The 72,089-nt window shown below is 38.4% G+C and overlaps 3 protein-coding genes across 3 annotated transcripts; 1 reads left to right on the top strand and 2 right to left on the bottom strand.

Annotated features, from left to right (window-relative positions):
• Positions 1–36,558: 36,558 nt before the first annotated feature.
• LOC113329742 (putative F-box protein At4g38870) lies at positions 36,559–37,872 on the bottom strand. The gene has a single exon (XM_026576579.1). It carries the CDS (start codon positions 37,870–37,872, stop codon positions 36,559–36,561), a length of 1,314 nt encoding a protein of 437 aa, XP_026432364.1.
• Positions 37,873–50,032: 12,160 nt separating this feature from the next.
• On the bottom strand, positions 50,033–54,211 carry LOC113329964 (la-related protein 6B-like). Its single transcript, XM_026576820.1, has 10 exons — positions 53,569–54,211; positions 53,233–53,314; positions 52,670–52,764; positions 52,494–52,565; positions 51,908–51,987; positions 51,714–51,819; positions 51,533–51,580; positions 51,333–51,401; positions 50,806–50,958; positions 50,033–50,716 (listed from the first exon to the last, which is right to left on the bottom strand). Exons 1-10 carry the CDS (start codon positions 54,082–54,084, stop codon positions 50,393–50,395), a joined length of 1,545 nt encoding a protein of 514 aa, XP_026432605.1. The 5' UTR covers positions 54,085–54,211; the 3' UTR covers positions 50,033–50,392.
• Positions 54,212–62,068: 7,857 nt separating this feature from the next.
• LOC113329917 (conserved oligomeric Golgi complex subunit 1-like) lies at positions 62,069–67,481 on the top strand. Its single transcript, XM_026576754.1, has 6 exons — positions 62,069–64,426; positions 64,673–64,867; positions 65,368–65,645; positions 65,953–66,132; positions 66,307–66,484; positions 67,060–67,481. The coding sequence occupies exons 1-6, from the start codon at positions 62,246–62,248 to the stop codon at positions 67,231–67,233; spliced, it is 3,186 nt and encodes a 1,061-aa protein (XP_026432539.1). The 5' UTR covers positions 62,069–62,245; the 3' UTR covers positions 67,234–67,481.
• The last annotated feature ends 4,608 nt before the right edge of the window (positions 67,482–72,089 follow it).

The raw sequence follows: 72,089 nt of genomic DNA, 5'->3' as shown, positions 1-72,089 counted from the left end.
GCCTTACCACATGTCGTTGGCTGCCAAATGAAGGGTTGAAACAATCAACGGCTACCCGTCCAAGTTCTCCACCTAACGCATGGCAACTTCCGGCCCAAGACCAAACATCACGATTTTTCCAAAACCCTAATTTTGGCCGCGCCTAAAATATGCCAAACCATGCCGGCCCTACCACATGCCGGTGGATGCCCAACGAATGGTTGCAACAATCAACGTCCACACTTCCTCCTGAGATGCAAATCTACGCCGTGCAAGCTTGCCACCGAACGCATGGCAACTTTTGGACCAATGCCAAGCCCTAATTTTGGTCGCGCCTAAACTATGCCAAAACCCTAGTTTTGGCCGCGCTTAAACTACTAAACTATGCCACTGGATGCAAACGAAGGGTTGCAACAATCAACGGCCACCCTTCCTCCTGAGATATGAATCTCATCCATACAAACTTGCAACCAAACGATTTGTGGTAATCTCTTGGCCACGACGCCAAAACCCTAATTTGGCCGTGCCAAGAGCATGCAAGCGCTACAACCATGCCGCCGATTGCCAAACGAAGGGTTGCAACAATCTACGGCTACCCTTCCTCATGATATGCATATATCATCCGTACAAACCTGCCACCACACTACTCGTGGCAATGTCTTGGTTGCGATTCTAACTCTTGGTCACGACACCAACTTAGTTGTGATGCTAACTCTCTAGTCACGACACCAACCTGGGTACGATGCCTATTCTTTGGTCACGACACCAACTTGGGTACAAACGCCAAATTCTTTGGCCACGCCACACGCAGCAACATGCTACACGTTTTCCACGAAAACACCCGAGACATCAAAACATGTCACAAAATGGGGGATGTTCATCAGGGTGTTTTTCTGGCGGTTTAAAGCGTGCGGCGTACACTACGCCCATTACAGGAAAGTGTCATAAGGGTGAGGCGGTTAGTAAATACAAGAAGTAATGGTGAAACGTTTCCTTCATTATGGAAACATCAATTCCAGGTGTTACCCGTTACCATTTACTCCACCGTTTCCACTTCTTACGAGACCAGGGTACGTTTCGTTGCGACTTGTACAAATAGGTCTCACCTATTTCTACCAAAGACAAGTTTTTGGTCAAGAGAATACAACACTCAGAAATCACTTGTTATCTTTCCCATCTGTTAGCTTTCCACTTTCTGATACAAGTCGTCAAACAACTACTCTTCCCGAATCAACTATTCTGGTCTCAACACTCTCTTCGCTTCCCTCCCTAGACCAACCCTTCTCCTTCACTTTGTGACCTAAGCAAGTATGGAATGGCCATTTCTTAGTTTAGTCCGTATTTGTACACATTAATATCTCGAATCAAAGTACTGCCTTGCGGTACATTTTTTATGGTTTAGACTTGTTTCTCACCCACACACTCGAAATTACCAAAATCAACAGAAACTGTTTTCACCCCTTAAACAATTGGCGACAACAGTGGAAGATCAATCTCTCGGTTGCAATATCGATTTCCGATTTCCAGTTTCACCATTCAATTCCGATCTCAAGATGGTAGAAGCAAACAATCCGTTCGGGAATCAATGTCTCAATTATCAGTTATCATACGACGAGGAGTGACTAAGGCCTTATCTCGGTCAGGACCGGCGTCACCCATAAAACTATGGCGGGCATGCCTATGGCTAGGGTTTGCACCAAGATGGAAGAACAGGCTAAAGGAGGAACGCTGGAATACATACCTGGAGTATGCTCATTGTGTTGCTACTAGATCCAAGACGAGGAAATAAAACTGATGATATGGGATAAAGAAGATGGGTAGCGCCTTTTATAGGCATGATGTTTTTGGAGCTCGAATAAGGGAAGGTTTCCTATTTTTGGTTACACATGGGAAGAGGAAACTGGGCCCACTAGCAACGCTCCATGGCTAGGTCTAAGAGACCGCCAGCGCCATCTCCATGATTCAGCCGACACCATCTCCGCATCCTAGCCGACGTCATCTCTGTGTCCCCTCCACTCATAGCCAGCGCCAACAGCTTGCTGATGAGTGCCAAATATTGTATATATCTATCCCTTTTTATTGGCATTTTAACTCATCTTTTATGCATTAATTCTACATTTTATCCCATATTCTGTATTTTCATTGTTTTCAAGAATAAATATTTTTATTAATTAATTTTGTATTTTTAGGTAATAAATAAAGTTCGGATGAGTCGCGGAGCGAAAAGAGCAGAAAAGTAGTGAAAAGCCGGGAGAAATTACGCAAGGAAGCCGCGAAGAATGGTGCGCACAACCTCATTTTCTACACACAAAAGCGCCTCCTTTCTCAGCCATCAGATCGGTTCTCAGGAGCATCCGACGGTCGCTCCTTCATAGAGCATCAAAATCTGAAGTCTCTGCCAAGCACCACAACGCTGAAATTCCAAGCCTTCAGATTAGATGGTAGTTGAATCCAACGGTCGCTCCCTTGCTGTTCATCAACGTTTGATATCTCCGCCTTACACTACAACACCTAACCCCATCTAGAGCCGTTAACTTCGTTGTATCAAAAAATCTGACGGTCGCTACAAGCTTCACTCCGCATCACCATCCGATCTACCTACCATCTTCGCATCCAATGACTCAGAGTCACAGAACATCAAGACTGGATGAAGCCGCCTCACACCCTATCACCCGAGCCCCATCCACCTAACCAAACACCCCCCTTCTCTCCCAAACCATCGAGCCCTCTCCACCATCACCTCCCCTCTGCAGCTCTGCAGAAACTCCACCAGCTCCGCCACCACCTTCATCACCTCTGTCACCACCTGCTCCGCCACCCACTCTCTGTCACCACGTCAAACAATGATAACCCATCATTGCTCCCATCTCCCTAGTCCATCTAATTCACTTATTCCACACATTTTCAACCGAAACCCTAAAGTGTGAAATAGGTAAATTAGGTTGAGCTAGAGTGAAATTGAAGGCATGGAGAGGTAGAGAAGGACAAATAGAGTAATGGGTCACGTTCAATTTGATGTTGCTACATCAAATTAGGTAAGAATTCACCAACCCTAGCTACTGTTATTTTGGGTGAAAATGGGTAGAACCCTAATTGTTTGGGGGTATAAATAGACTGTGGTGTTGTTGTAAAATGTATGCTTGGAGTAGCCAACATCCAGGACTTTCATGTCCTGTTAAAATTGTTAATTTTCAGTTTCAGCTCAGTTTCCATGTTTGTTTGTTTAATGCTGTGTTTGTTTGTTTGTTTATGTTAAAATGTTAATGTTAATGTTAAAATGTTAATGTTTGTTTCACTGCATATGTTAAATGTGTATGTTCAATTTCTTGTTTTCAGTCCCTGTTAGTGTTGCTCACTGCCATGTAATGTTTGTGTAATGTTGTGTTTAATTTGCTGTCACAATTGATGGAATGCTAGGCTAGGTATCTGTGAAGCTTTGAACTAATTGTGCAATGGAAGAAATCAGTGCTCATAGCAAGCTGATTTTCTTGCCATTCCTTGTGTATGCTTAGGTTGCAGTGTTGATTGAGCTTTGGGAGAAACTAGTGCTCATAGCAAGCTAGTTCTCTTCCCATTCTTTTAGTATACCTCCTGAATGCCTTAGCCTAGCCTTGCTCTGTCAGTTTCTCCACAACCCTGCCCTTGGCCTTAGGCCTTGGTTCATCTTGTTTTGTTTTGCTTTTGTTCACTGTTTTGTTGCTGTTTAAGTTTTCATTTGCTTTGTTCCTTGTTTTTGCCCTGTACATTCTTAACTGCTTATGCTGCTACTGTTTAGTTTTTGCTTCACTGCCTTGTCTGTTTCTGCTACACTGCTGCCTCTGCTGCTGCTGCCACTCCACTTCTGTTGCTCACTTGTGCAGCTCACTTGTGCTGCTGCCCCTCTGCTGCTGCTGTTGCTGTTGTCTGCTGCAGCACTACTGCTGCATTGCTCTCTTCCTCTGCCAAGGCTGCTGCCAAGCTGCTGCTGCTGTTGTTGCTGCCAAGCCTGCTGCCAAGCTGCTGCCACTTCTTCTCCTGCAGCTGCTGTGCAGACTTGCTACTCCTGCAGCCAAGCAAAGGCCAATCCAACTGAGCCCAATTCACTTCAGTGAAGCCTAAGGCCCAGTCCTCAGTAACCAATCCCAGTTTCTAAAACCAAAAGCCCAGAGCACAATTTGAGCTCATCTGAAGACCAAAACCAAAGCCCAAATTCATTACTGAGGCCCATTTCATTAAGGCTCAAAGCCCAGTTTAGGTTAAGGTTGAAGGCCCAATCCAAATCAACTGTGGGTTAATCAAAAGCCTAAGTTTAAGGCCAAAGCCCATTTGCATTTCAAAGACCAACTGAGCCCAAGCTCAGTTCATTTTATTGTTAACAAACCCACTAAGCCCAATTCATTCAAAGGGCATTCAAACCCATTAGTATTCAGAGCCCAATTTAAGCCAAAAGGCTTCAAAACCCAATAGAAATCTAGGAACCCAATTAGCTAAAACACTTCCAAAACACACCCGATCTCTGTGGATCGACCCGTACTTGCACGAGCTACAACCGACGACCGTGCACTTGCGGTATTACTGTAGGCCCCCGTTTTATCACGCTTCATTTTTCTACACCCCTTTTGAGGCCTGCCAAGTTTTTGGCGCCGTTGCCGGGGATTGGTGCTGTGTTTTATCTGTGTTTTTCTTAGCTATTTTGTATTTCATTTCATAGCATTTGCATCTGCATCTGCTTCATTTCATTTGCTGTTGGACCTGCTGATTCTGAACCTGTTTTTCCTCTGCTGGGACGCCACCAAGGAAAAGAACCAAAACCCAACTGGGTTTTTGCAACAATATCAGAGCAGCTGGGCTGTGCTAAAAAGGTAAGCCTAAACCCATTCAATTGAGAGAACCCAACCTGTGGGCTTCCAAATTTATTTAATTGTGGGCTTGTAATAATTAACCCAATTTTTTGGGCTTTTTATTTTTCTATTTTGGGTTTGTAATAATTTATTTGTGGGCTTGTTTGTTTAATTTGTGGGCTTGTATTTATTTTGTGTGGGCTTGTTTAAATTCTTCCATTGGACTTGTATTTTGGACTCTGGGTTTAAACCCAGCTGAGCTTATAACTGACTGTGGACTTGTATTCCACTCAAGAGTGGACCTCGAAACCAAAGTTTTAAAACAAACGTCGGGCCTTAACCAACTGGGCCAAATTAAACTTTCAAAATTAAAACTTAGTGTTTCGTCGGCCGCAGCCTTCCTTTCATTTCATCAGAGGCTTGCACAGTGGGCTTGCTCCCATTTCAAAAACCAAATTTTATTTTCTTATTTTCTTAATTTTATTTAAAAAAAAAAAAAAAAAAAAAAATATTTACTTTTCTCCCATTTTAAACCAAATTTTACTTACTCCCATTTTAAACCAAATTTTCTTTTTTCAAATGTCTCCCACCAAAACCAAATTTTTCCCAAAAATCCAAACCCATTAAAACCAAATAGTGGGCTTTGTGTCATTTCAAAATGGACCAACCTCGTGCTCTCCATGAATACATGTATCCATCAATACAAATTCCATTATCATGTATTGTATTACCTCAAACCAATAACCCTTTTAAAATAAATGCAAGCATGATACAAATACTTCCTATATTTCGAGGGTTCGATTCTGAGAACCCCTATACTCATGTAAGAGAGTTTGAACAAATTTGTCGGACTATGCAACCTGATCATATGTCCGAAGACTCTCTGAAATTGCGTTTGTTTACATTTTCTTTAAAAGAAAGGGCCAAAACATGGTTTTACGGTTTGAGACCACAATCAATCACCACTTGGGAACAACTCACTAATCAATTTTTCCAAAAAAATTTTCCACACCATAGGACCATCGCTATTCGTCAAAATATCAATTGTTTTGTCCAATTGGATGAGGAAACTGTTTTTCACTATTTCGAACGTTTTAATGATTTGTTGAGTGAATGTCCGCACCATGGAATTGAGAAGTGGAGACTTGTCGTCATCCTCTATGAGGGACTAGACTTTAAATCTCGAACCATGGTAGAGTCTATGTGTAATGGTGAGTTTATTGATAAATCTGTGGATGATGCATGGAATTTTTTAGCCGAGATTGCAGAGAAAACCCATCAATGGGAATCCGTTAGGGAAACAGGAACAACACCACATGATATGAGTCACCCTCATGAATTAGAGTTTTATTCTTGTAATAGCTCCGACCTTAGGATTGAAAATTATCCTAGATTGCAAAATTCCTATCATGATGATGATGATGATTATGATGTTATGTTAGAAGAAAATGTCTATACTGAAAATGTTATGGAACCTTTGGGTTCAAATACATTAGGCTTCTCTGCCCCGACCTTAATGCATGATATTTCTTCTAGTATTCCATGTGATGTTTCCCCTGATGAGCCGATACACGAAAATAAATCTGTTGATGATGTTGATAATTCTGATTGTAATCTTGCCAATGTGATTGACGATAATGAGCATGATGTGACATGTGTAGATGAGTTAGGAGATTTTGATTTGATTGATGATAATATGCCTATTCTTCTACCTAAGTCACAATTTGGTGGCCTTCCACCCAACCTAGATTTGGTTTGTACCAACATTGTAAAACCAATTTTTCTGAAAATGCCTAACCTAGGTTTGGAACTGTGTGCTTCCCAAGTCCTCTTGGACTATTTTGCTTCAAAATATAACACTTTTAAAGAGCCACAGTTGGAAATTGCATGTTTGCCCATCCCGAAAACAGTCCATTATGAGTTAGACCTTTTGAATCCTGAACCCCTAAAATTGTTAGATTTTGTGCTTAAAAGTAAACCTGTTGAACAATTTAGGTTTAGAGGTAATTCATTCGGTTTTTCACTCTCATTCCCATTTAAGTCCAATTTTAGTGTTTTAAAACTTCCTTTGTCTCTACACTTCGTCTTTTGGGTTGATCCTCAACTCTTTAGATTGTTAGTGTATGGTGAATTTTTTTTGTATATAATCCAGTAGATAAAATCTTTAAAACCCTTTTGTTCCTTTTGTATATATTTTGCTAATCCAATATGATCTCGGCTGAAATATGTTGGATTTTTGCCTTGAATAACGGAGTTTTAATTCTGCTTTCGCCGAAATCGGGTATTCTCTCTCCTTTTACTCTACTCAGCATGTCCCTTTCCATATGTTGCATTTTAATTCTTTCCATATTTTGAAACATTGAGGACAATGTTTAGTTTAGGTTTGGGGGTATAGAGTAGATGCCACGATAATATGCTATAATTGAAAACAAACTCCTTCTTCTTTTTGAAAAAATTGAAAAATTCCAAAAAAATTAAAAAATCAAAATTCAATAAAAAATTAAAAAATGAAAAATCATAAAAAATGGAGCTCATTTACCTTGAAATGTTGACTCTTGTGCAAATATGTATTTTATTAGGAGTCTTAGTCTAGATATTTAGGCACCCTGATTCTAGCACAATTCACATAGTGATAAGAAATTTGCACGCGCACGATCTACCAATACATGTATGGCCTCGATCTTCAAGGTGTTTGATAGGAAGTTACGATTGCCAATCACTTTAGAATACTGAACGAAACTGGACTAGCTTGTTCTTTGGTTGGTTGGGATAGAAGGTGGAGGTTACATTAAGAAAGACAACCATCGAATTTAACTGGGTGCATCAAAAAGGGCTACCTCTTGCAAAGTGTCATGTAATTTTTTGTTTCCTTCTGTACATGTATCAAAAGTGTTTCTTAAAAAAAAAAAAAAAAAAAAAAAAAAAAAAAAAATCAGAAAAATACAAAAAAATCAAGTATTGTTCAATTTCATCATCTCTTGTTCCAAAAATAAAAAGAGAATAGTCAATGTAAATAAGAGTCATGTAAATAGTCATCTTTTGTTGTTTCATTGTAATAAGCAAGGAGGGTGTATGCCATTGATGTACAACGCGAGTAATTGTGAAATACCTCCAACTCATTCACAATTCTCGTAAAGTCCGGACAGCTAGCTAGATTTCGACCTCAGTTCTTAGCCTGAGAAACTATCTCTTGGTGATTAGTAGTCATGACTTCAGATCTTTCTTTACACATGTGTAGATACACTTTACACTCTTATCACATGTCCTTATTTGTTATCAGTGCTAGGATTGTGCCTTCGATAGCTAGATTGACATCTCCATTTTGCTGTGAGCTTAAACTGTTTTGCACATGTCATATTTGATGGAATATGAGCTTATATTTTGCCCTTAGGTTTTGTAGGCACACCTCTGGTAAACCTTCACGAGACTTCAACTCGTCCACTAGGGACACTTAGTGGTTTAAACGACTTAGTGCATACGCTAAATGCATTCGAGAGACCAGCGACAGTGGTATATTTAGGATTTCCTTAGTTTTGTTTTACTTGAGGACAAGTAAAATTCAGGTTTGGGGGTATTTGATGAGTGCCAAATATTGTATATATCTATCCCTTTTTATTGGCATTTTAACTCATCTTTTATGCATTAATTCTACATTTTATCCCATATTCTGTATTTTCATTGTTTTCAAGAATAAATATTTTTATTAATTAATTTTGTATTTTTAGGTAATAAATAAAGTTCGGATGAGTCGCGGAGCGAAAAGAGCAGAAAAGTAGTGAAAAGCCGGGAGAAATTACGCAAGGAAGCCGCGAAGAATGGTGCGCACAACCTCATTTTCTACACACAAAAGCGCCTCCTTTCTCAGCCATCAGATCGGTTCTCAGGAGCATCCGACGGTCGCTCCTTCATAGAGCATCAAAATCTGAAGTCTCTGCCAAGCACCACAGCGCTGAAATTCCAAGCCTTCAGATTAGATGGTAGTTGAATCCAACGGTCGCTCCCTTGCTGTTCATCAACGTTTGATATCTCCGCCTTACACTACAACACCTAACCCCATCTAGAGCCGTTAACTTCGTTGTATCAAAAAATCTGACGGTCGCTACAAGCTTCACTCCGCATCACCATCCGATCTACCTACCATCTTCGCATCCAATGACTCAGAGTCACAGAACATCAAGACTGGATGAAGCCGCCTCACACCCTATCACCCGAGCCCCATCCACCTAACCAAACACCCCCCTTCTCTCCCAAACCATCGAGCCCTCTCCACCATCACCTCCCCTCTGCAGCTCTGCAGAAACTCCACCAGCTCCGCCACCACCTTCATCACCTCTGTCACCACCTGCTCCGCCACCCACTCTCTGTCACCACGTCAAACAATGATAACCCATCATTGCTCCCATCTCCCTAGTCCATCTAATTCACTTATTCCACACATTTTCAACCGAAACCCTAAAGTGTGAAATAGGTAAATTAGGTTGAGCTAGAGTGAAATTGAAGGCATGGAGAGGTAGAGAAGGACAAATAGAGTAATGGGTCACGTTCAATTTGATGTTGCTACATCAAATTAGGTAAGAATTCACCAACCCTAGCTACTGTTATTTTGGGTGAAAATGGGTAGAACCCTAATTGTTTGGGGGTATAAATAGACTGTGGTGTTGTTGTAAAATGTATGCTTGGAGTAGCCAACATCCAGGACTTTCATGTCCTGTTAAAATTGTTAATTTTCAGTTTTAGCTCAGTTTCCATGTTTGTTTGTTTAATGCTGTGTTTGTTTGTTTGTTTATGTTAAAATGTTAATGTTAATGTTAAAATGTTAATGTTTGTTTCACTGCATATGTTAAATATGTATGATCAATTTCTTGTTTTCAGTCCCTGTTAGTGTTGCTCACTGCCATGTAATGTTTGTGTAATGTTGTGTTTAATTTGCTGTCACAATTGATGGAATGCTAGGCTAGGTATCTGTGAAGCTTTGAACTAATTGTGCAATGGAAGAAATCAGTGCTCATAGCAAGCTGATTTTCTTGCCATTCCTTGTGTATGCTTAGGTTGCAGTGTTGATTGAGCTTTGGGAGAAACTAGTGCTCATAGCAAGCTAGTTCTCTTCCCATTCTTTTAGTATACCTCCTGAATGCCTTAGCCTAGCCTTGCTCTGTCAGTTTCTCCACAACCCTGCCCTTGGCCTTAGGCCTTGGTTCATCTTGTTTTGTTTTGCTTTTGTTCACTGTTTTGTTGCTGTTTAAGTTTTCATTTGCTTTGTTCCTTGTTTTTGCCCTGTACATTCTTAACTGCTTATGCTGCTACTGTTTAGTTTTTGCTTCACTGCCTTGTCTGTTTCTGCTACACTGCTACCTCTGCTGCTGCTGCCACTCCACTTCTGTTGCTCACTTGTGCAGCTCACTTGTGCTGCTGCCCCTCTGCTGCTGCTGTTGCTGTTGTCTGCTGCAGCACCACTGCTGCATTGCTCTCTTCCTCTGCCAAGGCTGCTGCCAAGCTGCTGCTGTTGTTGTTGCTGCCAAGCCTGCTGCCAAGCTGCTGCCACTTCTTCTCCTGCAGCTGCTGTGCAGACTTGCTACTCCTGCAGCCAAGCAAAGGCCAATCCAACTGAGCCCAATTCACTTCAGTGAAGCCTAAGGCCCAGTCCTCAGTAACCAAGCCCAGTTTCTAAAACCAAAAGCCCAGAGCACAATTTGAGCTCATCTGAAGACCAAAACCAAAGCCCAAATTCATTACTGAGGCCCATTTCATTAAGGCTCAAAGCCCAGTTTAGGTTAAGGTTGAAGGCCCAATCCAAATCAACTGTGGGCTTAATCAAAAGCCTAAGTTTAAGGCCAAAGCCCATTTGCATTTCAAAGACCAACTGAGCCCAAGCTCAGTTCATTTTATTGTTAACAAACCCACTAAGCCCAATTCATTCAAAGGGCATTCAAACCCATTAGTATTCAGAGCCCAATTTAAGCCAAAAGGCTTCAAAACCCAATAGAAATCTAGGAACCCAATTAGCTAAAACACTTCCAAAACACACCCGATCTCTGTGGATCGACCCGTACTTGCACGAGCTACAACCGACGACCGTGCACTTGCGGTTTTACTGTAGGCCCCCGTTTTATCACGCTTCATTTTTCTACACCCCTTTTGAGGCCTGCCACTTGCATCCTTCCAACGCCAGCAGCTTGCATCCTTTCCAGCGCTAACAACTTGCATCTTTCCAGCGTCAGCAGCTTGCATCCTTTCCAGCGCTAACAACTTGCATCTTTCCAGCGCCAGCAGCTTGCATCCTTTCCAGCGCTAACAGCTTGCATCTTTTCCAGCGCTAACAGCTTGCATCTTTCCAGCGTCAGCAGCTTGCATCCTTCCAGCGCTAACATCTTGCATCTTTCCAGCGCCAGCATCTTGCATCCTTCCAGCGCTAACAACTTGCATCTTTCCAGCGCCAGCATCTTGCATCCTTTCCAGCGCTAACAACTTGTACCCTTCCGGCGCCATCTTTTCGCTCCACATCCATCCAAAGAAGCGTCATCCTCACCCTTCGAAACATCACCATGGCTCCATCACTCTGTGATCAAAATCGCGCTACCTCTGCATGATACATCTACGATCACCAGAACGAGAGCCGCTTCTGCCACCCCAACGTTTCTTCAAGTATGACAGCTCCAACCGTCACCATATCCGCTGCTACTCCACCATCAGGACGAAAAAATGGAGGAGCCAGAAGTAGCCGACCTCCATTTACCACTGTTGATTTGATGGAAAAACAAAAGGTTCTCGTAAGGCTCAGACAGACATGGATATAACTCAGAAAGAGATACCTATTTTCCTCAAGACACTGACGGAGCGGACTCCATAAGAGTCACGTCAACCCAATAGGGGGCTGACAAGGAATATTTTTAACATCGGCGCAGGCACGTCAGCAGGACGTGCGTTTATAAATAAAGAGGGTCGCTTTTCCCTTGGAAGCCCAGTAGAAGGGAATCAACAATCCAATTTCATAACAGGTAAAGATCAGGAACGACTTCTCCAAAATCGAGGCAAAGGAAATCAGCAACCCTCATGAGTTCACAAAGACCCTCTTCTCGTCAGGAGATGCATGATTTCTGGGGACTTCGCCCACAAAATCGTGCAGTCTATGATGAAACATTTATGTCAGATTCTATATTTCTCCAAGGCGCAACATCAATACATATTTGCATCCCTCAACCGCAATGCATCAGGAAAGAAGTTGTTTCCAGCCAGGGAAGCCGTTCCCAAACCCCAACCTCTCCTGGAAAGCACGATTCACAGATGGAACTGGGGACTCCTAACCACTGTTTACTTGAAGTATGGCGAGTTTTACAGCATGCTGATTGACGCAGCCGCTTCGCTTCAACGTTCACTTCAGCAGCCGCTCCACCCTAACGTCCTCCAGCAGCGGCTCCGCATCAACGTTCGCTATAGCAACCGCTCCGCTTCAGCGTTCTCTCCACAAGCTTCTCCAAGATCCGAAGACTAATCTTCAGCGTTTTTTCCCCATAAGTTTCAACGTCCTCTCCAAGAACCGAAGCCGCGTCAACGCCTCCTTCTTGCCAAGGATCGTGTCGTAGCCGCCACTCCTTCTTTATAAGGATCGTGTTCGTAGCCGCCACTCCTCACTACGGGAAAAATATACATCTACAACTGGAGATTTACAACTCTTCATAGAAAGTCATATGTTTTACAACTGGTTTCAAAGGAAGAGTTGTCGTATATCATCACTGCCAACCCTTAGGAAACAAGGGGTTGCGCTAAGAAAACAAACGACAACTCCTTAAGCAAAAACGTTGTGACGACATTTAGCTATAACAACTCTGTTCCATAAAGGTAATGACTAAGCCTATCACAATTTTCACAAGAGTTGTTGAAGAACACCAAAATATGATGATGAAAAATAGTGTTAGAGGGGAGATTCGAACATGAACCTACTGCATGGAAGTCTGGCTCATCAACCATCCTTATAGTTTACAAGTTTTGTTTTTTTTCTTTTTTTTAATAAAAACTTATAACAACACTTATAAGTGTTGTTGAAGTAAAAATATAGAAGTTGGAAAAAATGAGATTAGAAGGGAGATTCGAACATGAATCTACTGCATGGAAGTTTAGCTCATCAACCACCCTTACCGTGCACAAGTTTTGGTTGTTTTTTTTTCTTAATAAAAATGCATAACAACACTTATAAGTGTTGTTGAAGTAAAAATATAGAACGTTGGCAGATATGAGGATGGGGGGATTTGATCCTCAGCCTCCTACATGAAAGTCTACACCACTAACCATTCCTACACTATCACAAGTTCTGTCAAGTTTGTGGTTCTCGGAGTCTGGTTTGCATACAATATGCAGAAATACGGTTTGTTTAAGGTTTCGTAGAATATTCCGAAGGAATCTTACCTGTAAACTGATGGATTCGTCGTTCTTACCAAGTTTCTGACTTAGAGTGTCTACATGAAAGTCTACAATCTCAACCGTCAAGATCTTTTCTTAATCCGTATGAGCATCTCAAATACAATCTTAACCGTCCATCATTTTCATTCGGATTCACTCTTTTCTTCTTTCTTTTTTTCCGAAGCATAACCCTCCTTCAACCACTCGAACCCAATTTCTATCTGTTTTTCTTTCTTTTTTTTATATCAAGATAAAGAACTCAGGGAGGAGATGGAAATCGAAATGAGGGTTTCTGAGCTTCAACTGAAAACAGAGATGGGTTCGATTGATTCCCTCAGATAGATAGAAGATGGTACCCTAAGAAAACTCTATCGATTTCTCTCTCTCGTCTTCTTCCTCCTTCTTCTTCTTCACAGCGACCCTGCCATGTCCGCCACCACCTGCTCCGCCACCAACTCCTCAACCACCACCATAATCACCACGTACACCGCTCCACACCCATCATCATATACCCCTTATCTTAGCTGTCTACTTTTCTATTTTTACACGGCTCTCTGAAACCCTAGGCGTGTAAAAATGGTAAAATAGGTTAACCTAAAGACGCAAATTGGAAGCAACAGGAGATGTAGGAGACGCACAAGAGGGATGGGTCGAAATCAAAATCAAATTTCAGAGAGTTGGTATGATTTAATTTCGATTTAGGTGAAACCCTAATTTTTGGGGATTTTGATATTTTGATGTTGCATGTATAAATAGGTGTTAAGGGTTGTGAAATTCCCGATACCTGGACTATCCAGTGTGTCAATTAGGATTAGTTTTAAGTTTTATTCATGTTTGAATGTCAATTTTCATTCACTGTTTAGTTCTTAGGTTTTGTTTAAACTCTAATGTCTTTAATTCAATATCAGTTTCATGTGAGTGTATTGTTCATGTCCTGTTTGTGTTAAATTCCATGTTTGTAATGTTGATTAACATGATCCTGTTTTTAAACATGTTCTAAATTCACCACTAGGGTGAGAAGACCCTTAAGCCATGTTGGTTAGCCTTTAGGTTGATTCTTGTAGAACTCAAAATAGTCTAGGCTAGCTAAATTCCTAAAAGCCTCACTGACTTGTGATTAGTGGTGCTGTAAAAATACCACTAATGCTAGGGGTTAGTGGTAGCTCTAAGGGATTAACCAGCCATATTAGTTAGAGTCCTAGAAACCTAAATGACCTGTGATTGTTTATGCTTTAATCAGATAGGCAATGCTAGGGGTTAATCTAAGGATTTTAGGTTAGATAACTTGCCACATGAATTGCCCTGTCCAAGAGACTAGCTTGAACTAGACCCTCTTGTCCATTAGGGACAAGGATTTAACCTAGGAAAACTAGCTAGGTGAAAGAGAACTCTTAACCCTAGAATCATACCTCATTCACAACTCCCATCTTCTTTCTTTTTCATGTTCTGTTTTTGTTAGTTGTTAGGTTTTGTTAGCTTACTCCCAACTTCATTTCTGTTCATGTTCTTTCAAAAAAAGTCTGTTCTCTTTAAGGTTCCATGATTAGTTCTGATTTTAATGATTAGTTAGTGTTTAATGATAGTTTGTTGTTAATGATTAGATTGCATTTAGTATTAGTTAGAGTTTAATGTTATGTTAACTTTCATGTTAGGATTTTGTTAATGATTGTTTGATGTTAATGTTACTGAATGTCAACTGATAGTGCATGACTTTTCACAAAATCTCAAGGATGTGGTGCAGCAGCAACAAGTAACAACTTCTGTAACGGAAAGATTATTGGTGCACAACATTTTGCAGCAGCTGCTGTTGCTTAAATGGTTTTTTCCGTAAACTAAGCATCTCCTCTTGATGGTGATGGGCACGAAAGGTTTGTGTTTGCCTGGGATTCTCATCACTGATACCGGCAAGTCAATGGTGAGCAGTTACACGATTCCAAATTCGAATCAGCACAGTTGCATACTAGGGTGAATGTTCTCATATACATCTTAATCTTTTTAGAGTGTGTTTTGGAAACTCCACTTTTGTAACAAACATCTATATCACTGCCATTTTTTGAATGTGTGTTTAAGACTAGCAGGTTAACTTGAATGAATGTAAATGTGTTACACTGGTACGTTAATGCGAATGTGAATTATTTTCGGCAATTCGGTTTCGGCACTAATTTTTTTTTTCGAAATAGTATTATGCACACAACTCCAAACAAAAGTTGTATTTTCGTATTCATCTACTGAAAACAGAAGTTGTTACTTTAAATATTACAATCCTTAAGGGTGTTGTGTTAAGCATTATGACTATACTGGTAATTGTGGTTGCATATGTTTCTACGATATGTTACTTATGTTGTCCACGATTGTTCTACAATACAAGCAAGAGTTGTGTTAGGTTATCAAAAAAAATCGAAAGAGAATCACAACATTGACAAACTATTGTCGAACCATGAATCACATCACCCTTTACAACACTTTTCAACCATTGTAGAAAAACTTGGACTTTCTACAATACCCCCGTTCCACAATGCATGAAATGGAGTTGTCGTAGGGATACTGCAACTCTTATCTTGTGTCGTCAATGATGATTTTTCCCGTAGTGCCTTCTTTATAAGGATCGTGTCGTAGCCGCCGCTCTTCCTTGCCGAGGATCGTGCCATAACCGCCACTCCTTCCTGCCAAGGTTCGTGCCACCACACTCCCCATGTCAAGGATCATGATAGCATCCATCCAATTTCCGTAGTTGTGGACACCTTTTGTTCCATCCCACCAAAGCTTGAGGTCATGGACAATTTGCTCGCTTACGCATTCAGCCAATCCCTTTGCTTCCATGGACGCCCATACAATTCCAACCTACCTAATTTGTTCCCACGACAATGTAGTATCTTATGATCACATCTGCTTCCAAGAATCGTTGCCGCTCGTTTGTTGATACTAGCCAGAGCTTCACCGCAGCACGACCATACAAGATGAAAACATGTAAACCATACTAGGGGACTGAGGATCTATATGGAATCCCTTCACTATCAAAGCTCAGAAGACACAGTTAACCAAAAGGTCATAGCCACGACAAGGTCAGAATATCATCACCTCTTTGTCTAGAAGACGCCTGCAACACTTTACGAGGCCGCGGTGGATCCCAAGCCTGCTCAGAGGAAATAACTTCAAAAACTAAAGAAAAGTGCGACTGGGGAATGCTCATAGCATTCCATCCTGACGACTATCAGAGACTCATGAGATAACTCCAGAGACGCGACTGAAAAATTTTCTTGAAGAAACAGATAGAGCCACGATAAACAATATAACTCTCTCATTTCTACGTCTTCGCTATCCGGAATATTTCATCCATGTGATATTTTGTGCATCCAGCATCACATCTAGAAGAGTACAATAAGCTTGTATCAAATCCCGTGGACGTGGATTCAAGGCGATGCAATGAAACTAGGCTACACATGGGGACTACCAACACGGGACGCTTTCACTCCCCTCAACCAGGATTTCTGATTTCAACATCATCACTGTCGAAGTTTTACGAGCCGTCGGAATTTCTCAAAATGAAGACGTACATGTGCATCGAAGACTCCAAAAGCACGCCACAAAGATACACTCACATATTCGTCCATACTATCGGATCCAACAGGAGTATAACTAGGGACTGCTCACCACATCTCATTCCATATGATAGTCCAAGACTCAGAAGATGGTTTGAAGGATGTCTCTTGGAACAAAGTCCTTCAAGACTTCATAGCAGCACATCGACAACAGAATGTCTCCCAACTCATCTATTTCATCTTGTGGCTTCGGAAGATTTATACCAAACAATCATCAACATCATATCATATCGCGATCAGAAGGTCCAGACACTGAACAACCTAAAGTCAAGGATGGACCGACAACGCAACCACAATCTCCAAGGTTAGACCTGACATGATCGTTGCCGAGCATATATTTCATCCATCCATCCCACGAATACAATGGAGTTTGGTAATCCATTGGAGAGACACTGCAGATGAAAGCACAGATCCAGACGAGCAACGAAAAACAGAAGAGGGTCGATACCTCTTTTCATGCTGATGGAGTTTCTAGAGTTTGCTCAAAAGATGATTAAAAGAGTGAAAAGTAATAACACAGACTGTTTGCAACAGTGTATTGGTGTTGAAAAACAGCTGTTACAATGGAACTGTTACAGAAAAACTGTTGCTTTGTCGCTGATTTAAGACAGCCCTGAAATAAGACTGTCCTGAAAAGCTTAACGTTCTTCAGCTGTTAAACATCGACACTTTTCTGCGACTGTCTAGCGAGGGTCAATGTTCTTCAGCTGTTCTTCTTCTTCAACAGCAGCAGTAGCAGAAACAAAGTTTCGTAAATCTCTGATTTCTTCTTTTCTGGCTCTCCTTAGGTTCCCAAACTCTCGAAACCTCTTCTATATGACCCAAGACATCTATTTATATCAAAAATACCGATTAAATCTCTCCCAAATCTTCCAAAATCTCTTTCCTTCTCTTCACGTCCAAGTTGCGACAATTTCTTGTTTTAGGATTTCTACGCGTTTCTGAGCTTTCCTTTTTATTCTAAACTCTTCCTTAGATAGATACAAATATTTGGGAAGGTTTACAGCGTTGTAATCACTCTAAAATTCCCTAAAACAGGTCACACACGTGACTTTCCATATTTTCTTGTTGTGAGAAAAATCCGTCGTTTGAGCCCAATCTAATCGATTTAAACACCCATATCAGATTCCTAGACCCATAAGGAGTCTATCCTATGAAAATCAGAGGTTTAATCGACCTCAAACTCCTTCAAATCACGATTTCCAAAACTGCTCTTTAACTACACTTTTTTCCCACCAAAACCTGATTTTTGAATGTTGAAGATGGTTGCCCCTTATCCAGAGTAGGGGTGCAATTAGCATATGCCTGGAAATGGGATGCCCCTTAGTAATTAGGTTACCCCTTATCCAAAGTGAGGGTCCGAGTAGAAAATGTCCTCCCATGAACGCAAAAAACACTTTTTGAGCCAATTTCGCCGCAAAATCTTATTTTTTCAAAAACACCTACAAAGACATAAAAAGCCAAAATAAATACAAAATCGAGCACTAACAATATATACAATTGAGATTATATCAGACACAAAAATGTGTCTATCAAGTACCCCCAAACCTATTATTTGCTAGTCCTCGAGCAAAAATAAAATAGAAATAAAATCCTACCTCACTGTCGCAGGCATCGTCGATTGCATTTAGCGTATGCGATAAGCCTTTAAACCCCTAGGTGTCCCTAGTGGCGGAGTGTTGTCTCCAGAGGGCTTACCAGAGGTTTACCCACAAAACCTTTTTACTCCAGACCCTAGCTATCTACACAGAACCTTGGAAGGCACTAAAGAATCTCCTTGGTTGGCATACTGATTGACTACACGAGGAAGTATCCTGATGCGAAATTCCGATTGTTGTACACGAGTTTGTACTCAAGCATACTAAAATTCATATGAAGTGACAGAGCTCTACTCAGATAGTCGCACTATGGACATCAATATCCGGAGTCAAAACTAATCACATGGATAGATCAAGAAGATGGATATAGAAAAACATAGATGGTTTTGATGTTTACTAGGTGAACGACGTTTCTCATATCTGTCTGAAGGCCTCAGCCAAAATGAACCTATCCTAATGGACTGAGATACTAGTCTGACTAATATCAACACACTGGCATATACAAGGGAACCAGTGATTGATAATCCTAACTCTAGGTCAACACAACTGGCATATACAAGGGTTCCAGTGGTCGACTTTATTGAATTTATTCCAGTTGGTCAGATGGCCTGGTCTTTATTTTATTTTTTTATTTTTTTTTTGTATCTCAATCACTCTAATTCACCCTAGCATTGGTAACAACTTGAATCGTGAGCCCCACCTAATCACTTAGAGAAACATAGTTTAAAAACAAAACAAAATAAAAACAGAAGTGAAAAGGACTCAACAAGATATGGTGAAACTATCATGTTATTTCTAACACCTGAGCTCAGTGCTTTTATGAATAGACTCTTTAGATGTTGCCATCTAGTCAGATTGGTTCCTCAACTCCTACAACCAAAATGCTTCTATCCACTTAGATTGGTTAGTGCCATCCTTAATAAGCATAAATTTCTAGGCTCTGGAGTTTAATTGTGCAACTAAAAAGTTTCTTCTATACCCCCAAACTTAAATCTAACATTGTCCTCAATGTTCTAAATATCAAATTAAAAGCATGAACAAGGAGAAATTGTTACCATTTAAAGCAAAAGAGATAAGAAAAGATATTACCGTGTTGCATGAGAATGGGTTACCTCCCAAGAAGTGCTAAGTTTAATGTCTTCAGCCAGACTAAGAAAGGGTTAGTCACCTTATAAAATCATAAAGTAATAACCGAAATATCTGTGGGTCATCAAAACCAAATAGAGCTATCACAAGTAAAAGGAATCTGTAACATGCCGAGAAAATGAACAAATAAAACACACCCTTGTCCAGTTTCCTGTTTAAGACAACTACATCTAGTTGTGGTTCAGGTTCAGGATCTATAACTGGGTCCAAATAAAATATTTTCATGGGTTGAATTTCCTCATAGGTTAGATCCAAATGTTCAGGTTCTAGAGTCTGGAAAAACTCAAATAAAAACTTAGAAGCACATAATAATATCCTGAATAATTGAGGATCCTGTAAGTTAATCAGATTTAACTTACACAGCTGACCACAATGAGAGTGGTTATCTTCCTTAAACAAGTATGTCGACTCTAATCTCCTAAAGTAATTAGGTTTAGTCTCAAAACTTAATATTCGACACATTTAAAAATCAAACATTCCCACATTTGGAAGAAAAATATTTGGTGGGAAAACAAAGTCAATCTGGGTATCATAGCCTGGGTAAACCACATCAACCAGAGGATGGGTTTCTAATAACTGAAATTTCTTGTGGACATCACTAGGTTCAGGAAAACGTGTATGAAGATAATCCTGTAAAATGGTTGAGGCACATATTTCAAGTCCCATGTGAAGGATCTTTCTAAGAGTTAAATCACATGGAGAATGATAATCACCCCCAAACCTAGAGTTTTCAGTGTCTCTAGAAAGACTAATCACAACTTCCCTAATTTCAAGGTCATCTAATTCATGAAAATGGTCCGTTGATTCTTCTAAGTCGGGTACATCCTCACTCATCTCGACGAGTTCATTTTCTTTTTCTAAGTATATTGTTTCTAAATCGCTAGACTCAAAATATATTCGTTCCTCTAAACCATTATTAGCTTCGTAATCAAAAGGAAATACTACATCGTCTAAAACGGCGGTATCTTTAGTCAAATCCTCGTCCTTTTGAATAGGTGAATAATTATTAAAATTATTTGGATTTGAACTAGAAATAATACTATTATTAAGCTCAGTTGGAGTAGCAAAATCCTGATCGCTATGCCTATTTATTTCAAATTCTTCATCAACACTATCCTAATCATAATTATTATAATAACATGAAAATGGTTGAACCTCATCTAAGCAAGTAGTGTAACCAATTTTATCCTCGTCATCCTGTTTATGCAAATAACTATCCTCATTTTCAAGGGTATTATTGGAGACACTATATTGAAAATTAAGATTATTTCGAGCAATTCTTTCGTTCGTCTCAGCTATCAGCTTGAGGGATTCCTCTAAAGAAAGTTTTCTTTCGTCATAAACTAAGTTATTCATCTCAGCTGTCCTACGTGTCGACTCTTCTAATTTCCTGAGAGACTCTTCTAAAGGAGAAATATATGAATTTTGCTCATATGACCGGTACTTATGTGGATAGTAATTGGTCTCACCATGGTATGGACCATAATCTTCAAAAGGCTGATGTTCCCAACCACTATTCACACTATGGTCAAAGTAATAACGTCCATTTTGAAACTCAGTCGGATATTCTTTGTATTGGCTATTGTAATACCAGTTCGACATTCTACTGCAGGGGTGTGAGTTGTCACACAAAATAAAACCCACTGACAGGGGATTCGTGGGGGGATAGAGTCTTACCTCCCGTACCGGACGGGCGATGAACCGTTGAAGTCGACTCATGCCACCGACTCCTATGTCAGTGTACGAACCCGAGGGGCCGTCCTTCCCTGCAAACAGTTTATATTTAATTTTAACCCTTCCTTAGGGTTTAAAAATAAAAATGTCCAAGTCCAAAAATAAAAATGTCCAAAAAGGAAAAGAAAAATTACAAAAATAAAACCCTATTTACAGTTTCTAAAAATAAAACAAAATAACTATATACAAAATCTTCTTCTTTACTCCTTTCAGATTCCTCTTTTCTTTCCTTCTTTGGCGATGCTTTCCTTTTATAGTAATTTTCTTTCCTTGTAGCTTCGCTCCAATTATGAAAAGAATCGAAAAATACCAAAACGCGTAAAAAAGAACAAAAAAAAATAATAAAAATAAAAATAAAAATAAACCTAAAACAAATCTAAATACAAATCCGCGTCGGCGGCGCCAAAAATTAATGTAGTTTTGAAAGTCGTAAATAAAGTTTGTTCAACTCGGACTTGTGTAGACTCAATTTCAGACTTAATAATAGAAAACAATAAAAATAAATAAAATATATACATAAGGTTTGTCACAATATCGAGAGATTACTGAGACTCAGGATTCCACCAAACCTCATACCATGTGGTTCAAAAATCAATTCTTATACAATTATAGCTCTTGTTTATTGACTCTAATTCTTTGCCAGGGTAGATTTTAAAAAGATTAACTGTAAATCACTAGCATGATGCATCAAAAGCACTTACACCAAGCATAAATCATCATACGACTTCACAACTAATTAAGAAAAATCATAAAACGATTAAATTAATGCAAAAAGTCATAAATATAATTACCAAACGTATGAAATATGGCTTCCACCATCATCCCAGTGTTTGGGTTTAGCTCCTCATATTAATCATGATCTTCAAATATGTGTTTGTTGCTCAAAAGATGATTAAAAGAGTGAAAAGTAATAACACAGACTGTTTGCAACAGTGTATTGGTGTTGAAAAACAGCTGTTACAATGGAACTGTTACAGAAAAACTGTTGCTTTGTCGCTGATTTAAGACTGCCTTGAAATAAGACTGCCCTGAACAGCTTAACGTTCTTCAGCTGTTAAACATCACACTTTTCTGCGACTGTCTACCGAGGGTCAATGTTCTTCAGCTGTTCTTCTTCTTCAACAGCAGCAGCAGCAGAAACAGAGTTCGGTAATGCTCTGATTTCTTCTTCTCTGGCTCTCCTTAGGTTCCCAAACTCTCGACACCTCTTCTATATGACCCAATACATCTATTTATATCAAAAATACCGATTAAATCTCTTCCAAATCTTCCATAATATCTTTCCTTCTCTTCACGGCCAAGTTGCGACAATTTCTTGTTTTAGGATTTCTACGCTTTTCTGGGCTTTCCTTTTTATTCTAAACTCTTCCTTAGATAGATACAAATCTTTGGGAAGGGTTACAGCGTTTTAACCACTCAAAAATTCCCTAAAACAGGTCACACACGTGACTTTCCATATTTTCTTGTTGTGAGAAAAATCCGTCGTTTGAGCCCAATCTAATCGATTTAAACACCCATATCATATTCCTAGACCCAGAAGGAGTCTATCCTATGAAAATCAGAGGTTTAATCGACCTCAAACTCCTTCAAATCACCATTGCCAAAACTGCTCTTTACCTACACTTTTTTCCCGCCAAAACTTGATTTTTGAATGTTGAAGATGGTTTCCCCTTATCCAGAGTAGGGGTGTGATTAGCATATGCCTGGAAATGGGATGCCCCTTAGTAATTAGGTTACCCATTATCCAAAGTGAGGGTCCGAATAGCAAGTTTCCTCCCATGAACGCAAAAAACACTTTTCGAGCCAATTTCGCCGCAAAATCTTATTTTTCCAAAAATACCTACAAAGACATAAAAAGCCAAAATAAATACAAAATCGAGCACTAACAATATATATAATTGAGATTATATCAGACACAAAAATGTGTTTATCACCCAGCCAGCGGCCATCTCTACCACTCCGCGCCCTAGCTAGTAGCACTGTTCACCTTTCTATGGCTAACCTGGGAAACGTCTCATGGACCAAATTGCAATGCTTCCTCTGTCAACCAGTAGCCAAAGACGCAGAACTGATGCCAACATACCATGGCAGAGCTGAATTTACGCAAAGCCGCCAACGCAAGAGTTGTGGATTTTCTTTACCTCCCGAAAAAGGTTATCCAGATCTTCCTGACCATCTCTTCATAACTTTCCGTTTCGATTTTGTCCTCGTCTGTCACCATCTCATGCTTACCTCGCAATAAGTCTCCTTTTCCGAGCTAAGCAGGGGACTTAAAGTTGATGGTGGTTTTTAGCTTAGGGTTAAAATCGTAAAACCTTAGTCAAACAGTGATGTCACACTTGATAATAATGTCGCCACTAGCATATTTATTGAACCATTCAATATGCCTGCCTAAAATTACCGAGGTACCTTTTTTATATATGTGCCATGCTCCATGGCAGAGCCCTCGGTACTGACTGACATCATCTCTGCACATGCCAGCCGCGCATGCTAGCCAAACGTGCCAATCACGCGTGCCACATATTTTAAACTAGGTTTTCCACACGCTAAATCCTAATAGCCATATCTCCGCGCCAAAGGCATGCCAACAATTCCAGCCGCACCACCGTGCCAATGGCATGCCATGCCAGCCACATCTCCGCGCCAAAGGCATGCCAACCATGCCAGCCGCTTCACCGTGCCAATGGCATGCCATCCCAGCCACATCTCCGCGCCAAGGCATGCCAACCATGCCAGCCGCACCACAGCGCTAATGGCATACCATGCCAGCCACATCTCCGTGCCAAGCCATGCCAACCATGCCAGCCGCACCACCATGTCAATGGCATACCATGCCAGCCACATCTACGCCAAGCCATGCCAACCATGCCAACCGCACCACCGTTCCAATGGCATGCCATGTCAGCCACATCTCCGGGCCAAGGCATGCCAACCATGCCAGCCGCACCACAATGCCAATGGCATACCATGCCAGCCACATCTCCGCGCCAAGGCATGCCAACCATGCCAGCCGCACCACAGCGCTAATGGCATACCATGCCAGCCACATCTCCGTGCCAAGCCATGCCAGCCGCACCACCGTGCCAATGGCATACCATGCCAACCACATCTCCGCGCCAAGCCATGCCAACCATGCCAACCGCACAACCGTGCCAATGGCATGCCATGCCAGCCACATCTCCGCGCCAAAGGAATGCCAACCATGCAAGCCGCACCACCGTGCCAATGGCATGCCATCCCAGCCACATCTCCGCGCCAAGGCATGCCAACCATGCCAGCCGCACCACAGCGCTAATGGCATACCATACCAGCCACATCTCCGTGCCAAGCCAGGCCAACCATGCCAGCCGCACCACCGTGCCAATGGCATACCATGCCAGCCACATCTCCGCGCTAAGCCATGCCAACCGCACCACCGTGCCAATGGCATGCCATGTCAGCCACATCTCCGGGCCAAGGCATGCCAACCATGCCAGACGCACCACAGTGCCAATGGCATACCATGCCAGCCATATCTCCGCGCCAAGACAACCATGCCAGCCGCACCACATTGCCAATGGCATACCATGCCAGCCACATCTCCGCGCAAAGGCATGCCAACCATGCCAGCCACATCTCCGCACCAAGGCATGCCTACCATGCCAGCCGCATCATGGTGCTAATGGAATGCCATGCCAACCACATCTCCGCGCCAAGGCATTCCAACCATGCCATCCGCACCACAGTACCAATGGCATACCATGCCAGCCACATCTCCGCGCCAAGGCATGACATCCGCACCACAATGCCAATGGCATACCATGCCAGCCAAATCTCTGCGCCAAGGCATACCAACCATGCCAGCCGCACCACAGTGCCAATGGCATGCCATGCCAGCCACATCTCCGCGCCAAATTCATGTCGGCCCTGCCACATGCCGCTGGATGCCAAACGAAGGGTTGCAATAATCAACGTCTACCCTTCATCTGAGATGCAGTACTTCTCAGCCATCCAAGTTCGCCACCTAACGCATGGCAACTTTCGGCCCAAGGCCAAACATCACGGTTTTTCCAAAACCCTAATTTTGGCCGCGCCTAAAATATTCCAAAGCCATGTCGGCCCTACCACATGCCGATGGTTGCCAAACGAAGGGTTGCAACAATCAATGGCTACCCTTTCATCTGAGATGCATATCTCAACCGTCCAAGTTCGCCACCTAACGCATGGAAACTTCCAGCACAAAGCCAAACATCACGGTTTTTTCCAAAACCCTAATTTTGGCTGCGCCTAAAATATGCCAAATCCATGACGGCCCTACCACATGCCGCTGGCTGCCAAACGAAGGGTTGCAACAATCAACAGATAACCTTCCATCTAAGATGCAGATCTCAGCCGTCTAAGTTCGCCACCTAGCGCATGGCAACTTCCAACCCAAGGTCAAACATCACGGTTTTGCCAAAACCCTAATTTTGGTCGCGCCTAAAAATATGCCAAAGCCATGCCGGACCTACCACAAGCCGCTGGATGCCAAACGAAGGGTTGCAACAATCAACGGCCACCCTTCCTCCTGAGATGCAAATCTCAGCCGTGCAAGCTTGCCACCGAACGCATGCCAACTTTTGGCCCAATGCCAAGCCCTAATTTTGGCCGCGCCTAAACTATGCCAAAACCCTTGTTTTGGCCGCGCCTAAACTACGCCAAAATCCTAGCTCGGCGACGCATAAACCATGCCACTGGATGCAAACGAAGGGTTGCAACAATCAACAGCCACCCTTCCTCCTAAGATATGAATCTCAGCCATCCAAACTTATCACCAAACGATTTGTGGCAATCTCTTGGCCACGGCGCCAATTCTTGGCCATGACACCAAAACCCTAATTTGGCCGTGCCAAGAGCATGCAAGCGCTGCAACCATGCCGCTGGTTGCCAAACGAATTGTTGGAACAATTGTCGATTTCACACCTGCAAAACAAAGATTAAGACACAAAACAAAGTGACGGCCGAGTCACGACCAGATCGCTCTCTTTAGGAAGTTTCGTGGCTCTGCCTTGAATTTTGTGCAAGCAGTTCTTTTCCGTCACAACGCCCCAGGATAAAACAGCCGAGAAAAACTCTGTTTCGATCTCTCAAGCACACAATGAGAAATCGATAAATTTTACTCTCTTGATTCTCAGAAAAACAATAGTGTAAAAACTTGTCATTTTCTTTCTGTTCTCAAAGCTGTTTTTATAACCAAGCAGTCAATGCAGATCAATGGAGAATAAATTGTATTAATTGCTGCAATTAAAATTCCATTCGAAACAGTCAAAACCGGGCAAATAAATCATGCCATAATTAGTGCAACTAAAACATAATTAAGTGCAGTAAAAAAACGGTTTGAAAAAATCTTTTAAAAACAACAAAAATACTTTCCAAATTCAAGAGACCTCCCAAGATCCCCAAGGCCCCGCTCCCGGACTAATGTTATATATATATAATAATATATATGCACAATCAGTAGGGGGAGGGATTCGATCCTTAGACCTGACCCTCCAGGCCCAAAATGCTTAACCACTGGGCCAAGCTCGAATTGTTGATATAAATGTATAAAAGAATTATTTTAAAACATATATCCCTACAATCCCCCACTTATATTTTTTAAAATCATTGAGCAAGATTCGTATAGATATGTGCATAAGCAAAGGTATCTTTCGATTTTGAACCTTTACATAGTATTAAATTCTCTGAACTCTGTCACAGAGTGAACACATGTCTTTGAACTCTATGGAGGGAACAAATTACTTAACACACACACACAACTATACTAAGAGTAAAGTCTTAAATGCCAACACATTACGGCCCTGTACTTATCCCAGTTTCAATGAATGTTCTAGAGAACTGCCGATGTTCTCATAGAAAGCGGCCACAATTTCTCATTCACATAGGTGAGTCTATCAAAGGTAGTTCTGTAGCTTGGTACCCTACTCTATACAGAGCTATAGACTTCATTAAGAGTTAAAAAAAAAAACTCAACCTTAACCCGCTTCAGGATATCATGCCATGGGAAAGGTGCATGATTCTATTTTCATATCATTTGTGAATCGTTATTCCCTTTGAACCTATTTCTAGGTGGGTATCCATCACAAAATGACTCAACTTCTAATGGGAAAAAGTCCCATGCCTTCAGAGGTATATAATACCTTTTCCCTAGCTAATCCCTTCGTCAAAGAATCAGCTAAGTTCTCTTCCGACCTAACATGATCCACACGTACATCACTAGTTGTGAGAAATTCTCTAACTGTGATGTGCTTTCGACGCATTTGTCGATTCTTACCGTTATAAAAACAGTTCTGTACTTTTGCAATAGCCGCGGTACTATCACAATGGATCATAATAGCTGGTATCGGTCTATCCCATACAGGAATTTGAGAAAGCAAGTTTCTCAACCATCCTGCTTCTTCACTAGTTGCTGCTAGTGCTATCAATTCAGACTCCATCGTAGATTGAGCCAGAATTGTCTGTTTCTTTGACTTCCAAGACACAGCGCCACCAGCAATATTAAACAAATATCCACCAGTGGCTTTGGAGTCATCTGAATGGAGTTCCAATTAGCATCGTAGTATCCTTCAAGGACTGCAGGAAATCTATGATAGTGTAATCCTAGGTTAACGGTCTTTTTAAGATACCGCATAACCCTCTCAATTGCATTCCAGTGTTCCAAACCAGGACAACTGGTAAACCTGCATAAAAACCCCACTGCATATGCAATGTCTGGTCTGGTACAATCAGTTGCATAACGAAGACTACCAATTATACTAGCATATTCAGATTGTCTAATGCTATCACCAGTATTTTTAAACAGTTTAACACTAGCATTAAAAGGAGTACTCACAGGTTTACAATCAAAATAGTTGTACTTCTTTAAAATCTTTTCAATATAATGAGACTGATCCAAAGAAATACCATCATTATTTCTAGTAATCTTAATTCCCAGAATTACACTAGCTTCACCCAAATCTTTCATTTCAAAGTTAGATTTAAGCATATTCTTAGTTTCTTCAACCACAGACAAGTTTGAACCAAAAATAAGCAAATCATCCACATATAAACAAATCATGATGCATGTATTGTTTTCAAACATATAATATATGCATTTGTCACTTTCATTAATTCTGAAACCATGTGAAATCATCAAATTATCAAATTTTTCATGCCATTTCTTAGGAGCTTATTTCAAACCATACAATGACTTATCTAACTTACGCACTTTATGTTCCTGACCAGGAACAACAAAACCTTCAGGTTGTTCCATGTAAATTTCTTCTTCTAATTCACCATTTAAAAGAGTTGTTTTAACATCCATTTGATGAACAACAAGATTATGCACAGCAGCAACAACAATCAAAACACGAATAGAAGTCAATCTTGTAACGGGAGAATAAGTATCAATGAAATCTACATCTTCTCTTTGTCTAAATCCTTTAGCTGCCAACCTAGCTTTGTGTTTGTCTACTGAACCATCAGGGTTCAACTTCCTTTTAAGTACCCATTTACAACCTATTGCTTTGCAACCAGGGGGTAAATCTGTTAGGTGTCAAGTTCCATTAAGATTATGGGAGTCCATTTCATTATCTATGTCTTCTTGCCAAAAACCGGATTCAGGAGAATTAAGTGCCTCTGGAAGACTAGAAGGTTCTTCCTCTAGGGTATAAACTTTAAAATCAGAACCATGGTCTGTCGCAATCCTAGCCCTTTTACTACGTCTGGGTTCAGTTTCAGCGTCTCTAGTCTCCGCAGTTCTAGGTTCTTCTATTCTAAGTTCAGAACTTGTACTAGGTAGAGAACCCCCACTATTTCTAGATTTAAAAGGAAATTTATCTTCAAAGAAATCAGCATCAATAGATTCAATAATAACTTTATTATTTAGATCAAAAAATCTATAAGCTTTACTGTTTTGAGCATACCCAACAAAAACACATTCATAAGCTTTACTAGCTAGCTTTGATCTATTAGGATCAGGAATACGAACATAAGCCAAATAACCCCATACTTTAAAATAAGATACATTTGGTTTTCTGTTTTTCCAAAGTTCATAGGGTGAAATTTTAGTTTTTGAATTTGTCACACGATTCAAAACATAGCAAACAGTCAGCAAAATTTCTCCCCACCAATGAGGGGAAGCACCAGAACTCAGCAAACATGCAGTCACAAGAGTAGTAAATGTACGATTCTTTCTTTCAGCTTTTCCATTCATTTCAGGGTTATACGGAGCAGTTTTTTCATGTATAATTCCAGAAGATTCATAAATTTCAGTGAATGGTTTAGAATCATATTCAGTTCCTCTATCACTACGAAATCTCTTAATTTTCCTACCAAATTGATTTTCAACTTCAGCAATAAAAACCTTAAATTTTTAAATAGCTTCATTCTTATGACTTAGCAAGTAAACATAGGTATAATTAGAATAATCATCAATAAAAGTCATGACATATCTCTTTCCATTTCTAGTTAATATACCTTCATATTCACACAAATCAGAATGCACTAACTCCAATGGTTCAGATTCTCTAATAACAGATTTATGGGAACTCTTGGTTATCTTAGCTTGACTGCAAGATTCACAATTTTCAAAATCATGCATGGATAGTTTTGGAATAAGACCTTGCTTGCTCATGGTATCTACTGATCTACTGTTCACATGACAAAGTCTAGCATGCCAAACATTAAAAGTACACACCATATAAAAAGAAGATGCAATTTTATTCATTTCAACATTAAGCTTAAACATTCCATCAGCAGCATAACCTTTTCCTACAAACACTCTGTTTTTAGTAATTGTGTAAACATTAGATCCAATAGTTTGATACAACCCATCCTTGTTGAGAAGATAGCCGGAAACAAGATTCTTTCTCATTTCTAGAGTGTGGAGGACATCTTTCAGCATAATTGTCTTCCCAAAGGTAAAATTCAGTTCTACCGTACCAGAACCTTTCATAATAGTGGTATGGGAGTCTCCCAACAACATTTTCTTATCCTTGATTTCTGCATAGCTCTTAAATAGGGACCTATCAAAACAACAATGGCACGAAGCACCACTGTCTATCCACCACCCATCGGTTCCACCAACCATGTGAATCTCTGGATCAGAAACCATGGAAATTATAACGCTTTCAGCAGCATTAGCTTGTGCGTTATTCTTTCCTTTGTTATTCCTGCAATCCCTAGCCATGTGGTTTGGTTTACCGCAAGTATAACAAAGGAACTCAGAATCAGAATTCTGAAATTTCCTTGATGGGTGTGGGTTCTTGTTTTGATTAGGTTTTCCTTTCCTTTGGTTCTGGTCAGGTTTCATCGGTTTTTTCTTAGGTTTCAAACTCGATTGAGTCTGATTCTTATTATTGGAAACGATAAGAATCTCTTCCTTTCTGTCTTGTTTCCGTGCTTCATCTTCAACCCTGAGCTTAACAATCAAACTTTCAAGATAAAATTCCTTAGTTTTATGACACAAAGCATTACGAAAACCTTTCAAAGATGGGGGTAATTTATCAATCAATACAGATATTTGAAATTGTTCATCAGTTTTCATACCTTCCGTCATAATTTCATGAGTTATTTTCTGAAGTTCATGAGCCTGAGCAACGACTGATTTTTCATCCACCATTTGATATCTCAGGTAGCGTCTTACAGCATATTTCTTCGAACCGGCTTCTTCAGTATCATATTTCTTCTATAAGGCATCCCACACATCTTTAGCAGTATCAAATGTGGAGTAATATTCATATAGATCATCAGAGAAAGCATTCAGAATATAGTTTTTACAATCAAAGTCATTAGAAATCCATTTTTCATAGGCTTTTTGTTTTTCTTCAGCAGTTTGGGTCACAACAGGTTCTTAAGTTGGTTGAGGAGTTGCACTTGTTGCGGCTGGAGATGCTTTTTATGTAGCTTCTTCATCTTGTGGATCAGCTGGTTTGATGGAGGTCACCATCATGTGCAACTTCATCAGTTTGAGGTAGAAAAACAACTTTATCTTCCATCTTCTGAAGTGAAGTCCTTCAAACTTGAACGGCTTGTTGATATCAGCAACTGTTTTCTTTTCAGATTCCATGGCAAAAAGAACCGTCCTAAAATTGTTGGAATAATTGCCGATTTCACACCTACAAAAAAAAGATTAAGACACAAAACAAAGTGACGTCTGAGTCACGACCAGGTCGCTCTCTTTAGGAAGTTTCGTGGCTCTGCCTTGAATTTTGTGCAAGCAGTTCTTTTCCGTCACAACGCCCCTTGGATAAAACAGCCGAGAAAAACTCTCTTTCGATCTCTCAAGCACACAATGAGAAATCGATCACTTTTACTCTCTCTATTCTTGCTCATTATTTTTGGTCTCTTGATTCTCAGAAAAACAATAGTGTAAAAACTTGTTATTTTCTTTCCGTTCTCAAAACTGTTTTTATAACCAGGCAGTCAATGCAGATCAATGGAGAATAAATTGTATTAATTGCTGCAATTAAAATTCCATTCGAAACAGTCAAAAACGGGCAAATAAATCATGCCATAATTAGCGCAATTAAAACATAATTAAGTGCAGTAAAAAAAAAAACGGTTTGAAAAAATCTTTTAAAAACAGCAAAAATACTTTCCAAATTCAAGAGACCTCCCAAGACCCCCAAGGCCCCGCTCCCTGACTAATGTTATATATATATATATATAATAATGTATATGCACAATCAGTAGGGGGAGGGATTCGACCCTGAGACTTAACCCTCCAGGACCAAAATGCTTAACCACTGGGCCAAGCTCAAATTTTTGATATAAATGTATAAAAGAATTATTTTAAAACATATATCCCAACACGAAGGGTTGCAACAATGTACGGCTACCCTTCCTTATGATATGCAGATCTCATCCGTACAAACATTCCACCAAACGACTCGTGGAAATGTCTTGGCTGCGATGCTAACTATTGGTCACGGCACCAACTTGGCTGCGATGTTAACTCTCTGGGCACGGCACCAACCTGGATATGATGCCTATTCTTTGGTCACGGCACCTACTTGGCTACAAACGCCAAATCCTTTGGCCACGCCATACGTAGAAACATGCTACATGTTTTCCACGAAAACACTTGAGACATCAAAACATGTCACAAACTGGAGATGCTCATCAGGGTATTGGTCTGGCAGTTTACAGCGTGCGGCGTACACTACGCCCGTTACAGGAAAGTGTCATAAGGGTGAGGAGGTTAGTAAATACAACAAGTAATGGTGGAACGTTTCCTTCATTATGGAAACATCAATTCTAGGCGTTACCTGTTACCATTTTCTTCCATTTACTCAACTGTTTCCACTTCTTACGAGACCAGGGTACGTTTCGTTGCGACTTGTATAAGTAGGTCTCACTTATTTCCACCAAAGACAAGTTTTTGGTCAGAAGAATACAACACTCAGAAATCACTTGCTAGCTTTCCCATCTGTTAGCTTTCCACTTTCTGATACAAGTCGTAAAACAACTACTCTTCCCGAATCAACTATTCTGGTCTCAACACTCTCTTCGCTTCCCTCCCTAGACCAACCCTTCTCCTTCACTTTGTGACCGAAGCAAGTCTGGAACGGCCATTTCTTGGTTTAGGCCGGATTTGTACAGATTGATCTCTCGAATCAAAGTACTCCCTTACAGTATATTGTTTAGGGTTTAGACTCGTTTCTCACCCACACACTCGAAATTACCAAAATCAGCAGAAACTGTTTTCACCCCTCAAACAACAGCATCAAAGTTAATTGTATCACAACTTTGATAACAATACTATGGTGATATGTGTCCAAATTTTGTTTGAGAAAGCCCGGTTGGAAACTGTCCGGACCCGAAGCACCCCAAGGGTTCATGTTAGAGAGAGTTGACTAGATTTCCTCTTTGGAAGAAATTTTGGTTAGATCTATGTTTCCGAATTGGTAACACAAGGTTGTATAATTCCAGCTAGATCTACATTGTAGTTTTTTATTTGAGTAGTTCTGATTTGGGTCAAATGATTGATTAATAGGGAGTTTATTTGGTCCCGCTCAGAGTCCTGATGGTTCTCTGAGAGAATGGATAACATTAAAGGTTTTCCTGTTTGAAGAAGCTGCATGAAAGTACTCAGTATTTTGATCATATTATTTGAAGAATTAATCCCTTGAGAGTTGATGCTAGTAATCATTTCTAATTTCGTACCATTTTCCTAACTCCGCTTGAAAAATTTTGAGAGTATCCATCTTGGAAGAGATGTTTCCATGAATGTTATTTATTTTACTTTTGAGGATTTTTATATTTTTATGAATATTACCAAAGACATTTGAATTCCATTGGGCTAGATCTGAAGAGAGTGTTTTCAAATTAGAAACAAAATTTTTTGGTGAAGAATTGGGAGCATGTAGGTTCCAAGACGATTCAACCACCGACGTTAGCGAGGGATGGGAGTGCCAAGATCTAAGGCATCTAAAAGGTTTGTGAAGTTTTTTTTCATCCGGCTTTGAATCAAAAAGGATTGGTGTGTGGTCAGAACCAACTCTAGTTAGGTGACTTACCTTTGTGTAATTGAATCCATTGATAGGATATTAAAGCTCAATCAATCTTTTCACAAATATTAGCTTCTTCGTTATTTTACCATGTGAAAGAAGTGCCTTCATAACCCGCGTCTTGGAGAATAGAATCTATTATCTGTCTGACAAAAGTTTTACTGCTTTTGAGCTCGAATTATTGTCACCTTTCTTTTCTCCTGGGTCCAATATTATATTCAAGTCTCCTATTAACACCCATGGTTTTTGAATCTGTCTCGCTAGATCTTGAATATGAGACCATTTGACTATTTTCTCTTCTGCTTCAATTGCACCATAAACACATATAATTTCTAATTCTTTATCACCGGAAAAAGATTCAAGATGACAGACATTAAGGTGAGCCGAGATTAATTTTAATTCTACATTATTATCCCAAGCAATTGCTAACCCCTTAACTATTCCCGCGGACGGAATTATGAACCAATCATGGAATTTAGATTTTTTCAAAAAAGAACTCCATTTTATCAAATTGGGCTTTTGTTTCAGATATGAAAACTATATCTGGTTTATAAAAATTGCATAAATCGTCCAAATGATCTCTAGTGATTGGAGTTCCAATACCCCGTACATTCCATGAGAGAAGCCTCATGGATGGAAAAGATAAACTGCACACTGAGAAAAAAAAAGAGGGGGGGGGGGGGGGGGGGGTATACAAATAAGAGTAAAAAAGAAGGGGGGGTTATACAAATATAAGAGTAAAGAACAAATTAAGAAAGAATTGTACAGGGTATCAAGGCAAAGATGATACAGCGGTTAATACAAATATAAGAAAGTGTCAGCACAAAAATCACAAAGGAATCAGTCAAAGAGCACAAAGGATACCCTCGTCAGTAACACAGGACAAGAAAAGAGACTGTGTCTAATTACCACTATGAAACAAAATGAGCAGGTAAACAAAGACAGGAAGCTAGTAAAGCAGCTATAACAACACTAGAAAACAGAAGGCTGGGGAGACAATCCAGTGATATAAGAGGTGCAAGTATATAATTACAAAATCCAGTGATACAATACACCACGTCTTTTACGGTATTTGGCTATGTGGCTCTCCTTGCAGTAGCATTGGTAATACAAGCAAGCTTCACTTTACCCCGTGGCTCTCTGGTGTTTATATTGGTAACTTTCCCATGGACTTTGGTACACTCGTGGCAATAATGAAAATCTTATGTTTTTGATCCACAATGCAAAGTCTCGAGTCTCAACTACAAACCCATGATATCATCTATGGCAAAGATCTTGAACAGGTATTTCCGAAATTTAATCTTTCTTGTTTCAAGTTAAGGGTAAAATTCATAGAATCAACCTTCCGCAACCAATGGTTTGATTTATCCTCGGAAGAAGAAATCTTGGAATGTTTTTTCCCTGAGTCGGACATACATGCAATTTTACTTTTTGGTGTATGAGAAAGAAGAAATGACTTGATGAAGAAACTCATGAAATATGGCTTCCGATTGTGCTGGCCATACGTCTTGCTCTAGAAAATGCGTATGCATTGGACCATACGATCTACAACAAGAAGTATGGCCAACATAACCGGAATCACATCATTTACTCATGAAGTTCCAGAGATTTCCAGTGATGGATGTCAACAAGAAATTGAATAAGGAACCCAAATTTGGAAGATAGCGGAACAGTGCAAGAAACATCAACGTAAAATACGTTATATGGAACTCAACTGGATTTATAAGCATGCCTAGGATGGTAAGTGTCTTATACCTGATGTTTATTCTAGTGCTTTAGTTTATTTTGCTTGGCTGCTTGAAGAAAAAGGGAAAGAAGCATTGTCAGAACTCAAAAAAGCTCGAAAACCAGTAGTGCAAACTACACCTGCTATTACTATGTATTGCTATATTTACTACACCCAATGGTAGTGATGTCAATACTGCTGCTATCCCTAGCTATTAATCGTAGTACTAATTCTAAATCATACACCAAGCACTTGAAAACTTTGCTAGTGATTTAGAAATGGGGAAGAGAAAGATTTTTGTGAGCCTATATCGGGATCAAACCTGTGACCTCAAGGTCAGAATCTTGAATTAAATTGCTAACCAGTTTGATCTTTATAGACTCTCTGGTTGTTGCAATAAACCAATGAACATATATCTTGCTCTTGAATTTGAAGTTTTCGCAAATATATATGTGGGATAGATACATATACATGGTTATTTGTAGCAAACAATGAAAAAAGGACAAACAATTAATGAGGATCGCCTACTAAAAACCTTAGTACTGAACTAAAATAGTGAACAAAAAGAGTTTATGCTCAATTTATAGATGTAAATCCTTATAACAAAAAGTATTGAGTTGTTCAGGATTCAGGGTTCATGTATCCAAGGTCGAAATATGATCACACGTTACAAAAATTCATAAAGGGTTCAATGCACTTGTCTCTGTGCAGGTTAATGTTCATTGTAACTAGAAAAATATTTGATGATCACAGAAAGTACAAAGGGGAAGAACTAAAATTAATGGTGGCATAGGGAGGATCTGAAAGTATCGAAGATCCCAGTTAACGATTTAGCAAATCTGATATAAAATTAAGAAATTAATGCTGAGATCTGGATATCTAATGCTCGTAGTAATTAAAAAGAAACACGACTAAGATTATCGATGTAGAGATATTAAAACAATGTTGTGAGAATTTAGAAATTTAATCTATTAAACCAATTAAGTGCGAATCAGATATTTAAGAAACTAATAGAGCTGTAACTGCAGTGTGCTTACGAATTGAGGCTCATGGTTAACGTTTACTCTGCTGCTGCACAGGAAAAAGGCTCTCCACGTATAATTTAACCTTCGAAAGCTTAAGAAAATATGAGAGGATGCCTCCACTGACTCCTATCTTCCTGAAACTCTTGTTTTTCCAATTAAAACAATGTAGAGAATCATCATCGTGAACTACATGCCATAAAGTCTTGTATATGATTATTTCTTCCGTTCCTAAAACTGGTATAAACTGCAAAAGCCACTTGCTATCCGATAAATAAGAAGGTAATTCAACATGCACTTCAGTCCAGTTATGATAATTTAATAATGCAAGCTTGACACTGTTGGAACGCATGTTGAATAACAAAGCTAAATGTCCATCCAATTCTGTTAAACCAATATCATCAGTACACCTTTGTCGCTGGTTGAGAATAGAACTTGGGATTATGACTGATCTAAACTTTTCCGTATCAACATCAAATGCTACAATGAATTTAGGCCCATCAATATCTGTTTCATGATCTTCCTTCATAAGCATCTCAGTTCTGAAGTATATAACACCATTCACATAAACAGAAGCTCCACGGATTCCAACGTCATATTGCGGGACTTCATCAATCTTTCTCCACTTATTGTCTCCTACAGTCAGTACTTCGCAAAATACATTGGAAACGGGGATATTGTCCGTAGCTGATATGCTCCATATACAAATCGCTTTGTGCACCTTTGTGGCAGGACAAAATCCCAATTCATAATTCACAGGCCATCTCTTGGACCAGACGATACCAGAATTTTCTGCATTTAATTTCCTTGATGGTGTTGATTGAATTGAATGTGTTATTTCTTGGGTACTCACATTCAATATACGGAGATCAGCATCGATATCGTCAAGCAAACCGATCATGCCATTTACCAGTCCCAATATTAGTTTGTTAGACCAATCCTCTTCCATTACTATGGCGTCAACTGATACTGCGGATATTGCTCGGTCTCTTCCTTCAACCAATAAGTCAGCTGTCAAGAAAATCTGGTTAGTAATACCCTCTAGACCTACGCGGTCATGACCACTTATTAAGAGACATGGCCGTGTTTTCGATCGAGCAAGGTGTTGATGAATTAAGTATTCGTCTTGTTCAATCAAGAATTGCCAACGCTTACATACGCACTTGAGTCGCATAAGCGGCTTTACACGTAATCTGCTAAGTATCTCGCTCACTATCAACTGTTCACCAACATCGCACGGATTACAACCATCATCACTTCGCTTCATTCTCTGATTGGTATGAACGTGATCCTCGTTGAGTTTTCTTTTGAGACTATGGTTAACTTGGTTTGCGGCAGCATCCATCATTCCGCTTGCGAGTCGTTTATAAGAGCTTCTCCAATGGTGAGTGTGTATGTTTCATATGTGGCATCACTTTTAAGACACCCTCTAGGTATAAAATCCTAAATATTAGGAAAAAATAAATTTTATCTCCAACTCATTAGATTGTTTCATCTTTCTTTACTTATCTGTAGGTATATAATTGGTTAAAAAAAATGCAGTTATTGTTTTCATTGATTTTATTAGTAAAAATGTGACTAGGATGGGAAGACATCCTCTAAGTGAATGTCTAAAACTAGAGGTTCATCTAGAGGATGTATAACTTTTTCTTTGCCACCCCATCCCCACATCAATGGTTGGAGATGATTTTTTTGAAATATGGTTGTGTATCCTATGTGGATTAAGACTTTTTTTCCTCACATACATTCCATTGGAGAAGCTCTAATGAGCAATTAATGTTGCGTGTAATCCTAGAAACAGTAATACACGAATCACCGACTTTTCTCAAAATTTCACCCTAGTAAGAGCTTCTCCAATGGAATGTATGTGATGATAAATGTTAAACTCCACATAGGATACACATTACTTTTCCCTAAAATTCTTTTCCAACCCAATTTCTTAAATCAATGTGAAGATGACATGCATGGCTTAATTTTTGTTAGACATTGTCAAGGTGAATGTCTAAGTAAGCTTTTACTTAACTAAAATTAATTCCAATATATTAAACAACCATTTTTAGTTCTAATAAAATCTTAAAATTACTAAAAATAAAATCTACATTTAATTAAAAAAAAACACAACTAACACCATTGAAGATAAAAAAAATTCCCTAAATTTAAGTTAACATTAGAATAAGGATGTCATGCTTGGGATTCCACCTAAAAAACATACACAACACCATTCGAGAAGCTCTAAAAATACAAAGTGGATCCAATAATATATGCAAATAATTGGAAATACAGAAGAATAAGGAATCAATGATACATACCAAATCAGCGGGCAGAAATACCAGTCTCATTCTTCTTTAACTCCGTACGACTGGGATCGAGACAGATGTTAAAGATTCTTAAGCAAACAAAATGACTCCAGCCTAGGCTAGGGCTATTAATGATTGGGCTCTTTTTCTTGAGTTTGGGCCCGAAGTCAGCCAGGTTGACCGTTGGTAAATTTCTTCAGAATCTAGAAGATGAAATGTTTGGACATGGAGATAGATTTTGAAGTGCGATTGGATATCAGAAAGAGAAATGTTTCTGTCTCCAGAAGTAAAAGTCAAGAGCAAAGTTATTTTGCTTCATAAAAAGTTAATTTTTGAAATTATTTTGAAACTTTACACTCAAACTGATTCTTGTTAAAAGTTAAGAAGTAACTTTTGAATGTGCATTCCAATACGGTAAGTAATAGAACTTGTGCTAAAAAAACCGTATTAATACCAAAATCACCGAGCAAGGAACTATTATATTGATTCTTAATTATATATAGATAGGTAACACCGTTAAGCTGAAACCAAACTAAGAAAGAAATTTGTGTAAGATCTAATAAGTGGAGTTAGAAATAATCCAGCAAAAGAAACTAAAACAAAAAAAGACACAAATGCAACAGTCTGAGTACACAACTTTTTTTCTCTAATGATAAGAAACTGAAACCATTGAGCAACTTTTTTACGATAAATCATAACTCAGTACATGAAAATCAAATAATCATGTAATAACTTTTCTTTTTCTAATTGATAAATAATTTGGTGCTGAGAAGTTTTGAACTCAAATCATTGGTATTATCCCTCGGTAACTTATCATTGTACTGCAGTGGCATTACTAATATTGAGATAAAATATAAAAATAAAGAGTAAATAAATTTGTGCTACTCCATGGCATGTAAGTTATTTATCTACAAATCCAAGATCATTAGTTTCAAATTTTCAATGGGATTCTCCAGACTGTTATGATAATGATATTGTTGGTGTTTCACTAAAATGGATTTCATAATCTTCTTCAAGTATTATGAGTGAACTCGTAAGTCTTTTTCTTTATAAAGATAGATTTTATTGCTCAGTTTGCAACAACATTGTGGTCTATTGCCAGAAAATTACAAACATCGGCACTAAAATTTTCATACAACTCAATTCTTAATTCTGAAGTTTTAACTAACTTAGAGAGTTCATATGCTACTTGATTCGGCTAATGAAGGAAAAAATACATAAACTAAACCAAGTAGGTAAATGTTTTATATCTTTCAAGATATTTTTATTTTCCCATTGAATAAGAGAACTTGTTCCTGTGATGGATTGAATGACAAGTTTGGCATCTGCTTCAATGTGTATTCTTGTGAAGTATTTCCTCTTAACCCATGCAAACGCCTCACGTATTTCTATGCACTCCCCCTCTTCTGGATTTAATACTCCATCTGAGTAGCTTCCTTTGACCCCTCCACATATTCATGTTCCCATTCTGTTAGATAAATAATCGAAAGAGGCATCTACATTAATCTTAATAATGCGTTTCTCCGGTGGATGCCAGTGAGAAGACCTATTATTACTTGTAGAGGAAGTAATAATACGATAGTCATGCATATGTGATCCTAGATAGTAAAAAAAATATGAACAGAGTTATATGATGATTAAGAGATACTCCCTGAAAAATTGAGTCACATATGTATTTCCAACCCATGCACCAATCATAAGAGTATATAACCATCTTTCATCTGCGCTGGAGTTTCTTGTGAACCAACTAATAACTCATTCAGAGACATTTGAACAATTGTTTATTTTTGCATCAATATTGATATTAACCCCCTCCACACAGCTCTAGCATGTCTGTATTCCAGTGATAAGTGTTTTATAGTTTCAGGTGCCAAGCCACAACAACCACATTGAGTCTCCACTTCATTATTGTAAACAGTTAGCTTCACTCTTGTTTGATTCATTTATCTGATGCATTTCCAGATAAATAGCTTGATCCTATGAGTAGTGGAAGTTTGATCTTTCCATATACCATGTGCAATGATTCTTCCATTAACATTCACTTCCCTGTTGCATTTAGTAAGTTTCTTGTAAGTGCTTTTTACAGAGAACTTTCCATCTTTTGAAAGCATCCAAATCATTTTGTCTTCCTTAGTTGTGTATAGAAACAGTCTCTTAAATCTAGAAGAAGTATTAGCATCAAACAATTTTTCTAAGAGAGTTATGTTCCAAGTGTTATCTCTAGGATTGATAAGCTTAGCTACTTCTTCATAGAATCTGTACAAATCATTGATTGGCATTGTAGGATGGGAGAGGCCAGGAATCCATCTATGTAACCAATTTTTTGTTTTTTAACGTTATTTATTTCCATGAAGTAATTCTGCTGAACAATGAGCAAGCCTTTAATGAACTCTTAAGTATGATGACATCTAATGATGCGTGCCTGAAAAAAAAGTTACTGCTAAAACTAATTAATTCTTTCAAATGAAGAGTAATATCCGAAGAAATGAACAAGTTTATTACAATAAGATCTGCTAATAATATATAAATCTTTTGTGACAACCCATAGTGAACGGTGCTCACCAGAGTGCTTTGTGTAACAACCGACATTGAACTCTAACCTTTCACTGTCTTGATCACCATTTATGAGAGGAAAAGTCATTATGACAAAATAAAGGATGATGTTAATCAATTGTTTCTTCATCTAAGACACCGATATTATACGAGGAAATATAAAGATATATGTTAACATCTTATTTACACCTTATTTGATATATGCTTAGACTATTGAAGATTAAAATGAAAACTAGCTAGTTGTATTCCATGAAGGTTACCCCGAGTACCCTATAATTAGATACGGTTCCGAACAATAAAATACGTCAAACCGAACCAAAATCAGGTACTAGAGATCGGAAGGTAATGGTTATAAAGAAACAGATAGTAACTCAAACCTGTATCGGTGATGCATCTTGGTGGCGTAAACTTGGATCAAATCTATGACCTCAAAGTTAGATTTCGATTTATTTATTTCCAATGTGATCATCACAATCTCCCTGGATGTTGTTGTTAATCGGTGAACGTGTAATTTTTGAATTTAAAATTGAAATAAACTCCGTCTGTGTCATAAATAAAGGCGGAGTCTAGAATTTTTATAGTCATGTTAGATAGGAGGAATCTTATTTGCAAGATGATTGATTACCCTCATTTACTAGAACGTAGCTGTCACGGTGGGGAGCTTAGACCAAAAAAAAACGAAATATTGTTGATTGCATAGCGTGTTGATTCTCAAGCTTTTGTATTAAGTGCAAGCCAACACATTTAATATTATTATTTCCTTTTATGAGATTATTATTTTATATTGTGTTTAACGGTCAAAATCCCTAAAATCTCAATTATAAAGTAGAGGACTGGTTGGGTGCCTCACACCTTCCCAGCACGTAGCTTGATTTCCGAATTTTTATCTGAATATTGGACCAGTACCTAAATTGGGTCCCAACTCCACAAGTTGGGTGGCAACTTCGTATAATAATATCTCCAAATGTGTTATCCATTTTAGAAATTTTAGAGATCTTAACAGATTTTGACGGTACGTATCTATACACTTCCATTCCATGGGTTTTACACGTTTGATGTACTATCTGGACAAAAGATTTCAAGCTCGAGTTTGGATAGGCCAACCCTTCCAACCTGACCAACCAACCCAAGTCTCATCCATACACAGAGATTTGATAAAAAGGTGGTGAATTAGTGGGAGAAAACATCGAAAAAGGTGTTGGAACCTAGCCCGTTGCTAGGATTCCAACTAGTTTGTTGTCTTCTGATGATGGATTTGATAATTGATTTTCAATACGGTCCGCGAGTTATAACCCCAAAGGTGTCACTCTCCATCCACATAAAACCCATCCAAATAAAAGTAATACAAAAACCCCAAATAATCTAAACAGTCTAAACTGCCCTTCCCCTAATTCAGCCCAAAATAACTAAAGAATAAACCACCCACTGTATCTTCATTCGTAAACCCGAAAACGACCAACAAAAAAAAACCCATTAAACTCCCTTCCCTAAAAATCCAAAAACTCTCAGATCTGTGAAAATCATCACCGATTTTTGATTCTCTCTTTTTCAATTCTTACTTACTTCAACTAGTGAAACATAATTATGAATCGAATCATTTCTAAACCTAATTTCTGACCTAAATCGTCTCAAAACACAAGATGGTGAAGAAACAAACTCAACAGAAGAAAAAGAAAGATGAAAAATTAAACAAAGCAGTGGAACAAATTCCAAACAGTAAATCGAAGAAAATATTCCAAAAGGTAAGAACCATATCAACTAATTTTGTATGCACTATTTTTTTGTGAAGTAAATTTCGTCGTATTTCTCATTTGTCAATTCAAAACTGTGTTGATGGTGTTATTCTTTTTTTTGGTGAAATCAACATGAATCAATGATTTTTGGTTTGGTTTCATCAGTGATTTTGATAATTAGGTTTAGGTTTGGTTTCATCAATAATTTTTGCAATTAGGTTTAGGTTTGGTTTCATCAGTGAATTTTTATATGTTTTCATGTGTTTGTAGCTATTAATTAGGTTTAGGTTTCATTTGTTTTCATTTTATTATTCACGGTTCAATTTTAAAATTTCTATTGGTGTGTTTATTTGATGTTTGTATGATGAAACCATATTTTGTTTCACCATTTCTACCTTGGTTTACATGTACTTGAAACCAATTTTTTGTTGGTGTGTTTACTTAACTTTTGTTTAATGTAACCAGATTTGGTTTTACCATTTCTGTTTATGGTTTACATATGCTTGAAACCAATTTTTTGTTGGTGTGTTTACTTAATGCTTGTTTGATGTAACCGGATTTGGTTTCTCCGTTTCTGTTTATGGTTTACATATGCTTGAAACCAATTCTGATGGTGTGTTTACTTAATGGTTGTTTGATGTAAATAAATTTTGTTTCATCATTTTCACTTATGGTTGGAACTAAATCTGTTGGCGTTATTTATTTTATTTATTTATTTCAGTGTCTTTGATGGAACCAATTATGGTTTCATCATTTTCATTTATGGTTTACTTATAGATGGAACCAAATTTGTTGATGTTTTTACTAATTGGTTTCTTTGATGCAATCAAATTTGGTTTCATCATTTTTAATTATGGTTTATATATGCTTGGAATCAATTTATGTTGATTTTTTTACTTAAAGTTTATGTGATGTAACCAGATTTGGTTTCACCATTTCCAGATTCGGTTTGACCACGTTAAAGAGATCGGTGACACAATTAATCAACCAGAAACGTACAAATTCTAAAAGCTATACATGTTGTGAGCAAAAAGGATAAGTTAAAATCCAATTATGTTGATTTTGAAATGCTAAAATCAACTATGTGTGTTTGTAATTTGTGAATCAATTTCTTTTTCGGGTGCTTGAAATATTTGTTTGTAATTTCAGGTGAAATTTTGGAGTTCATTTCAGCTATTGCATGAAGAGCCTGTTCAAGGGAAAATGAAGTTTCTGAAGAGGGGATATCATAAAAGATGGGAAACATGAGAGCAAAGTTGGCATTCAAAATCCTGATGGCAAAAGCAGATCAATGAAAACATTGGTGTAACTATCAACTAGTTGTAATACTTGTTAGAAAGTTGTGATAGCATTTTGCAACATTATATATTTCCTGTCAAAATGCTTATAATATTTTCTAAGAGATTTCAATTGCTTATGAATGGTTTCAACCGTTGAATTCATTTTTTCTTGTCGAATTGATTTAGTTGTGTGTTCGATTTCAAGCCAAACTTAAAAGACATTTAAACTCATGTGTGATATAGGAACCATGTTTAAATGAAGTTTCAACTGTAAGTATGTGCTAGTTCATCCGTAAAAGAAACATCTTGATGGTAAGTACAACTACCAATAACTGTATGTAAGAAAGTAAGGTGCAAGTATAATGTTCATATGGCAAACGAAACCAAATAAACAACAGTAAAAAATGATGAAACCAAAAAGGATTCTAACAAAAAATGATGAAACCTATTTTGGTTCCAGCATAAATACGATGAAACCGATTATGGTTTCATCATAAATAAGATGAAACCATAATTGGTTTCATCAGAATTCATCAGTAGCTGCACTTCATTTAAGCTTCATTTCTTCTCTAGTTTACAGCATCATCTCTTGTAACACAGCTCTACATAAAAACAGCTCTACAAACCCAGCTGCACTATCCACCTTCAATTGCTTCAACTCCAGCTGCACTATCCACCAGGCCCTATTCTTTGCATCTTAACCTGCACTGCCAATTCCAACCCTATAATCCACAACTCCACAATACTTTCCTGCTTTTCCTAGCATTCATTTATATCTGAATCTTCTCAATCATTCATTCAAGCCAACATCATTGTATCAACAACCTCATTCTATTCTTTCAACCACCAGGCCATCAATTCAATTTATTTTTTTCTTCAGTCACAGCCTTTGTCCATCAAACCAACACTGCCATCTTATATTCCATTTCCTTGTCTGCAACACAGACCAACACCATTTCAGTCGCCTGCACAACCCCATTTGCATATACCACCTGCAGCTGCTCAGGTAACCTGCAATTCATTCATATACAACACCAATTGCATTTCAAACTCAGGCCACTTCCACCTGCATCTCTTTGCTGCCTCAAAAACCTGTTAACAATCACACAGCAACCACAAACTCATTGCACAACATCCACAACTTACTCATTGCAACAACTCATATTCAAGCTTCTGCCATTCTCCAACTCCATTGCACCAAAACCATCTCTAAATCCTCCATCGACTAAATCTTCTCTATGACAAACTCTATCCAAGAGCCTAACCCATAGCACCATCAGTTCACATACATCACATAATTCTTCAGTTATAGAAACCCCCACTTCAATTCAATCATCATCCTCTTCCATACTTCGATTTCAGGAAAAACCTGTTCATAAATTCATCACAACAAGACCTCGATTTCATATCAAATTCGTCGTGGTAGCAGCAACTGGTTCTGCAACTTCATCATCACCACCAGCTACAACTTCAGTTCTTCTACTTCTTCCTTGTAAGCCTTCTATCAACCATAAATTCCTCCAATCCCCATCTTTTTCTCCATTCATCTCAGATATCTACAGGAGCAGCAGAAACCAAACCCTAACCAATTTCCATCGTCAGAACCTCAATTTCACCAGCAACAACCTAATTCACATCTTCACATCAATCTAACTCAACGATGAGTTTCAATTTCTGAATCAACCCCAGACGAGATGCAGATCCAATTTCTTGCAATCTCAGATTCAACCCATCTTAAATCTGTTTCAAATCCATCATCTCTATCTTACCCTTTTCACATCTCCCAATTCTCGATCTATTTCTCGATTAACAGCAACGAGATTTACTCTCAATTTCAGGTGATAAAACAGCGGCATCTGCTGCTTCTTCTTTTCTCAGTTTTAGGGAAATGAATGAACTAATGATTGAAAGAAAACGTCTCTCGAATTCTTCATCTCTTGAATCAGCGCCGTTCTTTTCTGCTTCTTCATCTCTGTCTCGAACTAATTTCAGGTGATAACAGCGGCAACTGCTGCTTCTTCCTTTCTCAGTTTTAGGGACTTGAAATGAACGATTGAGAAAAGAATTTCTCGATTTATATCTCTCGGCTTTAATAACAACAACCGTTCTCAATGAACAAACTAAATTTACAAGGAATTACAGGGAAGTGGTGTGTCGGGGGAGAATAAAATTGTTGTTGGTGTTCGTGGAGATCCATTGTTGCTGCTGGTGATGATGGTGGTGGGATAAGGAGTAGGAAAAAAGAAAGAAATCAGAGAAGAAGAAGAAGAAAGATGAAAGGGTACAATTGGGTTTTTTTTTAAATAAAAAAAGTTAAATTTGCTCATTATCATTTAACTTGGGGTTTTTGTCCCAGTTTTATTTGAAACGGTTTTTATTTGGTAGAAATAATATGACCGGTTTTTTCTTATCACTAGTTTGTTCACCTAGGGGTTTTGTCACTAGTTTTGTTTTCAATATTTAATTAGGAAACTAAAAAGAAAAAAGTAATTAAGAATTACATAGAATTTGATTATTTGCTTACATATCCAGATCTTTCGCCCTAAATCAATGTCCAAACTAGAAATTACAATTTCTAAATGCTTTATTTGACAAAACAGAGTCGACTACTTACATATAAAATAAAAAAAATTGCCCCCTAATGTTTAAACTCGGTTCCGCCACTGCGACTAGGAGAGCAGAGTAACAAAACTATGTTTCCTTGGTGCCAATTAGGCGCAATCCAAGCATCTCTAGATGAGGAAATGTATCAAGGGAGCAGTCTGATAGCGAGACTCCGCCAAGAAAAACAGTGGACAAACCCATGTCCTCAGTAACTAGATAGGCGCAATCCAAGCGTCTAATGGGGCGAAATAGGTAGGAATGATACCTTACCAACAAACTGCTACAACACCAATTATATAATGTTGCATACATGTTTGCAGCTTTTCAGGCGCCGGTTGAATCTTGATCTTGCTGGGACCCATCGTAAGTTCCAGAAGTTCCAAGTGCGGCACCATTTTTTCCTCCTAGGTTTCTGTCTCAGAGGAAGTGGCTTCGGCAGATCCATCTGACCATGGTTAAAGACTTGAACATGGAGAGGTGGAGGATCAAACGTGTGACCTTATTGTCGGACTTTGATTTACTGCTGGACAATTGTTCCATAGTTCCTTTGGTTGTTGCAATAAATCGATGAGAGGTTGAGAACATTATCTTTGGCTTGAATTTAAGTTTTTATACACATACACATGGTATAGAATCATGCATATATTCACGGTTGTTGGTAGCAAACAAGGAAGGACGAAAAACAGCGTGGATTCGGATCCCCAACTGGAGAACCTCAATGCTGAATGCTGAAAATCATTTATAGATGATTTTCAAGAAATCAAGAAAAAGTTCGTCCCCAATTTATGGATGTAAGATCATTACAAATTGTATACAAAATGTCCGGCGCGTATACATGAGAAATTTACTGTTTACATTATCAATCCTGTTATTCTATTAGAGGGGCGGCGGGTAATAGGACAAAAAAGAATCATTACATGGTAATTTGAAGTGTCCCTTATAAAAAGAAAACTGAAAATGACTAATTAATCCTTACATAATTTAGTGCTGATAATTTAGTTTAGTGTTGATAGTCTAGTTTAGTTTTGATAATCAAAGTTCACTTATATTTACTCTAAAACAAATCAAAATCAGATTTTTAGAGTTAAAAAAAAAAAAGTTCAGCGTTGAAAAGAAAAACTTTTGTGATATTTGTGAAACTCTAGATTTTGATTCACTCAACCAAAATGAGTGATTTCAGTGACAAATTTGAGACGGGTGAATCTCTATATGATAGAGAAAACAAATACTACATTCCTCTTGATGGAGATCCGGATATGCAGTATTTGTTAGATGGTAGAGATGTTTTAACCCAAAGTCAAGGTCAATCTCAATCAATTGAAGAAATTAGCCAATAAAGTGAAGAACCAGAGTCTGAAAATCACCGGTTATACTTCTAAATTAGTTCTCATTAGCTTTTTGTCACTCAAAACTATCTAAAATACGTAAAAAAATCAAAACTTTTACATTTTCAGAAGAACTTACGGTTGGAATTGTGCTCTTGACCAACCGTAACTCTATGTTACAGTTCATAAATTATCGAATGCCAACCGTAACTGGTTCAATTTGGGGAAAACCCAATCGGAATACCAGTTACGGTTGGTAAAAAAAAAATCGGTATGAACCCTAACCTAATTACGATTTGAAACATGACAGCATATAGCAACCGTAAAAGATAACGGTTGGTAACTAATGAATCGAGACCAACCGTAACTGACTTACGGTTGGTATTTCAACTCATTTTTGAACCGGATAAATTGCTAAGATACAGTATGTTTTACGGTTGGTAAGGTTATTTGAGTTACAAGTCGTAACTCAATTACGATTGATAACAATGATGCAAATACAAACCGTAAAAAAAAAATATGAAACATCCAGAAAGAATTGTTGTCCGTAACTTAAGTATCGAGACCAACCGTAAATCAATTACGGTTGCAAAAAAAAATTCGTAACTGAACATTCTTTCTCAAAATCAAGAATTTACGATTGGTATTTGAGTTAAATGAACCGTAACATCAACCAAATATATAGTTACGGTTCCAATTGGCTTTATTACCAACCGTAACTCACATGCTATACAGAAATTTCAATTTCAATTTTGTTCCAAAGCCCTGATTTTTGATACAAAACTAACTTCAATCTTCGTCAACCTTCTTCGACATCTCTTATATAGTTTTCAATCAATGATTATCAATTTTTCAAATTTCCGATTAATCGAGGACGATGAAAATTTCAGTTTTAATGGAAGAGGAGAAGAGAAGATGAAAATGAAAAAAAAAATGTTTTGATTTTCTTTGATTCATTAGGTTTAGAAATAGGGGAGGACAGTTATGTATCTTCAACCAAAAAAGAATGGGTAAATTAGTCAATTTACACCTCTATAAGACATCCCCTAACCAACTAAAACGACATTATTATCACACTTGCCGCCCCTATAACAGGATTGTATATTAAACCAGAAAGAATCACAATTAAAATCATCCATTGCATCGAATAATTTAGTACAAATTAAAGATTTGGAAAATTAAATGCAAAGGTGTAAGCACGGTGTGTTTGTCGAAGACGGTGAATAGCCGTTTGATTTTCCGGTCAAAATGAAAGAACGAATAATATCTTTAGTTGTTGCTGTTTTTGTGCTGATTGCCGGGTATAAAGCCTCGAAGTCATATTTTTTTCTTTTTATATTATTATTTTTGAAACTAGGCATAGCCCCTACTGCCCTCGCAGTGTAGCCACCGGCTTAATCCCTCTCAGCAAACTCGGGCCCGTTCCCTACAGGTAGTTAGTAAACTCGGACCCGTTTCCCACAGTTAGTAATAATTACACGAGATCTCCAACGTGATCTCCAATGTTGGAGCGGAGACCCGAAATGCTGACCTCCTATTTGAGAATCGGACTCCTGGCTAAGCCCCGATGGTCCTCGAAACTTATATTATACACAGGTTTGTGTTCATCATTTTACAACTGAATCCGACCGAAAATAGCTTCACTCATCTTTATTTTCAATCCCTACGGCATAAGAAACAGGTAAACGCGACAGGAAGACAGAACACAGACCGCTGAAAAGGTTTCATTAATTTATATATTGAATCCAAATCCTTAACAGACATGAAAGTACCATCAGTAAGTATAACAGATTAAACTAGATTTTTCTTTTTTCTTTTCTATTTCTATTTTTTTTTTTAATTTTTACATCATAAACTAGGAGAAAGAATCTACGCATAAGTTTGCTTAATCCAAACTCTACTAAGGAATCTAAAGATAAGCAAGAAACATTTTCTTTTTTACGAACAACAAATGGATTGATAGCGCCCTAACTAAAACCCACCATCAAAACCAGGAATAGATTACGAGCGTCACATACAGTAACACCAATACTAATTCACACCGGAGATCCAAACTTTGAAAATTTGAAGTTCCTATGCAGTACTGGTTAAAAGAGGCTTTCCCCGACCCATTGCAAATCCCTTGGTCCCATCAGGCATTCGTGGACCTGGAGGCGGTTTAGTCACCAGGGTTGTATGTTCTTTCTGAAATGCATTAGTAGAAGGGGGAGTACCTATGTGACCATTCCGGTGGTTACTGTGGTGGTTATTGTGGTGGTTATTGTGGTGGCCATTGTGGTGGTTATTGTGGTGGTACTGACCTTGCCCTTGACCTTGACCTCGACCACGACCCTTGCCTCTTCCACGGGACCGACCTTTCTTAGGTTGTCCACCCTCCTTATCGATGCACTCCTCACCCTGTAGAAGTATCACAGTTACATTCAACAATAATGATCTTATTTGCAACTATGTGCAGAATTTAGCTAGTATTCAAAAAGTCAACTTACAATCTGTTCATTCAATGTGGCCGCAGACACAGATTGACAAGGATCATCTGGATGCTGCTTCTCATTTGGTTGCTGCTCAGATATTGGTATGCTTTCTTCTTCACCATTTGCTTTATCTTCAACCACTGCTTTTCTGCCTTGGGTAGGTTTCGACTGTACAAGGGAAATGATAAGAAAAGAACCTATGTAAATATTCCAGTTTTACAGAATGGCCACCACACAGAATGTCTAAACAAATCATCTACTTAAGATTTAATCATTGCACAAAATCGATGGGTTTTACTATAATCAGCCTATGCAAATATTCCAGTTTTAACGGCCACCACACAGAATGTCTAAACAAATCATCTACTCCAGATTTAATGATTGCCCAAAATCGATGGGTTTTACTATAATCAACTTCTGGTACAACTTCGACAAACAATAAGTTGCTAATCAGATGCAATGAGGCAAAGGCGTTTTAGATAAATATATCAATACTAACTTCTAGGATATAAAAACACGCAAGAATCGGACAGTGGGAATACCTTGCGCTTAAGCAGTATACGGACTCTTACACCACTTCTCCAATTCTTCTCATCATTAAGCTCAGCAACCTGCCCACCAAGAGGATAAAATCAACCAAAACGAATTATCAGAAGAATAAATAACAGCTACAAATAAAAAGAGATGGAAACAAACTATTTGATGTCCCAAATGTTAATATAAAAATATCAAATTCACTTACAGCTTTCTCAGCTAGCTCAACAGTCTCATATTCCACAAATGCATGCAACTGCACAATTAATAGAAAAATTCATTAACTGCTAAGATTGTCGTAACAAAACAGAAAATACTTGGTCACAGCCACAACCACAAATTCAGATTTCCAAGATATTAATAGTAACTACACCATGGAAGACAAGCACCTTATTACTGTAAAGCATGTTTTCGCCTTTTCCCGATTTAGATGCTGCAGAAGCACCACCACCACCATTAGAGGGCTGAGGTTGGCAGGTACGTATTGTCTTGACGCTACCAAAAGGGAATAAACTCTCGTAATTAGATCTAACAGCAATTACCAACGAAAGGGTGGCAGTTGTAAACAAATAAACTTTCTTACCTTCCAACAGCAGAGAATACTTTCATGAGGTTCTGGTAGGAATGATCTTCAGGTAAGTTTTCAGCAATGATAATCCGTGACTGCACATTGAGAGAAACATTGCATCAAATATGGTCAGTGGAAACAACCTTCCTATAGAGAAAAATAATTAACAATACATATGTTCAAAAGTTATCCTAACCAAAAAAAAGTCGGGAAATGCCAAGATTCAAATTATTAAATGAATGGCCAAGAAAGCAATTCAATTTTCAAAACAAAAACTCACGAAATCATGATATTTAACCACAAAAGAGTTACTAGAGTCTTTTTTTAACTGTTCCTAAACTGTCAATTTTTTAGAGCAAACTACATGTACCTTACCTTCATTACTACACCTTGGAATTTTTTTTGCAGATAATGAAATATTAGACTTGCTAACTTAAAAGTGTCACTGACCAACCATGCTCAAGATTGTTAATTTAAAAACCCAGTAGTGTTGTGCATTCACAGCCCATGACAAGATATGGGTACTCAAAAAAAAGTCATACTAGGCAGGTACTTTCTTTCCAAGATACATCAGAAATAGCAAAGTAGTAAGTGATAGTACCTGCAATTCTTCCATATCTGACTCGGTGAATGGAGTTTGACGCCTGACCTTCTTCCCATCTTCACTTACAACCTGCAGATTTCAGCACCAAAACAACATGAGAATGGACCTTAAAAATTCATTTTAATGTGCGGGACATGATTACTGAAAACAGTTAAATGAAGCTAACCACTTACAAGCTTTGAAGACTTCTTGAGAACAGAAGCTAGTTGAGCATGCCCGCTAACAAGGGCTTTAATCTTCTTAAAAGACGCGACTATAGACATTGGCACTGTTAAAAACAACAAAGCCTTGTTAAAATCAGAAGAATGATAATCCATGATGCTCAACTCTGCCCTAAGTTTCTTGTAGATCAAGACCGTTTATGTTTATTTGACAAGCCTCTCTTTAGTTTGTCATTTGGTAGACAGTTGAGATTAAATTCATCTCACTGAAACAGAAAGCAACAGTCAAAGTTTAAGGACTCCAAGTTTACAACACAAATCATTTCTACAATTCAATTCATAACCCATACAGTTTCCACTTTTTCATTACCAAATCCGGCAGTCCTACAGAACTTCAGTCGATGGTTATCGGTTCAATTTGCCATCACATATTTGCATAAGTAATAGACACTTTCACCAATTCGATGTGGGACTTGGTACTTACCAGATCAAATGGTCCTATACTGATTACTGTAACATGAAATTACAAAGCCAATACACTTTTCTCAACATCATAAAATTTTAGAACAACTTACCAAATCCTTCTGGGTCTTTACTGATAAACTTTATAAGATGATCTGTTGTCGCCAAATTCGCATCACTGAAATAATACTCAACCTACAAAATCCACAGAATCAAACAAGTAAGAACGCATCACTCAATCAATTTTTCACCCATAGTCCCAACCCACTGTTACCCATCTAAAACCCCCAAAATTGATGATAATTCACACTCAAAATTCAACCAAAAACTCAAAATTCCAATCCAAAAAACCAAATTCCACAGTAACTGACACTCAAAACACTAAGAATGCTCACTAAAATCACTAAAAACCGCCCAAAACCATGCAATTCAGAGAAAAAAAAACTCACCTGTTTCACAATCTTAAGAGAAATCTCTTCAGACAACCCATTAGTAGTTCTGGGAACAGGATCTGGATCTTGTACTTGTACTTGAGTATTCCCAACAACATCATGATGATCCCCACCACCAACACCACCACCTGTACCAGTACCAGTACTATTTCCACCACCGCCACCGCCACCACCACCAAATCCATGATTCTGAAACTGATGATGAAAATTAGGCGAAGGAAACAAATGAATCGGAGTCTGAATTTGTTGAATCACGATTCTAGACGGTTGCTGTGTTAACAAATCGGTACTCCGACCATTACTAGAATTAGTTCTAGGAACAAATTCTGGTGCCTTAGCATTAAGTAGTTTCTTCCCAGTAGATCCATTCCTATTCAACGATGCCGTAGCCGTAGACGAAGATGATTGTACTGACGATGACGAATCTACTGATTCCGTTCTGCTTTGATCTATTGATGTTGATGATGACGGTTCTAGGGTTTCAGTTACTGATTCTACTTCTTTCGGTGCCATTACTGAAGATACCGATAAGGGGATTTTGGGGGATATTTTTCTAGGGTTTTGATAAAAGGCCCGGCGGAGGAGGAGGGGGAAAATTCTGAAAAGAATTTCTCTCGGCTGGGTTTGTGTTGGTGGCTTGATTATATAGACTTTTCAACGCGACTTGACGCCGCCCGATACTGAAGAGGAAAAGAAGAGAAGATATTATTATCGCTTTATCAGTGTGAGCGGGAGTGTAAGAATGTCTATTATTTTATTTCCACCTATGCTTTTTGCCCTTTGTAACCACTTTTTACGATATGCACCCAAATTCCAGAGGAGTCGCGAACTTTCACATGGAGATTATCAAAATCCACGATGAGTTACCACCTTTCAACTGTGTGGAACTAGGTAACCTCTTGATAGCATGAAAATTTTTGTGAAGTTTGGTGAAAGTAGAGATTTACTAAAGATTCCAGTGTTTTAGTGTTGAGTTGGAGTTTTCCGAAAAAATGAAAAAAAAAAGTGTTGAGTTAGGATTGGGAATTAATGAAGGCCATAGTAGTTGCTTTTAGAGTTTAGTAGAAGAGTCTGGTGGAAAAAAAATATGACCGGAGAACGTAAGTTAACAAAAGTGCTTTTATTAGCAAAAATTGATTGTTTGTCGAGGGTTATTTTCTTAAAGTCTTAATCTATAACCAATATATTTTTTTTTTTTACTTTTTAGGGAGGTTTTGGGATATCAGTGAGTAACAAACAATTTCAGCCAATTCAAATGTGTGTGTGAGGAAAAATCTCAAAATTTAGAGACTAGCCAACACTTTTAGATGAATGCAAAAATCTAATGGAAAATAAAATTATGAGTTTTGCAAAATAATTTTTAACAATTTTATGCACAAACTTGCATAATATTATTACACCAAATGAAATTTTGGGAGGTGGCCAATGGTCAATGTCATGAATTAATAATGAGTGTCATGAATTATTGAACCCATATTTTTGTTTTAGGATTGAGCTTTGATGCACAGACACTATCGCGAGACATAGTTACAACACGATACCGCTATTGTGACACGTCAAATCTCAAAAATATGAGTTACGGGACACGTTATAGTACCATCTGTATTGACTTCACCTTTTAAGCAATGTAGTAAATCTTTGCCGAGATGGCCGAAATACCGCTGATAATATCAGTTTCTGTGTTATCCGAGATGTTGATATTTGACCTGAAATATCGTAATTCGGCCTTGGCCAATATTCAACGAAATCCGGTATTGACTACATTGCTGTTAAGAGCATCTTGCAATTCCTTACCAAGTGGTGCCTCCCCCGATAAAACCGCACATTGATGGCAGATGATAACTATCAATTTACTTGTCCAAAAATTGCTTGAGGAACGCTACTCTTGAGAGCATCTTGTAATTCCTTCCCAAGTGGTGCAGTCCCTGATAAAACTGCGCCGATGGATTTTCAGATCCAAGTTCTAAACAGGTTTCATATTTTTAGCTAGTTCAGTCTAGCTTTCCTAATTGAGAAAAGCTTGGTTCCCTGATCGAAGTAGAACTCAGTTTCCAAGTAATCACTCTATTGTAAGCTTCTAATTAAAGGCATAATCTTTAGGTTATAAGTATTTACATCATCCACATCAATTTTTTCAAACTCCCCGGGTTGTAAAAGAGAAGATATTATTATCACTTTATGAGACTATGGGTGGGAGTGTAAAAATGTCTATTTTTTTATTTCCACCCCATTTTAGTTTTTTTTTGTTCACTTTTTACAATTTACACCAAACATAAAGGAGTTTTTTTCCGTAGGAGGTTGGTGAACTTCACGAGGAGTTATAACCTTTCAAATACGTGGGATTAGGTTAATCTATGGATTTTGGTAACCTTCTTGTAATATGAAAAGTTTTATGAAGTTGGATGAAATTTTAGGTAAAGATGGCATTAATGATTCCAGTGTTTTATTCTTGAGTTAAGGTTGTTCTTTAGATAAAAAAGAAAAGAAAAAGAAAAAGTGTTGAACTCGGATTAGGAACTAACGAAGGCTACAATTGTTTCTTTTTAAGTTTAGTAAAGAAATTTGGTGAAACAAATGCTTCCACTATGATGGGAAGAAACGAAGAAAGCGTTTTTGTTATCAAAAATTTATTGTTTGTCGAGGGTCAGTTTCCCATCGTGTTTATGCAAGCGGTAGAATTGTCTTTTACTCTTTAGGGAGGGTTGGGAATGTTATAGGCTAGCAGACCATTTTAGCAAATTCAAGTGTATCTTAAAAAGAATCTCATGAAATACTGAGGCCAAATTTTTCGTTTTCTGACAGTTGGGCATTTGTACATACCCTAAAAAGTAACCTTTCGACATAATCAAGTTGAACAATCAAAAATTTAGTTTTCAATGAAATTTCAGAATGACTTTTCTCAAAAAGTAAATCAGTTTAGGGAATTTGAAGGGGAAGGTTATTAAGTTATATATGTGTCAAAATATAAAGATGAGCCACATACAAAATGTATGCGGCCAGACTACATCTTAGATGGAGGGACAGAAGCATGAGGCAGAAGCAGAAATATTTCCCTTCATAATAGGTCGACTTTTTTGCTTCTATAACTCGTTCTGAAATTTGTAAGTGCTTATTTGATAAAATCCATAAGTATCGTTTCCATATGTAAAACTCAAAAAGCAAGAAATTAGCCTGGGTATAAAATCGTGGTAATTGAATTATTGTCCCTCCTTTTGATGGGCCTTCACAAGTATCCCTATAAAACTTTACAAATATCCCCGATGGTATAATTATAAATTTTTCCAAAAAAATAATTATGATATTACCTTGTTTAACCTTCCTCCCTTTCTTTCATTCTTCTTCGTTTTACACAGAAACTTCATTCTTCTTCGTTTCTTCTTCGTTTCACCATCTTCATCGCCTCACCAACAGCAGAATCTCGCCGCCACCACAACCAGCACCACAATCTCCGTCAAGTCTGCCACTAGCATCAACAGAGATATCACGATTTGTGTTCGATTTCAATGATTTCTAAACCAGAATCCAGGAATTGATTTTTTTATTGGTTTTTGATTTGGTGTTGTAGATTCAGATTTCAAGTTAAGGGTTCAGATTTGTTTTTTTAGTTTTCGATTTCAACGAATTTTTAAACCAGATTCAAAGATTAATTTCAAGTTGCAGATTCAGATTTCAGAGATCGAGATTTGTTGGTTCAGAAAATGGTATGATTCAACTTTCTTTTAGGTTTTGTTACAATGGTGGTTGCTGCTATGTTTTTGGTGGTGGTGGTGGCGGCGGCGGTGAAAATTAAGTGTGATTTTGTTTCTGTTTGAGACGGTGGTGGTGCTTGTCTAAGTTTGGGAACCTTTTAAAGAGACATAACGGTGGTGAAGTTACAGGATGATCATTTGTTATTTGTTTATATGCTTTTATGGGATTAACTACAGTTGTTGACCCAATTTTTTATGGATCAACTACGGTTGTTGATCCCATTTACGGGATGAACTCATGTTTTTGGCCCAATTTTTTATGGGATAACCTACTGTTGTTGATAATTGGAGATAGAGATAGTGGTGATTCTGATTGTTTTTGGTGGTGGTGGTGGTGGTGGTGGTGGCGGCGGCGGTGAAGATTAAGTGTGATTTTGTTGCATTTGGGACGGTGGTGGTGCTTGTCTAGGTTTGAGAACTTTTCAGAGAGACACACGGTGGTTAAGCTACATGTTATGATCATTTGTTATTGTTTATATGTTTTTATGGAATCAATTGTTGTTTTTGATCCCATTTATGGGATCAACTATGTTTGTTGACCCTATTTTTTATGGATCAACTACGGTTGTTGATCTCACTTATGGGATGAACTCATATTGTTGACCCAATTTTTTATGGGATCAACTACTGTTGTTGATCCAATCAACTCCTATTGTTGACAACATTTTCTTGGACTAGTATAATCATGCTTGTAGTTTAAATCATGTAAATTTCTCTCAATGTTGAACTTATGGTGCAATGGTAGCATGACTGACTCCATGTCAGATGATGCATGTTCGACTCACGCCAAGTTCACTCCATTTACATGGATCAACTTCTACTGTTGATCTATTTTTTTTGGATCAACTACCGTTGTTGATCCCCTAAACTGGATCAACTTCTACTGTTGTTGATACAAAAATATCTGAACCAGTGATGGCGGTGGTGACGGTGGCGTGGTGATGGTGGCGGTGGTGGCGCCGACGGACTAATGGTGGTGGCGGTGGCAGACTAGTGGTGGTGGAGGACTGGTGATGGTGTAATTGTGGTGGTGAAGGAGTGGTGGTGGCGGTTGGTAGATGGTGGTGGTGGAATGGTAGTTGAATGTTAGTGGTGGTGGTGGTGGTAGTGGTGGTGAAGTGGTAGAGGAAGAAATTTGTTCCATTTTAAAATAAAGAAAAATATTACATGGGTGAGGGTATTAAAGTAATCTAATTTTAAATGGATAATGTTATTAAAAAGTAGGGACAAATTTATTGTTGTATAAGGATATATTTATTGAGTGTCAAAAGTAGGCACATATAAATAATGTACCCAATAAAATTTCAAAACAATTTCTAGAAGCAAAAAAAATCAACCTTTTGTGAAATAAAATATTTTTTCTTTTAAGTTCTGCTTTTGGAAAAGCAGAAACACGTCTGCTTCGGGTATCCATGCTAACTTCTTTCCTTTTTATTTTTAGAACCGAAAAGCTACTTATGGATGTGTGTCCAAACAGGCTCTTATAACTTCCAAAAACAAAAAATTAACTATAAAGTAAAATAGTGTTGTTTCTGATTTCTAAGACTGACTTTTCAATCTCGGTGAGTTTTTGTTGGTGGTTTGATTTTATAGAGTTTTCAACGCGCCTCAACGCCTCCCGACACTCAAGAGGAAGAAAAAGAGAAGATATCTTCTTTTTTTAGTTTTCTCTTTTTCAGTTTTCCACTTTAGTGAGTGTAAAACTTTCAAAATTTTATGACGAATCAAATGTATCACTTGCAGAAAAAACTGGAATTCAGAGACTCGCCAATACTCATTCTAGTTGCAAAAATCTAATGGTAAAAGTGTACTTCAGTCGTAACACAATTTCTAAATTAATTTTTAACACAAACCGATATGAGATTACGAGGCTAGCCAAGTGATCTCTTGTTACTTAATATAATGTTAGGAAAAATCAAATTTAATTTTGTGTGAAACTTTTGAGACCGTGTGCCAAGACGTCGATTTTAATAGATTGTTCAACCCAGATTTCTCGAAATCTACAAATTTTTTTTTCTCGAAAAGTAGGAAATTATACACGAATTTGCATGAGATTACGAGCCTAACCAAGTGGTCTCTCATCGCTTAATACAATCGTAGGAAAAATCCAATTCGTTAATTTTTGGTGATACTTTTGGGACCGTGTGGCAAGACGGCGAATGTCATAGATATGGAGTTTTAGAAGCAGAAAACCTTTTTTCTTTTTTTTTTTATTATAAGTAGCTTTTCGATTTCAAGAAATCGAAAAGCAAGAACCAACAGGGATTAGCCAAGTTGGCCAGTAGCCCGACTCTCAAAACTCCTCTTATTATGGAAATTATAGGGTTGGGCTGGGTCTGTTAAAGGGACTTGGCTCACTTGCTTTGGATGTGCCAAAGAGATGGTCCGTACCTATGCCATGTATCAAAAGAAAAAAAAATAGAACAAAAAAAGATAAACAATGAAAGTAATTGAAGTTAGTTTGTGTATAAAATTTCGAAATAATTTCAAAAAATAAAAGATTATAGTATTTTAAAAGGTGTTTCGGTACCAGAAAAATAGAAATTATAAGCAAAGACATTTAGCTTCACAAAAGCCTTCTTCTTTTATTTTTAAATTGCGCATCCAAACTAATTATTTTTCCTTTTTTACTTTTAAAAGTCGAAAACTAGCTCCTTAAATTACCCAAACATACTAATGTGTAATTTGGGATACCGAATTAATTAAAGCCATGATAGTTGTTGCGTTTAAGGCTTAGTGTAAAAATTTGGCGAAATTGATACCTCTGTATGAGTGGAAAATAACAAAAATCCAAAATGAGTACTAGTTTTATTAGCAAATTGATTGTATGTTGACGGTCATTTTCTTTCGAAGTGTTAATCTAACCAATAGAATTGGGCCTACCCGTTAGGGAGGTTTTCAATTACTAGCGAGTGGAAACCTATCAAAATTTTAAGACAATCAAGTGTATTTCTTGCAAAAAAATCCTGGAATTAGAGACCCGCCAATACTCTGGCTGGTTGCAAAAATCTAATGGTAAATGAAATTATGTCTTTCAATAGTAACAGAATCCATATATTAATTTTCAACAAATTTTTACACGAACTTGCATGACATTATGAAGCTAGCGGCAAATGATCTCTTGTTGCTTAATATAATGTTAAGAAAAATCTAATTTAATTTTATGTGAAAATTTTGAGACCATGTGGCAAGACTGCGATTATCATAGATTAAGTTCATATTTCTCAAATTTTAGAAGCAAGAAAGCTTTTTTTCTTCTTCTTTGAGAAATAGCTTTTTGATATCTAGAAGTCGAAAAGAAGGAAGTTGGTAGTAGTAACACAATCTTTAAGATAATTTTCGACAAATTTTTACACGAATTTGCTTGAGATTACGAGCCTATCCAAGTGAATTCTCATCCTGCTTGAGATTACGAGCCTATCCAAGTGAATTCTCATCCTCTAATGTTGATTTTTTGCTTCACAAAAGATAAATAAATCCCCTCATCCAATCTTAGGAAATATGAAATCCCTTAATTTTCCGTGAAACTTTTGGGACCGTGTGACAAGACGGCGAATGTCATAGATTACTACCCAGATTTCTCGAATTTTAGAAGCAAAAAAACTTTATTTTTTCTCTAGAAGTAGCTTTTCGATTTCTAGAATTCGAAAAGCAAGAACCAAAAGGGATTAGGCCAGTTGGCCAGTAGCCCGACTCTGACACTTGAGCTCAGCAGATCGAGTCTCCGCTCAAGAGTTTGGAGATCTCGTAGAAACTCCTCTTATTACCTAAATTATGGGGTTGGGATGGGTCTGCTAAGGGAGTCAGCTCAATGGCTTTGCATATGTCAGGGGGTTGGTCCAGACCAATATTGTATCTAAAAAAAATAGTAAATAAAAATAATCAACGGAAAGCAAGATGGCTTTGGAAATTTAGTTGTATATTTCTCTCTTATCGATTAATATCCTTTATTTGAGAAGGACATTTTTTCCCCAGTTTTAACCGGGAAATGCACATTTACAATGACCATGTCTTACGCTGCAGAAATGATGTTGGACTTAATTTTTTTCATGACTTAGTCAGAGAAGTCTTTGCAGATGTTTGTTATAAAGTCGGGATTGCTGCTATGAAAGAGGTTTCTCTGGGGTTCTTATTTGATAACAACATTGCATTGCGTCATGCCGACATTTTGGTTTATAATCGAGAGAACAAACAAGACACGTGTTTTGATGTCATAGGTGTTTCGCCTTTCACAAGTAGTGTCCCTTTTACACCTGGTCGTGTTGTTTCCAATGCCATTCTTCGTAAACGCAAAAAATATCTTGACAAATATACTACGCATGGATAGGATTTGGTATCTTGGCCTTCACTAAACTTAAGGAGCTTGGAGAAAACGTTATAACCTTTTTGAAGAGATTGATAAATTGTTTTGCTTTCCATGACTACTCATTCTTGAATAAGTAGTTTTATTTTTCATAGAAATAGGATTGTTATCCAAAACGGTGTTGGTACCCCAGCTTATAGCCAGACTATCCACCAACTTTTGTTGTAATTTATTTTCTTATGAATAATTTTATTGAAAATTAAAAAGAATTTAGGAAAAAATAATGTTAGTTTGGGAGCAACTTCTGTTCAGTATCCAAAAGCAGTTGAAGCAAAAAGTATTCAGACTTGAAGACGTACTTCTGGAGTAGAGAAACCACTTCTGTTCCGGAATCCTGACTGCCAAACTGGCTATAAAGCAGCTGCCTCAAACAAAACTAGTGTAACCGGAGTGTAAGAGGACATCTCCTCACAAAAATTAAAACAACAAATACAAATTTCCCAACTGTAATCGTTCATCGTACTCTTCTTCTTCTTCTCCATCTCCAGATCCGATCTACAAAAACCTCAACCGACAGAACTCAGAACACACAAATTCAAGGTTTTTCCTCTCCAATACAACAATGAGAACACCTCGCGCCTCAACGGCAACGTCAACAACAACGAATGACGAAACAGGATTCCGAGACGCAGAATCGCTCTTCCGCACAAAACCAATCTCAGAAATCCGAACAATCGAGGTCAAAACGCAGAAAGAAATCCAGGAAAAGAAAGAAGAGCTCCGTCAATTAGTAGGTAATCGTTACCGTGATCTAATCGATTCAGCTGATTCAATTGTATGTATGAAATCATCATGTCAATCCATATCATCAAACATTTCCATGATTGAGAATTACATTCATTCACTTTCGAATAATAACAATGATTATGGAGGTAATACCCCTAGGGGGATGAATTACAGTAATCCTGTTAGAGTAAGGGTCTATGGAATTGCTTCTAGGGTTAAGTATTTGGTGGATACACCTGAGAATATTTGGGGTTGTTTAGATGAATCTATGTTTTTAGAGGCTTCTGGGAGGTACATTAGGGCGAAATTGGTACATGATTTGGTTGTCAGTAGTGAGAATAAGGAGTTTTTGAAGAATTTTCCGTTGTTGGGGCATCAATGGGGGATTGTTGAGAGTTTTAAAGGGCAGATATCTGCTTGGAGTAGAGAGAGATTGATGGATTATGATTTGGGGATTGGGGCTTATGCTGATGCATTGGGTGCCGTTGCGGTAATTGATGAGTTGGGTCCGGAGGAGGTGTTGAGGTTGTTTTTGGAGTCTAGGAAATCGTGGGTTTCGATGAAATTAGGGGGTTCAGGGGATGTGGTTTCGGTTTTTTGCGATATTGTTAAGATAATTCAGGTTAGTTTAGGGCAGGTAGGAGAAATGTTTTTGCAGGTGTTGAATGATATGCCGTTGTTTTATAAGACTATATTGGGGTCACCACCCGCTTCGCAGTTGTTTGGTGGGTTGCCGAATCCGGAAGAGGAAGTGAAGCAGTGGAAATTACATCGGGAGAAGCTTGAATCGGTTATGTTGGTATTGGATAAGGAGTTGATTGCTAAAACTTGTTTGAATTGGTTGAAGACTTGTGGCGAAGAGACTGTTAGTAAAGTCAATGGGAGATACTTAATTGATAGTATTATTAGCGGGGAAGAGTTAGCGTCAGCTGAGAAGCTGATCAGAGAGTCGTTGGATAGTCGTAAGGTGTTGGAAGGGAGTTTGGAGTGGCTTAAGAGTGTTTTTGGATCTGAGATTGAATCTCCTTGGAATAGGATTCGTGAACTTGTCTTGGGTACTGACGAAGATCTCTGGGATGGGATTTTTGAGGATGCTTTTGTTCGGAGGATGAAAGAGATTATAGATTCTGAATTTAAGGATTTAAGTAGAGTTGTTAATGTGAAGGATTCAATCAGGGCAATTGTGCCAGTTCCTGGGGTAGGTCGCATTGATTTCATAACGTACTTAAACAGACCATCTACAGGAGGCGGAGTTTGGTTTTTGGAGCCAAATGTTAGAAAGACTGGTACAGGATTGACATCTAGAGGGGCAACAGATGAAAATGACTTCCATAGTTGTCTGAATGCATATTTCGGTCCAGAAGTTGGTCAAATTAGAGATGCAGTAGACAGCAGATGCCAGAAAATTCTAGAAGATTTTATGTGCTTCTTAGGGTCTCCCAGAGCTGCATCAAGGTTGAGAGAGTTATCTTCTTATCTGCAGGATGAATGTTATGAAAGTTTATCAATTATAGTGGGAGAAATTGAAGAGGAACTTCGACACCTTTCATCTTCGATAAGGCATATCAACGGGGATTCTGAACCACCAGCGATATTGGTCGAAAGGTCTCTATTCATTGGGCGTCTCTTATTTGCATTTCGAAATCACTCAAGTCACATACCCTTGATACTCGGTTCTCCAAGGTTATGGGTGAATGCCACAAGCTCTATGATGTTTGATAAGGGAACATCACCCCACCCAGTTAACTCGAGGATTTCCCTTGATTCTCCCATGCGTGATAGCCCCAGAAGGCAAAGTCTGAATGGCATCAGAAGACAATCTTCATCTACTTCGGCTGCCTTGTCTGGGGTGATTGACAGTGCCAGTCCAAAACTTGATTTACTTAGCACGAAATTCCGAGATATATGTATTTGGGCTCACAGTTTGTGGATTACTTGGGTATCTGATGAATTGTCAGCCATTCTATCGAAGGAAATCAATAACGACGATGCATTGTCATTGACATCTTCCTCGAGGGTAAGTGAAGTCTTCTCTGTATGTAATTATACTTCCATTTTACTTCTATCAGAAGAGATTTTTTGAAGGACGTAGTCTTTGTTGGTTTTAGACTTTTAGCTGGAAAATCTTTTATCTTGATCTGTCCAAAGAGTTACCCGTTCTTGTTAAGTATGGACACAGAACATGAGCTGTAATCATATTATTTTGATTTTGGTTTTGTGTTCTTTTCGATGATGTTTATGTATTAATTTGACTATCGTGCAGAGCTGGGAAGAAACTGTCATTAAACAAGAGAATGCCAGTGAGGGTCCTGTGGAGATGAAGATAGAACTTCCTTCCATGCCTTCACTTTATCTTACATCTTTCCTATATCAAGCTAGTGAAGAGGTTCATAGAATTGGAGGGCACGTCCTTGACAAATTGATTCTGCAGAAGTTTGCTCTGGGACTTTTGGAAAGGGTAAATATGCGCTCCTTATGTCTTAGTTTAATTCTTATGTAGAATCACTACGTGTACTTATAATGACATTTTACTTTACTATATCAGTAATATCTGTGTGTTTGTAAGTAATTTACTAGCTTCATAATTTTCATTCACATGTCACTAGCAGGTTCTTGTTGAACATTTGGTCACGGATTTGCTTCATTTGGTTGAATCTTGCTTGATATTGTTTCTCCCTGTATATTTTTTAAAATGAAAACTAGAAATTTTGTACGTTGACCATTAGCATATATTCTTGACATAAAAAAGTGAGCTTGTGAAATCATAAATGTAGGATAGATATACCATAATAAGGATTACTTTTTCTCTTGGAAACACTCTCAGCTTGTTCATTACTTTTCCTTGAGAGACCTGTTGGTTTTAACCCTTAATTAGTAATTTAAGCACCGCATTCCAAATTTGCGACACCCTGATGATTTATACCTTTTGTAGATATTGATTTTAAAATGATGTTGTAGGTGCTGAGTATATATGGCAGCTTTGTTTCTACCTTAGATGCTCGCAGTCCTAAGGTGACTGAAAGAGGAGTGCTGCAAATTCTATTAGACTTGAGGTTCGTTTTCGATATTTTATCTGGGGGTGACTTGAACATGAACGATGAGTTATCTAAAACTCCCAAATCCAAGCTCTCTATGAAAAGCCAGGTGCAAAAACAGAACTCCTCTGTCAGTAGAAAGAGTGTCCTGGAATTGACAAGTGGTCTCTCACAAAGACTGGATCCTATAGACTGGCAAACGTAAGTATTTTCATTTTTTCAGTTCCCAATGAATTTCTTTGAAGTGACCGTCCAACCGTTGTTGGGAGGGTCAAACGACAGTGATTTAATGATTTCATTGTATCAATAGAAATTCGCAAACTTTAGAGCCAACATTCCAATTGTGCCAACTCTTTTAGATGCAGGGGAATAGTCGGTCCCTCTGGTTCTAAGTTTTTGTCTTTTGTAGATATATTGTAGCGCTTTTAAATGCTCATCTCAGTTTCATATATTTTTCTATTCTAGCATTAGATATCGAGTTGAATTTTTTTATTTTTGGGCATGACAGGTATGAGTCTTATCTCTGGGAGAATGAGAAACAGGCATACCTACGGCATGCTGTCCTCTTTGGTTTCTTTGTGCAGCTTAATCGAATGTACACTGACACCCAGCGGAAATTACCTAGCAATTCTGAGTCAAACATAATGAGGTGTTCCGTAGTCCCACGCTTCAAATACCTTCCAATCAGGTCGGTGTTCCATTGTCCTGCATTAGATCCTTTTTCATAGTTGTTTTACTGGCTGATCTAGAACGCAATAGAAATTTGGACAAACTTCACAATATTTTTTTCTTCGATTTCAGTTTGCTTGCTCTCTGTTTGCACATGTGTACTAAGTACTAACTTGCACGTGTTGGTATGCAGTGCTCCAGCATTATCTTCAAGAGGGACAGCTAAATCAGCTCTTCCAAGTTCTACTGAAGATATATCCTCCAGAAGCTCCTGGAAAAGCTATCCGAGTGGAGACACCTCACCAAAACTTGATTATGACAATACATCTAGCTTTGGAGTTGCCAGTCCATTTCTTAAGTCTTTCATGCAGGTATATCATTCTTTCTTGTTTGCATTTGTACAGCTCTTATAGGAAATGTGGTTGGGTTGTCACGGTGGTAATTGATGGCCATATGTGCTACAATAGAGTATGATGATTGGGAAGCCTGTGCTGCTCAGCTGTCATCGACTAACCTAGTTTATTTCTCAAACACTTATTTTTACATGATAGTATCTACCAAGGCTACTAGATTTACATGTAGGAATAGCATCACTTATTGAAAGAAAAGGGTGAAATATCGATTTGTTTGTATTAACATCTTCTGATCATAGATTTGAAAGCAGTGAAACCATCTTATTATGGCAGGAAAAATCGTCAAGATAGAGAATGCATATTTGAATTCATAAGTTCCGTTACTTAATGAGAATGAGTTTTGTATATCTTATGAACTTAATGAGAATGGGTTTTGTATATCTTACGAAGATTGTTCTAATATCATGTTTTACGGATGGCAACATATTATATCTACCCACATGTTTTACGGAGGACATACCATGTTCTAATATGTCCTGCTTTTGTGCTTTCCGTTTAACTTGGCTTTCCATCTTCTTCTTCTAAATTTACAGGTCGGCAGTAGATTTGGTGAGAGCACACTGAAACTAGGGTCCATGCTTACAGATGGACAAGTAGGAAGGCTAAAGGACAAATCAGCAGCAGCCATGTCGACATTCGGTGACATGTTACCAGTCCAGGCAGCCGGCCTTCTATCTTCTCTTAGTGTCAGGTCAACTGACCTTTGAGCACCGAACAGTATTTAATTCATTTTCTTTTTTTTTTTGAAGATTTTTATAACATATTGGAGGTTTTTCCCATCCTTTTTTTGCAAGTCTAGTTTTTCAGGATCAGTAAAGAAAAACCACAATTATATTCAATGTACAGTGTACTTGATGTATTATTGCAATGTTACTTGGCGCACTTCTGCGTCTTTTCTGTACCTTCATACTATGTATTGAAGTATATAAATATATCCAGCAGAAGCTTTTATATATACTCTCTAAACTCATCAGACGCATTATCTTAAAATTCTTAACTCAATTAAGATGCATTTTTGGGACAAAAACATAATGTAGTAAGATTAAGAAATTGGTGGCTGTGACAATTACAGTCCAGGTTATATGGGTTCCCGGTGAATTTCAGTCCAGGCGTTACTCCTGGATCCTTCTACTTGTTTCACTGGTTATAAGGAAATCTTGTATTTCGATGTTTTTGTTATTCTTGTAAGTGATCATGTAATCACGATTTTGATAATATAATTAATTGACTAAAAAGATTTTTTCTTTAATACAGTAATTTAAGGATGACGATTAATATTAGAAAAGATTATCTTTAAAAGAACGTACCCAGCGAGTAACAGAGGAATGTGCACCCTGGTTAAGTGGGGGTGCACTGATAGACGCATTTATGTGTCTATATTAGTCTCAATTCCCTGTAATATTAGTACTCGATTTTGTTTATTTTGATATTTTATATCTTTGTAGGTGTTGTTGGAGAAATAAGTATTTGCGACGAAAATAACGAAATATGGCTGGCCTGGTACCTTCATATATCAGCAGCGTTAAATCGTTTCACTGCCTGCGCATGAAAGTGGAAACAAAGAACTGTCTTTGTTTGTTCAAGAAGGTGAAGCCCACTAGTGGGTGAATACTTTGTGGACGATGCATCCATTTATCCATCACATGTCTGTGCGGCTGTATGGCAGAGATGGTTTGCCGGTGGAGGACGATGCTGAGGACTGAATACGGCAGCGACAAGCCATGATAACTGGTGGCTGAACTTGGACTGAAATTTGGTCGAAATGGAGGTTGACTGTGATGAGAATATCGGGTATAGATTGAATTGTGAATGAACAATTGCTGCTGCTGTTTAGGTTATGAGATGAACGGAAGTTGGTTGGTCAGACGGAGATGAAATGGCTTGTTCAGAGCTGTGGTTGGACACGAACTGCAACAACAATGTCAAAGGAGTGGGTCTGTGGTTAGTTCATTGAGAGAGGGAGATGAGTTGTCTGAGATGGCAGCGAAACAAGGAGCTGAGTTGCAGCTGTGGTGGTGATCGATCAGCAGCGAAGCTGGGTTTGCAGTTTGAGTGTGAACTGAAGTTCAGAAAGAGAAGGTCCGTAATGGCTGGAGTTCTAGGGGTTCTCGACATGAAATTGAAGGACGGAATGGTGGCATTGTTTGAGATGGATGAGTTGGTTTTGCGGAGAATCGAAATGGAGGTGTTGTTATTAATGTTGCTGCCATTGCATGGCTGTAAACGACGGGTTTGATAAGAATTTGAAGGCTCCGAAGCTAAGAACATAGAGAGTAAGTGGAGGTGTATCGATTGCCCACAGTGGGATGTATTCGAAAGCATTTGGATACGGGGTTTATCAACTGCTCAATGGTCCGGAGATAGAAGATGGTGTTGTTCCGAGTTTGTGCTTATTTCGGCGAAGCAGTTACTGTCGAATGGAGATGTGAATGAAGACTAATTCTAAGTGGTACTGTGGTTCATACTGCCAAGAGTTTGAACTTGAATTGTGGAGTCTAGGGCTTGGTTCGAGTGAAGTTAATACATATGCAAGGAATTACTCAAGCTCTGCTGCTGCCGTGATATGATGATGGTGATTGGAGTTCGTTGTCAAGCTGTGACTGGTGGACGATAAATGAATAGGTGAACTGATGATGCTCGGAGATTCGTGATGAGTCTGCAGAAACGAATACTTGTTGGTGCCGGTTTGCTGTGGTTTGATCGACAGAGAGCTTGAAAATTGGAAGCAACAGGCTGGCAGATGTAAAGAAGATCAGACGTACAGAAGATGGAGTTGGAGATGTGAACGGACATAATGGAACTGGTGAGGTGTAGCCGATTTTGGAAAGAAGGTAGATTTGAAGTCCGCTGGAGTATTGGGCTGGGCCTTGGCAGCTGTCGCTAGGTATGGATGAAACTTATTCGTAGCATCACTATATATCAACTGAAAAGAAAAAAAGAAGGAAAGAAAAAACGGACCGGAGGAGGCGCGGCTACAGGCAGTTGAAGAGAGCCGCTGAGGAGATTAGGGTTTGAGGCTTATTTTCTCCATTTTGATTAGTTAGGATTTTATATTCATATTTGTTTATGGTTTTTAAGAAAGCCATGCCTAGCTAATTCCATGTTAGGGTTTAGGTAGAACCCAATTTTATTATGAAAACTTTACATTTATATGCTTAATAATGAATTGAATTTGAATAACTAGTAATTTATCTTCACAAGAGCTTGGTATCTAATTGGATTTTGTTGATTATTTATGCTTTTCAATTGATATTTCGTACTTTGGTTAAATCCCTTGACGTGATATGCTTTAAGATTGATAAATAATGCTTTAGAATCACTACCCATGAAGCGAAGATAATTACAGCGGAGAAACAGTATTTGAAAAAGCATGAAATATATTTTTAACGATTAGTAGAGCTTGCATAATTAATTGGTGGAAACCGAAAATCCTAACCACCCATTTCCATTTTATTCATTGTTAGACTTGTTATTATTTCATTTTGTTCCGAATTTCTGAAAACTCTTTAAAACATCATCTTGTTAATTAGTTATTCTTGGTATTAGTTGGTAGAGTGTTTCACACTCCCTGTGGGAACGAACCGCATTTGCTATCTATATTACAATTGACCTGTGCGCTTGCGGATAAACTAGGTTTCATTTAATCATTTATTTTGGTTATATAAAATCTACATCATCCACCAAGTCGTACTCCATCAACAAGGCTGCCCTTCTAGGGTATGGATTTAATATGTGTTTTATTCGAAAAATCTTAGCAAACACCAAGAGCTTTCGGAGAAACAAGGCTGTGCATGTGAGGAATAGCTTGAATATTTGTTGTGTTCGAAACATCTTCCCAAATTTTCTTTAAAGTAGACGTTTTCAGGTCATATAGACAGAGATTTCCATTGTACCATGACAGAACTTCATTGCTGTTCAGGAAGGAAAGTGGATGACAAACCGTCCAATCCACGTTGGAGTTTTCCAAAGTTGATGTAGTGCAAGATATGGCAGAATCTTACTTGGAAGGAAGAGATCACCGAAAGAATATTCGTTAACCATGCAGGAATATCTGCATGTTTGTTATCTTTGTTAGGAAATAAGAGATATCTTGCATGATATCATATTTGGTTAGATTTCCTTTTATTTGCATTAATCGTAAAAGATATTGTCATTAAACGTAAAAATATCATAAGGCCTATATATGGCCTCGTCTGAAGGAGAAGAAAACAGACTTTGAATGAAAGAAAACTCTTCCTTTGAGAAGTTCTATTTATTGTGTGATTTCTATCGTTTTGAGTACTAACATCCTACACCATTTGGTATTCAGAATCTGGGTATCAATCCTTCCAATATGGTTCATGGTAGAGGTCAGGGTGGTCCTCGCGAAGCTACGGTTGCTGAGGTGATGGAGAGAACGAGATACGATGAACTATCACGCACGGTTGAGCAGCTCGCCGGTCAGGTAGCAACCTTGTTGCAAAGACATGAGCGCCGTCATCCTTCTACAGATGAATCCAATTCTGATGGAACAAATGACGATACTGATACTGAAGACCCTTTTGCTGGGTGTGAGCGCGAATCTAGGAGTTGGGAATCATCCTTCCGCATCGAGATTCCTGATTTTCATGGCAGCGGATTGACACCAGAAGATTGTATCGATTGGTTTTCTACTGTGGAGGAAGTTCTGGAATTTAAGAGGGTGCCTGAAGATCGAGTGGTTCAGCTTGTGGCTACGCGCTTTCGAGGAAGGGCTGCTGACTGAAAGCGTCACGGACTCAAAAAGGTAAAGCTCCTATTTCTTCCTGGGCAAGGCTTGATAAGTGTATGCGTTCCGCCTTTTTTCCGTTTAACTATACCAGAGAACTGTATATTCGTTTACAAAATCTTCGTCAGGGTTTTCGATCCATCGATGAATATACGAAAGAGTTCTATGATTTGGTCACTCGGTCTGGTATTACAGACACCGAAGAACAACTTGTCTACCGCTACATAGGGGGTCTGCGTGAGACCTTTCAAGACACAATTAATATGTTTGATTATTTTTTTGTGTCTGAGGTTCATCAACGAGCTTTGCGATTGGAAAAACTATTATCTCGTAAGACGGTTCGAGCAGCTGTTGGCCGTCCTCCAGTTACTCTTTCACAGAATGCTTCCGCACAACAGGTTGTTAGTACGCCTCAGAGATCTGTCCCTAAGTGTTACCGTTGTGGTGAGCCTGGTCATTTGGCAAATGATTGTCGCAAGGCTGGTAGTCCTGGCAAATCTCTACTCATCGACTCTAATGCTGCTGATGATTTTTTTGCTGACGCTGAGGAGACAACAGCTGAGTTCGATGAAGTAATTCTACCAGGGGACCAAGGTGACTGTTTGATAATCTACCGTCGATCGTTTCTTACACCTAAAGCTGACACTGACGAGTCATGGCTACGAAAGAACATCTTCCCGAAAACATTTACCATTGAAGGAAAGGTGTGCCGTTTGATCATTGATTCTGGCAGCTGTGAAAACGTAGTGTCTGACGAGGCTGTTCAGAATGAGATGCTCACTGAGGGGATGGTGTTCATCTTGTGTGGTCTCTCTC

Source organism: Papaver somniferum, unplaced genomic scaffold (genome assembly GCF_003573695.1).
Source record: "Papaver somniferum cultivar HN1 unplaced genomic scaffold, ASM357369v1 unplaced-scaffold_117, whole genome shotgun sequence".
NCBI lineage: Eukaryota > Viridiplantae > Streptophyta > Magnoliopsida > Ranunculales > Papaveraceae > Papaver > Papaver somniferum.
This window is presented reverse-complemented; position numbering and strand designations above follow the sequence as displayed.

What these genes read in the sequence shown, in the direction of transcription:
- LOC113329742 (XM_026576579.1), bottom strand. Translation starts at nt 37,872, where the DNA reads ATGGATGCTGCCGCAAACCAAGTTAACCATAGTCTCAAAAGAAAACTC.
- LOC113329964 (XM_026576820.1), bottom strand. Translation starts at nt 54,084, where the DNA reads ATGGCACCGAAAGAAGTAGAATCAGTAACTGAAACCCTAGAACCGTCA. An exon ending in CTCTTAAGATTGTGAAACAG is followed by an intron (nt 53,315 to 53,568) that starts GTGAGTTTTTTT and finishes TGGATTTTGTAG; the next exon opens with GTTGAGTATTATTTCAGTGA. An exon ending in TTGAGCTAGCTGAGAAAGCT is followed by an intron (nt 51,402 to 51,532) that starts GTAAGTGAATTT and finishes CTTGGTGGGCAG; the next exon opens with GTTGCTGAGCTTAATGATGA.
- LOC113329917 (XM_026576754.1), top strand. Translation starts at nt 62,246, where the DNA reads ATGAGAACACCTCGCGCCTCAACGGCAACGTCAACAACAACGAATGAC. An exon ending in CATTGACATCTTCCTCGAGG is followed by an intron (nt 64,427 to 64,672) that starts GTAAGTGAAGTC and finishes ACTATCGTGCAG; the next exon opens with AGCTGGGAAGAAACTGTCAT. An exon ending in GATCCTATAGACTGGCAAAC is followed by an intron (nt 65,646 to 65,952) that starts GTAAGTATTTTC and finishes TGGGCATGACAG; the next exon opens with GTATGAGTCTTATCTCTGGG.